Source organism: Talpa europaea (assembly GCF_964194135.1).
Source record: "Talpa europaea genome assembly, chromosome: 9".
NCBI classification, from domain to species: Eukaryota; Metazoa; Chordata; class Mammalia; order Eulipotyphla; family Talpidae; genus Talpa; species Talpa europaea.
The window spans coordinates 112006090-112072693 of record NC_140076.1 but is presented as its reverse complement, the minus strand read 5'-3'; the positions used below and the strand labels follow the sequence as shown (position 1 = coordinate 112072693).

Here is a 66604-nt window from a genome sequence, read left to right as displayed (position 1 = left end):
AATTCAAAGTCCCCAGCTGTGGGGTCACAGCTTGCTAACCGGTCCTGCCCCCACGCCCAGCTTCCCTCAACTACCTGCTACTGCTGCCTGGCCTTGCTGCCCCTTCCTGGAAACCTCTGCTCTGTGGCAACTCAAGGCCACACCCCCTTCATCTGTTTCAAGTGCCTTCTAGCTTCTAGCACCTTCTCTTGATGACACTTTCATGTCTCACCCCTTTGGCATGCATGCATAACTGACAGCATCTTATGTTATCTGAGGCACAGATATTCCTTACATAGAATATTAAGTGTCTTCAGAGGCAGGCAAAGATCTGTAGACCTGTTTTTCCTTCTCCTGTCCTCCAAACACCTCCTACTGCACAGGGCACAGAAAGGATTCTTTGTGAGGAATCCAGCCAGGTTGCCATCATTTCCAGCCTTCACTGCTGTCATGGAAGAGGATTTCTCTGAGGAAGCTCTCCCTTGAGGGGTTCTCGCTAGTTGAAGAAGGAAAGCTTTTCTTCTTTCTGATTCCCCACAACACTGTAAATGAGATTTTAATAAACTGCAACTAGATAATCTGACCTATAATATACAGCTTATCATCTTTACCTTATATTCCCTAAGAGCAGTATTTTGCAGCCTTTTCTAAAAAATAAAAAATAAAAGCCATGATGTCCACCTAACAGCAGCTGGCCACGTGCAGTAGGCAGGTGTCATATGCTGCTACCCGTTAACCACAGCCCTGCTACCTGCTCTCGGCACTCTAAGGGATAGCCTTCAATCAAATCAACTTCTTCAAATAAATGAATGGATCACGACTTGAGACATATGTTCTAACTGATGATGATATTTTAGGTCACACATATTCCCTGGGGGGGCACTCAGACAGAAGTCGCCTTCGAATTCTATCCAGGAGCCTGCCCATCAGTCACTCTCCATTCGTGTTTGCTGCGATGATCACCTCCTCTGTTAAGGAGAGACTCATCGCTTCTCCCCAACTTGGTGCCGTGGGGCCTTGCTACAGCACCACAAAATATGGAAAAACAAATCCATTTCTGAATAGGAGATGCACCCATTCAGCATCAGGGATGCTCAGTTCTCAGCAATGTTTTATATCATCAGTTATGTTTGCCAATGGTTGTAACGGGTATCTCATTGTTGTTATTTTCAGAATCCCAGGAATCTGCAGAACTATTTCACCACAGCATATGACCTAGTTTTATATTTCTGGGGGCAAGTGAATTCATGTCTAGAAGCCTGGAGTAAACAAATAAGATCAAGATGCATCAGGAAGCCAAAAGCAACCCACAGAAGACTCCAGTATGAACAAGACGTATCTGTCTTCAAAGACATATATTAAATGCTGGACGAAAGGATTCATTTAAACTACAGAATTGTGTTGAGACTGCTAAGTAAAATGATACCCAGACAAGTATGTCCCCATATCTCAGGGACTTCCCTGACCCACCAGGAGTGTGGGGTGGGAGGGGATATCACATCTCCCTGGTCGCCGAATCCTAAGTTTTATTGCTGTTATGTTGCTTTCAGGAAGTTCCTAGAAAGTTTCTATTGCGATACATTACAAAAAAAACACATTCCAAAAAACACAAATTAAACTGTGCAGGATGCTGTAAGAAGCTGTTAATGAGCTGTCATTTCATAAGCCAGGGGTAGCTACATTTTAGTGATGGGTAAAGTGGTTCACTTTTCTTTATGAAGCTTCCAGAAGTGCCTTGGCATCTTCCCCACCTGACAAATGCTAAAGAAATGTGAGAAATTATCATAACTTTTACATAAATTTTCCTGATGTTCCATATGATCTGAGCACCTTCTTTATTTCTCAGATGACGTCCATCCTCAGATGGCGTAAGAGAGCACTAGAGGTGGCATTAGGGCCACACAGGTGGAGGGCTGCACTTTCTACCCTGCACAGACCAAGACCTCAGCTGGAGCAGTGGGACTCAGCCTGGGGGGATGCTGCACTCCCTTCCCAGGGGACATTTGGAAACATCTGGAGGCAATTTTAGTTGCCGCCACTCAGAGGTGGGGGTGCTACTGGCATCTGGTGGATAGAACCCCTGAGTCTGCTCAACACAGTGCACAGCAAAGAACCACCCATCAAATGTTAGTCAGATGAGCTGTGCTGAGGTTAAGAAAAGCTGGTTTCGAGTAGGAGGGGATCTAGAAAAGAGGGGGGCAAACAAAACTGTTTGTTGCCTAAAATGGGCATTAGCCTCTGTGCCCTTGGAGGCTGCCTCAGCCCAGGAAACCAAAATGCCACTTGGGGCAACCAGGAGCTCTTGGGATTTTCTTCTGCTGGTCGGGTTTCTGCGTTCTTGCCCTTCGTTCTACCTTTCTGCTTCTGTGAAAGAACTGCTGGGTTCGGTGTCAAGTTCTCTCACCCTAAATTTAGGACCTTGCCTCACGGTCTCCCCCGTGACCCTGTACTGTCAAATTCAGAGAAAGGCAACAAAAGCATGAACTTCCTTGAGACACACAGAGACTTCCGAAGGCAGAGGCAGGGACCCGGAGGCGAGGCCTGAGCAGGAAGCTTCGCTCAAGGAGAGCGCCCCGCTGCTCACCCCTCTTGCACGCTCCACAACTGACCCACCTCCCTGGCACGCGGCACCCACCCTAACAGTATTGTCATAGAAAACTTGATTTTAGGGCTCTAAGTATTCAAGAGAATGATTAAGTCCACATTTCCTAGCCAGCCATCTGCCTGGTTTATCAAAGAGCATGTGAGGAAAGATGGATACACAGTCATAGACCGGGCTTAGAGCCCGGCACTGAGCACCTAACAGGCCTTCCATATATGTCTGTCGAAGGAAAGGGAGTGAGGGGCACTTGTGAGCCTGGGCGGGGTAGCTGGGTCTTTTCTTTTTAAAGATTTTATTTATTTTTACATAGAAGAACTGCGGAATAGGCCAGAGGTGTGGAGGGTGAGAGGATTCACCAGAGATAGAGTGGGGTGCAGAACAGGTGGATCTACTGAAATACACTGCTGAGGGGAGCAGCGGGTGAGACAAGAGAGGTCTGCTGCGCCATGTGGGTAGTTCCCTGGCCAGGGATCAAACTCATGCTGCAGTGACTGGTGATAGCTTCATAGTGCTAAGACTTAACCCTTTGTGCCACCAGGGAGGCCTGGTTGCTGGGTCTTTTTTAAGGAAAGTCCGCTAAATTTTTACCAACCTGGTGTGTTCCTGTCTCAATAATATCTGCCTTATTTGGTAACCAGAACCATTAGAGAGATAATTCATAAAAAGCAGTTATTGCATTGCTCTAGCTGTATTAGTCTGCTAGGACCGCCATACATCACACCATAGACCAGATGGTTTATTTATTTATTTATTTTTTTTAATTTTTAATTTTTATTATTTTATTTATACAAGCACTGGGTACAGTCAGAAGCTTGGGAGGGTGAGAGAATTCACCAGAGCCAGAGCGGGGAGCAGAGCAGGCAGAAGGACCGAAGTACACTGCTGAGGGGAGCAGCGGGCGGCAGGAGAGGTCTGCGCGCCATGTGGGACCCTCCTCTGGTGGCTGGGGAGCAGCCGGGGATCGAACCGGCGCTGCAGAGGCTGCGGGCAGCTTCGCAACCCAGCGCTCAACCGCTGTGCCACCGGGGAGGCCCTAGACCAGATGGTTTAAACAGTAGAAATTTATGCTCTCACAGTTCTGGGGGCTGGAAGCCCAAGGTCAAGGTGTTGATGGGTTGGTTTCTCCTGAGACTTCTCTTCTTGACTTGCAGAGAGCCACCCGCTCACTGAGTCTCACATGACCTTTACCCTGTGCACATACTACTCAGTGTCACCCCCCCTTTTTTTTGTGGGACCCTCAGCCAGCAGCCGGGGAACGAACTGGTGCTGCAGAGGCTGCGGGCAGCCTCACAGCCCAGCGCTCAATCGCTGTGCCACCAGGGGAGGTGCCACCAGGGGAGGCCCCACCCTTCTTCTTATGGGGAAGTAAGTCATAGTGGGTTAAACCCCATCCATGTGATCCCATTTAACCTTAATTCCTATTTAATGGCCCTATCTCCAAATACAACCCCATTTTGAGTTATACTGAGATTTGGAGGCGGGGGGCACAAGCCAGCCCATGCAATAAGAGGGAACTAATAAAAGTTAGCTATTATTAAGTGCATGTGTTGGGCAAGGCAAATGAATGCGAAAGCAACCATAACAGCAGAGATAGGAACAACTTTGCTTTTTCCTCCTATTTGACCAAGAATACATGTTTAATGTTTAAACAGTTGGGTCACAACAGAAAGCCTTGTCCAAATAGCTACTGATTCAAACCAGGTCAGAGGCCCCTCGAAGACAAGAGCACAACAGCTCAGCAGGTGGATGCTGTTAAGGGGACTGAATTGGCTAATGGCCTCCCCAAACCACAGGTTACTACTTTAAATGTTACAAAAGACCAGAGAGCATGAAAAGATGAAAAATAAAACCAGTGTGGGGCCAATCTTCAAAGGAAGAGAACTGAGTGATAGGGGCAGTTGGATTCCATGTGACTAAACTAAATTGCTGAGAACTACAGCTGTCTGTGGGCTAGAGGTAAATTCAATCTTGTCTGTCCTGGGGCTCTCAGGATGGAAAATAGCTTTTTGCTTTCCTTTTCACTAAAACCCCTTTTACAGTTCTGGAAGGCTGAGAACATTTGTGTTTGTTAAAGTCATGCAGAAGAGACACACACATACTTACCCCTGGTGCTATACAGTGTAAACATCAGAGGCATTTTGCAGGAGGAGGGCGATCCTTGGGGTCTTGTTAGAGAGGTGCGCTTGGACCAGACACACCTGCACTTGACTCATCAGGGTCAAGCATCCCAGGAGCAAGTGACACTTGCTCCTATTGTAACAAAAAGTCACACTTCCTCCATGCAACGCCGCATGCACTTGTAGAAAAAGAAGGGTAAGCAATGATGACTCTGGGGGGGTCCCCCAATTGAGGAAATGGCCTGGTTAGAGAGGGAATACTCCAAAGCTCAGGAACTAGTAGGTTGTTCTCCTGCCAAGGGCTTTCCAGGCCCTCCCGATGTGCATGCTCAGCCCAGAAAAAGGAATGATCTGACTATCTACAAGCCATTGTAGGGAGGGGCAGGTGATTTCCACTGTGTGTAAATGCGGTTGGACTACTGGCCAATTGAAATGGCAGTGCAAAAGGGTAACCGACTCTGTATGGAGATCTCCCATGGGTGCGGCTCCACATTCTGGGTGAGCCAGCTCCCTGCCAGGCATGGCAAGAAGAGACCTGGAGGACTCTGCTCAAATTCACATTAAGACCCAAGTTGTGATTTTTTTTTTTTTATAGCTTCAACTACTTTATTTTTTTTAAGATTTATTTATTTATTTATATTTATACAAGCACTGGGTACAGTCAGAAGCGCGGGAGGGTGAGAGAATTCACCAGAGCCAGAGCAGGGAGCAGAGCAAGCAGAAGGACCGAAGTACACTGCAGAGGGGAGCAGCGGGCAGCAGGAGAGGTCTGCGCGCCATGTGGGACCCTCCTCTGGTGGCCGCCGGGGAGCAGCCAGGGATCAAACCGGCGCTGCAGAGGCTGCGGGCAGCTTCGCAACCCAGCGCTCAACCGCTGCGCCACCGGGGAGGCCCCCCAAGTTGTGATTTTTAAAAAGCAAAACAAATAAGGATTTGGGTGATCATTGTGTCAATATTGATTTATCATTTATAACTCCGTGGTGCAGAATGTTGATAGTGGGGAGACTGTGTGTGAGCAGATGGGATACATGAGAACTCTGTGCTTTTTGCCCAGTTTTGTTGTGATGTAAAACTGCTCTTAATTATGGGCCCTTTTCTGTGGTGTAAAGATGACCTACTCACTATGATTCCCCAAGCACAGAGCGCTTCTGAGTCCACTAAGTGATATATCCTTCAGCTGTCCTCTCTGCTGCAGCTACTCAATTGCTTCCTGGGTGTATCGTGGTCCAGAATCCTACCATTATCAGTAATGAAACAGTAAAAATGTCTCCAGCATATCTTATGGAGCAAATGTAATTACACTAAAGGACAGGAACACTTTAGCAAAGAGATCACATATATTTTAAGCAGTTATAAAAAAATGATGATGCTCAAATTTTTATCTTCAGCTTTCATCGCTGTCTGCCTCTGCAGACGTGTTCCCAACAACTGCCCGGGCCCGTCGTCTGAGTCAGGGTCTACCTCTGCTCAAAAGCCAAAACTCGAGACACGAGAGTTGGTGGCAGGAAATCAGGTTTAATCAGGAACCCGCAACCTAAGGAATAAAAATAGACACATAGATCAATGGAATAGAATTGAGAGCCCAGAAATAAACCCATACTTACATTGGCAGCTAATTTATGACATAGGAATAGAAAACACACAATGGAGAAAGAAAGTCTATTCAACAATGGTTTTGGGAAAATTGGACAGCAACATGTAAAAGAATGAGACTAGCCCCCTCTCTCACAATATGCACAAAAAATAATTCAACATGGATTAAAGATGCGAATATAAGAGCTGAAATCATAAAATACATAGAAGAAAACATAGGAGAAAAACTCCATGACATTGGCTTCATGGTGTCTTTGGAGACTCAACTCCAATGGCCAGGGAAACAAAAGCTAAAATAAACTCACGGGACTACATCAAACTAAAAAGCTTCTACATAAATGAAAAAATATCATTAAAATGAGAAGACACCCTAGTTTGGACTAACCACATTTCAAGAGCTTAAAGGCTACCTATGGCCAGAAGTTACCACACCGGATAGGGCCGGTCTAGAGCAGTGATACACACGGCACAGAAATGATAAGAAGTGTTTCTAGCACACAAGTTCAAGTCCCGAGCCGGCCCTTTAAGCCTTTTTTTCCACCCAGATTGCCGCTGCACAGCGCCCCTCACACAGATATTCAGAGACACCCTCCCTGGAGGCCCCTTTGAAGTCTGGTGCTCCCACAGTATCATTCCAAAGATTTTCTTGATGGGATTCTGTCTAAAAGAAAGTCGTGAAATGCTGAAAGATAGAAATGATTTGTCTTTCAGAGTTTCCTGAAGATACTATGAATTCTTCATTAATAATGGAAGAAAACTTTCAGGTCCTGTACACTGTGCAGAAAAAAATGAGGAATTTATTAAAACACAGTGGAGGTTTAAATGCTTCCTAGAAAGTAGGTACTTAAAAAGTAGCTGCTCATACAGACATAAATAAGTAGGCTTTGCCTCGGTTGGTGGGGATTACTCATGTTTCCTTGCAACTAGGAACATTATTTATAATTCCTTGCAACATTGCAGGGACTAATGTATAGACTTCCCTATATGACATAATATATTGCATTCTATCCCGGCTCTAAATGCTGTTATCAGGGTGCAATGCACTTTAGCTCAGGAGGGAGCTGTCATTTGTGTCAGGAAAGGCACTACATTAAATCACTGTCCGCCCTTTTCCAATCATCATATTCAGGTTTTATCACTCAGGAGAGTGAGGGAAAAGGCTTTTATTTGCTTAACATTTTCAACAGCACTTCCCTCCCCCCTAAAAAAAGGGAGGGAGAGAGAAAAACAGAAAGTAGAATGACTATAACAAAAGAATCTGCAATCCCAAAGATTCTTGTGAAGAAAACAGCATGACATAAAGCACAATGCATGAATGTTTTATTTATAGTCACAAAAACCATTATTAAATGGCTGCCTCCCATCCCAGGCCTCTTTGAAATAAAGGAGGAAATTAAAAAACAAATAGAATTGATATTTAACTGTAGATGGCATTTTTTAAATTAAAAAGTCTTCACTGAAGAATCAAAATATTTTCCTTTACACATCAACCTTTTCAAATACATAGTCTAATATAACCTTAATATAATTTAATAAAATGACATCCCTAGGATTTTATTTAATGCATTTCAGTAAAGGAAAAAAATAATAAAAATAAGACTTGGAGAAGCATATGACTGTGTAACACAACAGAGCATTATTAACTAGTGAGGCTGAGGAGTGGGTGCTTGGGCATTAGTTAATTCACTTCTCTCCACTTTCTCGGGGGTGGGGGGATAGTAAGGGGGACCCGAGTGTCAAAGCTGCCCTTTGGCTACTCCTAAGGCCTAGGTGCATGGACGTTGTCCTGTACACCTGGAGGAGTCTGCACAGGTACTGGAAGCGGGATTCTGATCATTTGTCAGGGAATTTCAGGTTCTACTGGGATTGTGTGTGTAAAAGGGTTTGGGGGTGAAGATGTACTCTTAGAATCCCTTGGGCCTTGGGAAGGCATGTGACTGGAGAAGGGTCAAGGGGGTTCTTTCAAAGCAAAGGGCTCATCACGGCAGGGACGCAGATGATTGGGTCCAAAAGCAGGACTGATTGGAAACAAGTTTTAAGGACAGATGAGTACATTAAGAAGATGTGATATATAATACATAATGGAGTACTACTCAGCTGAAAAAGAGAGGTGAAATCTTGCAATTTGCAACAAGGATGGAGCTGGAGGGCATTACACTAACTGAAACAAATCAAAAGTAGAAACACAAACCCCAATGATTTCACTCATATTTGAAATAATAATTAGATTAGCTCAGGCGACAGTGAATTTCCAGATAAAAATCAAATGCAATGCGACAAATTCTCCATTTTACCTATCTCAGTTCCAAATACACAAAATAGAACACAAGCAAAGCACCATCTCAACTTTATTAGTTGAGATTTCATTGCAGTTACTTCCACCAGATGGCACTAAAGACTCTGCATTTTAGGAATCAGACTCAAAATCAGAAGGCAAAAATAATAAAATGAATAAAAAAAAAATAACAGAAATAAACAATGACATGTGTTGTCATTGTGCTAGTTTCTTAGAAACTAACCTTGAGTCTTGGCCATTACTGGAAACATTTAGTAAACCACATTGTTTCAGACCCGGTGCCCAGCGTTGGGATGCAAAATAAAACCTCCCTGGTCCTCAGGAGCTCAGGGTGGGCGTGGAGGGCGCCAGGAGCACAGAGGGCAGAATCCGACATGCAGGCAAGTATAAAATTGAAATGCTTCTGCTGGAGACTTGACAGAGGCCATGCCGGGATACCACAGGCGTCTCAAAAAAAGACGTGGTCTTTGGAGGATTCCCAGAGAAACTGAGCTTTGATGAATGTGTAGGAGTTAATGAGGGAGAGAAGAGCGGGCAGGCTGTCCTGAGCTGAGCGAGTAGCTGGTGCAACCATGAAAAAGGCTGAAGCGCTCCGGGGTCAGGAAGTGTGCATTCCCCGCCTCGCCAATAACAAGTCTTTATTAGATGCCTGCTGTGTAGACACTAGTTGGTTGCCAAGGGCTTTTCATCTCAAAAGAGAGATGAAGAATGTGTGTGTGTGTGCACACACATGATGTGTTATTTGTGTTTACATGTACACAAACACACATGTACATAAACACACATATGCACACATAATTCACTTAAAATTACAACGTAGTACAAACGGCAAAGTGAAATGTGTAGATAAAAGAGCTATTAGAGCTCTGAAACCTTGAAATCTGAAACCTTGAAATAACAGGATGTTTGGATAAATACCAAATGGTGTCGTTTATATGTGGAACATAGAGAAACCAAACAAAGGATCAGACAGACAAACTTAAAAACTGACCCTTGAAAGCTAATCATAGATCTGAGGCACCCAGGAGGGAGGGGGAAGGGAAAAAACATCGGGGAGAACACATGGGCTGTGGTGGGGACTGTGGGTGCTTTGGTGGTGGGAAAACTATGCTACCCACAACTGAGGAGGGAAACCTATATTGAGAAAAAACGAACAAGGAGGTAAAATAATGATATATTGTTTAAAAAAAAAGAAATGACAGGGGGTTTCCAGGAGGTAGTATGAAGAAGGTGTGATGTAGGGGTAGGTTTAAATAATAAAAGTGGAAGAATTCTGCAGCCAAAATTGGCAAAGACTAAGAAGCCTGCTTGGCAATGCTGAGGGAATAACTAAAAGGCCAGTCTCGTGGACCTACTGAGGAATCCAGAGCTTTGCTATAGAGATAACAAATGACTGAAACATTTAGAATGAAAACTGACTTAGACCGTTTTATAATTAATTTGGAAAAACTGTGTAGGAGTGATCCAGAAAAGGTGATGTGTTGGGATAACTCAGAGACGATTGTAACTCGAGTTCAGAGTGATAAAGTCCTGTGTCAGCCTAAAAGTCTGCAGTCAGGTATTGGCGGCTGGGATGGAAAGATACTGGTACCTGCCTGGAGATGGAAAGAGAGGAAGGAGGCCAGGAGCACTATAAGGTTTCAAGCTGAAGGGGAAGGAGATGATATCATCAAGAGAATAAAACAGGAAAATTCAGAGAGCACAGTCCAGTGAGCGAAGCAGCAGAGACATTCAAGACACGCGGGGTGTAAGGTGAAGGGGACGCATTCGGTGTGATTTGTAATAGATGTCAGGAAAATGCAGGGTAGAAGTTAGTACCGGAAGTGCAGATCTGGGGATCATCTGCATAAGAGGAAACGTGGACATTTGGGTTGTTTCCATAGCTTAGCTATTGTAAATTGTGCTGCTATAAACACAGGGGTGCAGTTGCCCTTTTGAATTCATGATTGTGTCCTTTGGGTAAATACCTAGGAGTGGAATTGCTGGATCCTATGGAAGCTCTATCTTTAGTAGGTTGAGGAATCTCCACACAGCTCTCCATAGTGGTTGGACCAGTCTGCACTCCCACCAGCAGTGCAGGAGAGTTCCTTTTTCTCCACATACTCACCAACATTGGTTGCTGCTAGTTTTTTTAATATGTGCTACAAATAGATGACTGGATCAAGAAGATGTGGTACATATACACAATGAATATTACTCAGCCATCAAAAAAGATAAACTCATGCAATTTGCAGCAACATGGATGGCGCTGGAAGGGATCATGCTCAGCGAAATAAGCCAGAAAGAAAAAGAAAAATACCGGATGGTCTCACTCATAGCAGGAATCTAGAAAACTTAAATAAGGGACCAGGAAAATAAATAACTACAATAAAGTAAAAATCAAAATCAACAGGCAACTATAAACCAGAGGCACACTTGAGGGGGGGGAGTAGGATCAAAACAAGGGGGGTGGGAATTGTATGGGGACTATAACCAAGATGAAAATATATACATTGTGCAAAAATGAAAAATGATGTAAAAAATAAATTAAAAAAATTAAAAAAAGAGGAAACGTGGAGAGAAAAGGTGGGGAATAAAGTATAGGAAGGCGAACAGCAAAGCAGAAGAATCTAAGCTGCCCAGGAGAGTTGAGTATTTCAGAAGCCAATAAGGAAGTAAGGTTTAAGGACGGAGAGGCTCATGACAGTGGTGAATACTACAGGACTCTAGGTTAAGGAAGAGCCAGTGACATGGTCACTTTGGACCTATGAGAAAAGTTTCAATAAGAGACAGGAGTCAAAGTGAGTTTATTCAGGGGAGGAAAACAATAGGCAGTGATCATGACAGTGAGAAGAAAATGAAACTACCCTTGAGAAATGTAGTAGTGAGAGTCACAAAGGACAATAAGTGAAAAGCTGTTGGTGGAGGAGGGTCTGTTTTCTCCTTCAGTGCTTGGTTATAACTCTTGGATTAAAAAAAAGAAGAAAGAGGCTTCCCTGGTGGTCTAGGGGTTAAGTCACAGCACTACCATCCCTACCACCACAGTGGTCCACCCAACAGCCTGATTGCGCCCCAGCTGGGGAGCTACCCACATGGCACAGCAGACCTCTCCTGTTTCACCTGCTGCTCCCCTCAACAGTGGATTTCAGTAGATTTGCCCATTCTGCTCCCCACTCTCTCTCTCTAGTGAATTCTTTCATCTCTCCCCCACCCACCTCTGGTCTACACTCCAGTTCTTCTACACAAAAATAAATAAAAATCTTTATTTAAAAAAAGGAACAGGGGGCCTCCCTGGTGGCGCAGCGGTTGAGCGCTGGGTTGCGAAGCTGCCCGCAGCCTCTGCAGCGCTGGTTCAATCCCCGGCTGCTCCCCGGCCACCGGAGGAGGGTCCCACATGGCGCGCAGACCTCTCCTGCCGCCCGCTGCTCCCCTCAGCAGTGTACTTCGGTCCTTCTGCCTGCTCTGCTCCCCGCTCTGGCTCTGGTGAATTCTCTCACCTCCCGTGCTTCTGACTGTACCCAGTGCTTGTATAAATAAATAAATAAATCTTTACAAAAAAATAAAAAAAATAAAAAAAGGAATAGGGCCTCCCTGGTGGCACAAGGGGTTAAGCATCGCACTATGAAGCAATCCGCAGCCTCTGCAGCACGAGTTTGATCCCTGGCCAGGGAGCAACCCACAAGGCGCAGCAGACCTCTCCTGTCTCACCTGCTGCTCCCCTCAGCAGTGTATTTCAGTCAATCTGCCTGTTCTGTTCCCCACTCTGTCTCTGGTGGATCCTCTCACCCTCCTACCCCTGCATCTCTGGCCTGTACCCCAGCTCTTGTATGCATAAATAAATAAATCTTAAAAAAATAAAAAAAGGAAGAAAGAAATATTAAGAAAGGACTGACTGAAAAATCTAGGAGCAGCAATATTTGGGGGAGGCAGGGAACACTAGACACAGAGCAAAGATCTTGAGGGGTTAACTTTGAAACAGAAGGCAGTTGGGAGGGGTAAGAGGAGAATCATAGGTTTTTAAGTAAAAACTAAGTAAATTCTTCAGCTAGTCTTGCTTTTCTCAATTAAAGGCAGTTACCTGTTGAGTTTATAAGGGATCACATATTTACAAAGGTGGAAAGGAAACGGCATAAGTGTCTGGGATAGAATCTTAGACAAGGCATCCTAAGAGTTCAAGTCTCAGGTGTGTTACTTCGGGCTTATCACCAGGCCTCTTTGAAACTTAGTTATCTCAGAGTTGTTGAAAGATTAAATGGGATAACGAACATGGAAATGATAAAGTACTTCTTAAACAAGAGAAGCCTGGACACCTGCCATGCAAAATGTGAGTGCATGAATAAGAGATGGGGCAAAGCAGCAGGGAGGCTGGATGAGGTTCGGAGCAACAACATATAGCAAACCCAACTGCAGTTTCTGCCACTAACTGCAGCACCCAGGAACGGAGAACACAGATTCTGAGTCAAAGCAGGCGTGGAGAAGTACAAGAGTCTGAAGCGATGGAGGTAAGAATTCTTTTAAAACAGACCTTTTGTAGGCATGCTTAGTTTTGGAAATGACATGTAATTTTTTAAAAAGTGGCATTTGACTCATTGAAATGCTACATTTTGGAAGTGGCTAGGCTTTCCAACTTTTTAATGTAGTTTCCTTTTCATATTTTGCAGTCAACAAGTTTTGTTTTTCAGACTGACATTGTGTTTTGAAACTCAGGCTCCAGGCACTGCGCCTATAGGATAAAGAAGACATCAGCGACAGGGCTGCTGCTCCGGCCAGGCAGGCGGTGAACAAGGCAGCAGGAGGTGACCCGGCACACCAGCCTCGCTTAGGGGACTGGAGACGGCGGCGGGTCAGGAATCTGGATTTCTGGAATCTGGATTTTCCCCTGAGCCGAGCCAGGGCACTCGTGGTAAGGACACCTTAAAGGAGGCGGCACGTCGCAAAGTAAAGGCCGCCTCATGCGTTCATCATCCCGATGGTCTTGTGAGCCCACAAAGGGTTTGTGGCTCTTTGACATCCTGCACCACCCCATTGTGACAGCTGCGGCCCCCCAATGGGCTGATAAACTCAGCGGGGCGCACTCGCTCCTTTGCTGCTGCACCTGAGCGCAGCGTTCTGGGTGACACGGTTAACCCTTAGGTCGCCGGCACGCTCGGCCCAGAGGGGTGAGGCCACGACTTCTGCACCCCCAGAAGCAGGGGCCCAGCCCCCCTCTCCCAGGCCCCTCCACGACCGCCCCCACCCCAGGCGGCTGGGCCCAGGCCAATGCCAGGGTCCCAGCACCCGGCCCTGGGGGACCCCTAGCCCCCGGGAAAAGCCAGTTACGGGTCTGGTGATGAGCCCCCGAGCGAGCGCCGGCCCCCCGCAAGCCGAGCCCGGGCAACTCGGAAACTGAAATAAACTGGAGAGACCGAAGGGCCGCCCGTCGCCGGCGCGCGCAGTGACGCGCCGCCCGCCGGAGGCCTCCGGCCCCGGAAAACGCCGCTTCCTACAACTCCCAGCAAGCTCTGCGCCGCGCGGGGCCGACTGACGGCACCACCCGCCAATGGGAGAGCCCGGTGTGGGCTCCCGTGGCCAATCCGAGAGCGCCGGGGGCCGTCCCTGCGGCCGGGGGGCGGGTCGCCACAGCGACGACGAAAGGGGCGGCCCCGCGGAGGGTGACGCCGCCGGCCCGCGCCGCTGGCTCGCGGCCTGGTGCGCCTCCCGCCGCGCGGCCGCCCCGCCTCCGGGCCCCGACGAGCCCGCCCCTCCGGGCCATGCGGGCGGGCGAAGATGTGGGGCTCGCGGAGCGCAGAGGCTGCCCGGGCCGGCCCTCGGCAGGGCGGCGGCGCCCGGCCCCCTCGACGGTGATTGGACTCGCTGAGTGACGCGCGCCGGGGCCGGGGCGGGCGCGGCCGGCGCGGAGCCCCCTGGCGCGGCGGGCCGGGCGGAGGGAGGCGCGGGCGGCCCGGCCTCGTCACGCGGGGCGGGGGCGGCACTTGTCGCGCGTCGGGCGCGGGGCCGGGGTCGGCGGGAGGGGGTCGTCGTGGGGGCGCGGGGCTGGCCCGAGACCTGGCCGTGCCCGGGGCGGGGGGCTGGGGGGACAGGGGGGGCGTGCGCGTCTGGTATGGGAAGCCGCGGAGAGGGGACCCTCCTGAGCAGATCTGCGGGTGCTTCCCTTTCGCCCTTTGATTTGCCCGCGAGAGAGCCCCCATGGTCTCTGCTCGAGTTCTGGAAACGTCCTCTCCGGGGGGGCTTAATCACGGCTACTTCATTATAGAAGCACCCCTGGCCTTTTCTGATACTGGGCGCGAGCGCGGGGAGCATGTCCGAGAGCAGGAAGCCGCTGCTGGCCTTCATGGGCAAGCTCCCCAGTGGGACCGCACCCGGGAGCTCGGGCAAGACTCACTGCCCTTTGTGCATGGGGCTTTTCAAGGCCCCCAGGCTCTTGCCCTGCTTGCACACAGTGTGCACCAAGTGTCTGGAGCAGCTGGAGCCCTTCTCGGTAGTGGACATGCGAGGGGGAGACTCGGACACGAGCTCCGAGGGGTCCATATTCCAGGACGTCAAGCCACCCGCGCTAAAGCCGCAGATCGGCATCCTCTGTCCGGTATGTGACACTCAGGTGGACCTGCCCAAGGGTGGCGTGAAGGCTCTAACCATAGACCACCTGGCCATGAATGACGTGATGCTGGAGAGCCTGCGTGGGGAAGGCCAGGGCCTGGTGTGTGACCTGTGCAGCGACAGGGAGGTGGAGAAGAGGTGTCAGACCTGCAAAGCCAATCTCTGCCACTTCTGCTGCCAGGCTCATAGGTAAAGACGGGTTACCCCACCTGGTGTGGCTTAAGAGTGGAATACAGAGAGGTGTCAAGACAGAAAGCCCTTGGCGAGCAGATGGAAAGGAAAGCTTTTTCAAATGCCACGGAAGGTCAACGATTAATAGACGATGGGAGAGCAAATACTCAGACCAGTGGTGAAGCCCTGGAGGCTTTTATAATACCCCTGGTTATAGCAACAAAGGTTCGCATAGTCCCTTTCCATTTACAAAGCACATTCACATTTTCTTTGGATCGTCAGTCCACTTGGATAGTGGATAATTGTACTGGGTGCTGGAGAAACAGGAGAATGAATTCAGTAGTATAGCCTCTGCCCTTGATCTCATTTGATCCTTGCAACTCACAAAAGTAGGCAGTGTTCACCCCTATTTATTTGAGGAAGCTGCAGTTCAGCAATATCGTATGATTTGCGTAGGTCCCACAGCTGGTAAGTATGTAACAAAACAATTTAAAATCCAGATCTTCTGATTACATTCTGTGCTCTTTCTATTAATGGCTGCTGCCTTCTCTATGCAGAGTAGTGACTGGGGACTGGGGGGACCCCACCCCAGACTTTGCCTTGTGCAAACCTCTAGAGTTCCTCTGGAGTTGGAAAGGTAGGCTGGTTGGTGCTAACAGGGGTTCAGGTTATGTCTTTTATGGTATTTGATGGGCAGCTTGTCACATGAACAGATCTCTGCCTCGTCTCTACCCTCTTACGCCAGGTCATCAGATATAAAATGAGCAGAGTTTTAGGATTAGTTTAAAATACTTTTAAAATTCTGCCTTCCATGTCTTGTCTGACCTCACCAACAGAGCAAATGAAAAGTCTTCAGTCTTTCTATTTTTAACTTGTGATTATATGATAGTCTGTCTGCCTTGCTGCGAGCTAAACAGCTGACCCTGTTTTCTCTACAGCCACTCTTCTGGTGCCAGAACAGACACATAAGTTTCAAGTTGCTGCAGTGCTAACAGTGACTCTTGACTAGTCACTGTGGTTTCTTAGGGATCCCCCTGAATCTCTTGAGGTACACAGAAAGTAGAATTAAAAAAAGCTTTGATTCACTGACTTGACTTCAGTGAAATACTTCTAAAATGTGTATAATTCTCATTGAAGAAAATTCTAGCTTGCTGCTTTGGGTAACAGAGGCATCAGGGGCGGGAAATGCTTTGCCAGAATCTTAGAGGAACGCTGGGGAAGAGTTCCTGCTGCGGCCAGCTAACTGCTCTTCAATTGCCTGGGCTTATTACCATGCCACCCGGCACCGTTTCTCTCTCTTCAGTGCTGGCTTGCACCATGCTCTTTCCTCTAGCTTGTAAGAGTAGGCTGTGGGTCTTGTCTAAACTTACCAAATTCACTCTTTGGGGAGAGTTCCAGGGTCTAGCTGCTACACTGTAATGGAGCCATGTCCCAAGCCAGCAAGCCCTCGTCCACTGTCACGGACGCTGTTCCATGGCCTTGTCCGGAAGATGCTGTCCCCATGTACAGCCGGGGAACTGGAATCACGAGATGGGGTGGCCAGGGGGAGGTTAGAGGGAGCAACTGACCTCAGATTTGTTGGAGTTCAGAGCCCCTGCTCTTAAAACTGCCAGACTGTCTCCCAGCTCGAATTGTTCCCTAACCTCTTTCTGCCTCTGCTCTCAGGCGGCAGAAGAAAACGACTTACCACACCATGGTGGACCTGAAAGATTTAAAAGGCTACAGCCGGGTTGGGAAGCCCATCCTGTGCCCTGCACACCCCGCGGAGGAGCTGAGGTTGTTCTGTGAGCTCTGCGACCAGCCCGTGTGCCGGGACTGCGTGGTGGGTGAGCACCGGGAACACCCCTATGACTTCACCAGCAACGTCATCCACAAGCACGGGGACACGGTGCGGGAGCTCCTCAAAGACACCCAACCCCACGTGGAGGCCCTCGAGGAAGCGCTGGCACAGATCAAAGGGACAAACAGTGCCCTCCAGGAGCGAGTGGAGGCCGTGGCAGCCGACGTCCGCACCTTCTCTGAAGGCTACATCAAGGCCATTGAAGAACATCGGGACAAGCTGCTGCAGCAGCTGGAAGGCATACGGATCCAAAAGGAGAACTCGCTGCAGCTGCAGAAGGCACAGCTGGAGCAGCTGCTGGCAGACATGCGGACCGGAGTGGAGTTCACCGAGCACCTGCTGACCAGTGGCTCAGACTTGGAGATCCTCATCACCAAGGGGGTGGTGGTAGAGCGGCTCACTAAGCTGAACAAAGTTGAATACAGCACCCAGACGGGAGTGAACGATAAGATATGCTTCTCCCCCCAGGAGAAAGCAGGTCGGTGCCGAGGCTATGAAGTTTACGGAGCCATCAATACCAAAGTGGTCGACCCAGCCAAGTGTGTCCTCCAAGGAGAAGGTAGGCAGACATTGCCCTCTGGCACTGAGAGAGCAGCACACAGGGGCTTGGCCTGTGAGATCTGTGGCCCTTCTGGCTAGGGCCTTCAGCCAGCCAGGGAGAGCTCCCTGCTGGCCAGTTGGCCAAGGGGAGACTTACTAGTCCTACTAGGATAGCGACCCCTCCCTCTTCCTTCGGGTTTGTTTGGGTTGATACAGTGGATGTCCTGTGCAGGGGTGAGCCACGAACCTTTTCCAATTTGAAAAAAAAATAGTAACTGCCAAGGAACGCAAGGATTGTGCTGTTAGTCTCTAAGATGACAGAACATCTTAGGGATGGGGCCCAGAGCAGGTGGCAGCTTAAACTTCAGGACAGGGCGAATCCCACCTGCGCAGGGAGGAGCGTGGCAGGCCCAGGCTACAGATAACAAGTTCTGAAGGGGCTTTCGAGGAGCGAGGAAGATAAGATCACTTTCTTCTATCCCCTTTTTAGTTCACTATCACTGGCATTTAAAAGAATAGGGTAGGCATTTCACTTAGCAGAGGGAAAGATGATTCCTTTTGACCAGTGTTTTGGTCCTTAAGGAAGCATGTTATCCAAGCATACATTGACAGTTCAGTCCTGACGGGAAGAGTGTATCCTAGGTTCACCCTGGTCCCAGCATGGGAATTTTTTTTTAAATTTAAATGTTATTTTTGTATTCCCCATGCAATTACAACCGCCTTATTTTGACCCCAACCCCTCCTTTCCCCGCCCCCCCCCCCCATAGAGTGTCTCTGGTTCATAGTTGTTTGTTGATTTTGATATTTTCTTTCTTATACTTACTCATTTTCCTGGTCCCTTATTTAAGTTTTCTAGATTCCTGCTAGGAGTGAGACCATCTGGTATTTTTCTTTTTCTTTCTGGCTTATTTCGCTGAGCATGATCCCTTCCAGCGCCATCCATGTTGCTGCAAATTGCATGTGTTTATCTTTTTTGAATGCTGAGTAATATTCCATGGTGTATATGTACCACATCTTCTTGATCCAGTCATCTACTTTTGGGCATTTGGGTTGTTTCCAAAGCTTAGCTATTGTAAACAGTGCTGCTATAAACATAGGGGTGCAGGTGCTCTTTGGAATTAAAGTTTCTGTGTCCTTTGGGTAAATACCTAGGAGTGGAATTTCTGAATCCTATGGAAGCTCTATCTTTAGTAGGTCGAGGAATCTCCACACAGCTCTCCACAGTGGTTGGACCAGTTTGCACTCCCACCAACAGTGCAGAAGAGTTCCTTTTTCTCCACACCCTCGCCAACATTTGTTGTTGCTAGTTTTTTTAATATGTGCCATTCTCACTGGTGTGAGATGGTATCTCATGGTAGTTTGATTTGCATTTCCCTGATGACAAGTGATGTTGAACATTTTTTCATATGTCTGTTGGCCATTTGCATTTCCTCTTCAGAGAAGTTTCTTTTTAGCTCTTCTGCACATTTTTTGACAGGATTATTTTCTTTGTTGTTGTTGAGTCTCATCAGCTCTTTGCAGATTTTTGTGATCAGTCCTTTATCATTAGTGTTGGGTGCAAAAATGTTCTCCTAGTTGGTGGGGTTTCTCTTTGTTTTTGTTATTGTCTCTTTTGCTGTGCAGAAGCTCTTTAATTTGATGTAGTCCCAGCTGTTGATCTTTGCCTTCACTATCACTGCTTTGGGTGATGTGTCTGCAAAGATGTCTTTGATGTGCAAATCACGTAGTGTTTCGCCTATATTTCCTTCTATGTATTTTATGGTTTCAGGTCTTATGTCTAGTTCTTTAATCCATTTTGAGTTGGTTTTTGTGCATGGTGTTAGGTGGTAGTCAAGCTTCATTCTTTTGCATGTAGCGACCCAGTTTTCCCAGCACCATTTATTGAACAAACTTTCTTTGCTCCAATGCATAGTCTTTGCTCCTTTGTCAAAGATTAGTTGACCATAAATCTGTGGGTTTATTTCTGGATTTTCTATTCGATTCCATTGGTCTATGTGTCTGTTCTTGTTCCAATACCACCGGCATGGGAATTCTTAACCGTTTTGTGGGCCTAGATCTCTTTGAGAATCATTGCTCCCAAAGGAATAGCCACTGATTGGGGCATGCCATTTCAGGAGATTCTTAGACCCGTTATAAGCCTCTTCTTAGACCTCACTGTAGTTCATGAATGCCTGGAAAGAAACCTCTTTCATCCTACTGCTACACTAGGAGCTATAGCTACTGAATATTACCCCCCAATATTGGCACAAGCTACACTGTAGTTCTCACCTCATGAAGCATCCAGACTATACCCCCCGGCCATTCCAGCAGGATCTGCAGAGTTTTAGGGTTGCCAGTCTCTCACAAGGTCTAGAGGTTTCTTCTCTGAATGCCTATAGCCAACCCTGAGTACTTCCAAAGCTTCCTTAGGGCTGAAGTTAAGATCCAGAAGTCCATGCGATCCACGAGCACCCGCTGACTGAGAAAGCCAGGCTCACCAGAAAGGCCTCCCCAGGAGGTGTGCCCCGGAGCCAGAGTAGGCAGAGAAAGGAGCAGGAAACAGGAAAGCACCATCTTTTATGGGAAACGGGAAGCACAATCTTTTGTTCTCAAGAGAAAAAGCAAGATGGTGTCTGATCTGGGGCTGTCGCTGCTGCAAGTGGCCTTTGAGATGAGGACTGAGTGTTTGTCTTTCACAGATCTCCACAGAGCCCGGGAGAAACAGACAGCCTCTTTCACCCTGTTTTGCAAGGACGCAGCAGGAGAGAGCATGGGCAAAGGGGGCGACAACATCCAAGTCACAGTTGTCCCTAAAGATAAGAAAGACAGGTTTGTAATTCCGCAATCAGGTGTTCCGGGGAATGAGCAGTGAGGAAACCGGAAACTGGGGGCCACTCGCAGTAGTGGAGGGGTACTGCCTGGGTGCGACCTCCCTCCGATGATGCTGTCAAAAACGTGATGTTGCCAGTTGGGACAGATGTGTTTTTTTTTTACCTGGGCTTTATGCCCATATTCCGTTCTCTCAAGGTCTGACCTGCCTTTCAGATTGTCTTCCTCCCAAACTTTGAATGGACTGAAAAATATTCTGTTATACCAGATGGTGTCCTCCGAATTCAGCACCACTTTCTACTCAGTTGTGCTGGAAGCACCTGCATCTGTCTCTGGAATTCGAGGAGGGAGGACGAAGCAGGGAGGGTCCAAGAAACCCATAAACTGGCACCTGTGTTGCTTCCCTTCTGCTGCAAAATTAATTTCTGAGACAAGTGGAAGAAGCGTCCTGCTTGGGGGACCTTCGCGATGAACACTGACTTTAATGGCTGAGGATTTACCTGGCAGAATAATGGGCAGTTGCAGGGGCTGATGAGAGTGTTTTATGTTGAACGTTCATGTCCTTGCAGTCCGGTGAGAACAATGGTCCATGACAACAAGGACGGCACGTACTACGTCTCCTATACCCCCAAGGACCCCGGCGTCTACACTGTGTTGGTCTGTGTCAAAGAACAGCACGTGCAGGTGAGCGAGTCCCGGCACCTGCTTCCCTGCGCGCCTTTCCCCGGCCCCCAGGTCCTGTGGTCGTAGGATGTGGAGACATTCCCACAGGGCCACGTGCACGGAGGGAGCGAAGTCAAGAGGCCCCATTTTCCTTCTCTTCAGAAATGCCCCCAATTTTGCTGCTCTTACTTGCACCCGAGGACGCTGGGCACCCCTAGGAATGCCCCGTCCCCCTTGGGCTCCCTGGCAGTTACGCTTGCATTCTCCGTCTCCCATTGGTTTGTTGGAGTCTTCACTTGGGAAAGATGCTCGACTTCAGGGGACAGTCTGCTCGCGGACAGGCGTTCGCGTTCCAGACTCTCGCTCAGGAACTTCCCGCTCCGCGCAGCCTGCGCCTGACGTGCACTTCCAGGAGACGGTTGGCAGAGCCACGCCTCTCCTCTCAGCCAGCGGCACTTGGTTAGGGCAGGGGCTGGCGGAGGTGAGGGCGGATGGGCCGAGACCCTCGAGGGGACCCCCGAAGTCTCAGACATCTCCACTGATCACCCCTCAAGAATGGAGCGGCAGAGACGGGCTCCGTGAGGGATAGCCTGAGTGGGTGCCTGTCCCAACTGATGTCTGCGTGCTTCCCCTGGGTGAGGCTCTGGTGGGGCAGAGCCCGCCAGGAGGAAGCTTGTTAGTGCTGCGGCTTCCTCCCCGCTTGCCTGCGGGCTGGAACAGTCCCTGCCGACACAGCTGTCACCCCAGTCAGTGTGCCGCGGGTTCAGCCCCGTGGAGGAGACAGCACTCGTGCCGAGGGGTGAGCGCTGTCAGGAGCGTGCCAGGAGGGCGGCGGGCCCCTGGCTCTCCCCTCCTCTGCACCTGCCAGCTGGCCACCGTCCCCTGGTCTCTGGTCCTCCTGCCGTCCTTGTCCCTCCAAGGACAGGACCCCCGTGGGACTTGCACTGTTTAGCCCTTGTGATGCTCAGCACGTCCCTGTTGACCCACACCGTGCCGTTCTTTGCTCTTGGTCTGAACACTGCAGGGCTCGCCGTTCACCGTGACCGTGAGGAAGAAGCAGCGCCCTCACCCGGGTGTGTTTCACTGCTGCACGTTCTGCTCCAGCGGAGGCCAGAAGACCGTGCGCTGCGCCTGCGGGGGCACCATGCCAGGTGAGGAGGCCCGTCGCTCTCGAGGTCGTCACCCGTGACCCTGTCTCCAGCAGAGGGGACAGCTCCCAGCCAGTAGGGGTAGGAGAGTCAACGAAGGCGTGATTTTTAGGAGGTACAGTCTGGGCGTATAAACATACCCCGGTTCCGAAAGCTTCGTTTAAACCTTCCTTGTTCTGAAAATTAAGATGGAAGCTTCAACGTTTTGAGTTCTTATAGTTTTGATGCAGCTCGCCCACCCACAGAGCCCTGTGCTGCTGGGGGGGGCGGGAGGGGGCTGACCTCAGACTCTGCCCTCTCCAGCGCCCCGCGCAGCGGCAGGGCCGTAAGCCACCCCATTGCTTTTAAAACCTGAAGTTCTAACAAGGCCAGGGCAGGGAGCAGACGATGCCATCAGCGAGGAGGTCGGGCTCCTTTCTTGGAGATGGGGTGAGGATCCAGGTCAGGCAAGAGGTCTCCTTTATTTTAAAATACTCTGCTGTTCCTCCTCTGGTGGGCCTGAAGATGGGCTTCCGTGGCCTTTTGCATAAGCACTTCAGACCTGCCTGTCTTTATTCCCACCGCTCTATCCGTCTCTTTGGCGGCTTAGTTCTATCCAAACCACTGCGTCCCCTGCAGCTAGCAGAGTGCACTTTTCTCCCGGCTGCCACTGGCCGTCACCCCCGTCTCGGGGAATCAGACCTCGCGCTCTCCCGCCGGGTGCTTAGAGCTGTCTCACTGCCCTGAGTGCGTGTGGCACCAGGAGCTTTCGTTTCCATGGCAACTGCTGGACGTCCCCGATGGTTGGTTTTCTTTCTCCACTGTGTGCCATGCAGGTGGCTACCTTGGCTGTGGCCATGGACACAAAGGCCACCCGGGCCGCCCCCACTGGTCGTGCTGCGGCAAGTTTACCGAGAAGTCGGAATGCACGTGGGCCGGGGGGCAGGGCGCCGCGAGGAGTCTGCTCAGAACCGTGGCCCTGTGACGCATCCCGAGCCCCGGCCTGTGAAAGCCGCAGCCTGCGTGACACCGGACCACCAGAGGGCCCCAGACCTTGACAAATCCCGGAGACTGAGAGAATTAAAACAAAGTGCCTTATCGTCTACTCACCGGTTCAAGTGCGTTTTTGTGAGTCACTCACTGACTGCAGGTGCCAGTGGTTGAGCGCGAGACCCCACCACAGCTCTCGGAGCAGCGAGCCGGCAAGGTCCTTTTCATGCCAAGGAAGTGCCTTCTGCTCTGTGAGGTGTGAGGTGTGCTCTGCTCTGTGAGGTGCTCTGGCAGCTGTGCCATTGGAACTCAGAGGCCACGGGAGCAGTTGGGATCCTTGCTTTGTGATGTCTGCCTTTTTGTTCTCCCTGAGTTGCCTGTGAGGTAGATATTTCCCTCAGAGAATAAAACCTCCTAGCGTCATCTGCACGGTTAGCCCTTTAGATGGGTGTCACCTGACTGTTGATTAGAGTCTCTGTCCACCCCTCCCCACCCCCTGCCAATACCGTGTTCATCTCCTGGCCTAGGAGCCTGCAAGCTTCCTCCTCCTAGGTCAAGGGCATACAGCAGTAAGACATTACAAGAGGCGGTGTTGAAACAGGGTCCTATACACGAGCTCATGCCCGGTGATCGAGGCACCTTCGACTCCTGTCAGCCCTCTTGTGCAAAAGAACGCGTCCTCACTGCTTCTGTACAGAGACGTGAGCTGGCTCTGCTCCTGGGATGTGCCCGCTTAGCTGCTGGAGTTGGAAGGGAATTTTGGGAGAGGGACAGTGTGGTGACTCAGCCCAAGGTCTTCCATGTACGTATTTTGTGTGTTCTTCTTAGACTCCTGATTTCTTACATGGCGAAAACTCAGCATATATTAAAGATAATTCTTGAAATCTGCATTGTAAGAACCATTAAGAAGTGGGTGACTCATTCAAGTGGTGAGTGGGGTCTGGCAGAGGAATTGAAGTAATGACACGAAACAGTGACTGTCAGGGCATCATGAATACAATTTCTCCCCTAGACTCGGGGTGTTTGTGGCTATGGTGTAGCTCACATCCGAGAGATTCACTGTATTTCTATCTACTTCTGGAAAGATTGCCCTCAACCCTCCCTTTAACCAAAATCTGATCTCCCCAGAAGACACTGCGGGTCCCGTAACTCTCCCAAATTATTGGCTCTTCTCCTTATCAGCCCCTGGGCCCCAGGGCCTGGCAGATGTCCTGCTAGCTCATCCCTGCTGCGTTCACATGAGTGGTTCTCAACCAGCAGTGATTGTGCCCCCCAGGAGAAGTTTACTAATGTTTGGGAGACATTTTTCCTTCCCACAGCTGGAGGCAGGGGGCTGCCCGATCTGGGGGTGGGTCAGGAAAGCTGCTCAGGTCGGGGCAGCTTCCCCCAAGACAGAACCAGCCGCACCCCAAATCACTCCTCTCATCCCTTAAAGATGTCAGCTTCAAACTTCTTAAATCCGTGACCAGTTCTCTCACGTTCTTAGCCAGTCAGTCACCGCCCCCGCTTACCTCGACTTCGAGTACGCCACACCACGAGCCCTGCCCTTGCCGCTCGCTCCCTGCAGTCCTCTGCCGCCACCCAGGCCGCTCCCCAGGACACCACTGCTGGGATTCCACCGCCTTCCCACTCCTGCACCCCCCGCCCTTCCCTTCCTCGCTGCTCAGCGTGGAGCCCACAGGCCATCACGAGAATCAGTCTCTGGCCTGCGGTCTCCCTCTGCCCTTCCTGCCCGGCAAAGCCCTGGCTTAGATCCCAGCCTCCACTAACCCAGCTGGATGACCCGGAGAAGAACAAACGCACAAAAGAACAAATTTAAGTCTCACCTTAAATGTACGGTCAGGTCAATAATGGTCACACCCGTACCAGGAACGGCTCAGAACATGACTGAACAGTCTGACATTTCTCAAGTTCATTTGCTCGCGCACTCTCCTAGGTGTTATCTCATACTTCGCTCTTAAAACGCCAAGTTCTACCCTACTCGCCCTCTCCATTTATGACCTGGCCTCCTAGTTTCACAAAGTAAAAGAAGGAACTGGAAGACAATTTCCCTACCCTCCCACCACATCTTCAGACCTGCCCGGATGCCTATGAACGTGAACCCCCCTCCTTGTACCCTAGATCCCGGCCCAGCCCCACAGCCCGGGAGCACCGCTCCAGGGGTTCTCGCTCCACTGGGCTGCTACTTCAGGAAAGGCACGGGCTACCACAGTCCCCATCTGAGAAATAATTTCCCTTGATTCTTGCATTCATCTGCAAAGTGAACACCACCACAGACCGAGTGACTTAAACAAGGAAACTGCTTCTCAGTCCAGAGCTGGACGTCCAAGGTCAAGGTGCAGCGGGTTTGTTGGCTTCCCCTGAGGCCTCTCCTGGCCTGCAGATGGCCCCCGCCTCTGCCTTCACACTGCGCCCTCAAGCGACTCTGGCTGTGTGAACACGTCTGGCCTCTTCCTCTTTTTATGAGGCTACACAAGGGCCCACCCTCATGACCACAAAGGCCCTGACTCCAAATACAGCAGGGAGGGGATTTGGGCTTGACTAGGAGTACTGGCAGAACACAGTTCAGTCCACAACTCTTTTTTTCATCCCCTCGTCCCAACCAACCTTCCATTTTTCTGCTTCCCTTTAAAAAGAGGACAAAATAGGGCCTCCCTGGTGGCGCAAGGGTAAAGACAGTGCCATCAAGCAAATGGCAGCTACTGCAGCATGAGTTCGATCCCTGGCTGGCCAGGGAACAACCCACATGGCACAGCAGACCTCTCCTGTCTCGCCCACTGCTCCCCTCAGCAGTGTATTTCGGTCTATCTGCCTGTTCTGCTCCCCACTCTGTCTCTGGTGAGTCCTCTCACCCCCCACACCTCTGGCCTGTACCCCAGTTCTACACATCAATAAATCTTCAACAACAACAAAAAGCAACTCCCCACCACGGGGACTCCACGTCACCCTTACCAGCTTCACCAACACCTAACACATATTCAACCTGCTTACTGCATGTCCTCTCACGCTAGACTGTCAGCTCTGTGAAGGCAGGGAGCTGACATTCACTGCTCGATCATCCCGGAAAGGACCATTCTGGCGCATAGTAGGGGCTTCATCAATATTCTGTCAAGTGATTAAACATCTAACTGGTAGAATTTTTACTTTGTATTTCCTTATCTGTTTCTACAAGCCAGAGTCCCCTTCTCTCAAGGTCCATTTAACCAAATACCACTTAGGAAAAATCTTGGGCTTCTTTTCAAACCCACTGGATAAGGTATATGCACCTCAGGGACCAGCCCTACATTTTCCAATTACCTCAGACATCCAGGGACTTGCTTGCCGTGAAGCAGCTTGTTGTATTACATCACCTGCCACCCCGCCCTGGGTCTCTTGGTGAATCAGAGGTCAGAACTACGGATGAAAAGTGTTATCATTTCAGTAGTCTCAGGCGTCAGTAACTGCGTAACTTCACTGTAGATAAAATTATACTAAACCAGAAAATTTCGGCAAGACAACTAAGTTCTGGCATCTGGCAATGCCCAGGCCTTTAAGCAATATTAATGGCAACAGTTCCATTACAAATGTCAAGAAAGGGCCTTCCCGGTGGCGCAGCGGTTGAGCGCTGGGTTGCGAAGCTGCCCGCAGCCTCTGTAGCGCCGGTTTGATCCCCGGCTGCTCCCCGGCCACCGGAGGAGGGTCCCACATGGCGCGCAGACCTCTCCTGTTGCCCGCTGCTCCCCTCAGCAGTGTACTTCGGTCCTTCTGCCTGCTCTGCTCCTGTTATAGAGCAATTAGCTTTGGGACATCCTTTTCCCCCTAACACTCCCAGCTCTGGCTCTGGTGAATTCTCTCATCCTCCCGCACTTCTGACTGCCCAGTGCTTGTATAAATAAATTAATTAATTAATTAATTAAATCTTTAATAAAAAAAAAAAGTCAAGAAAGTTGGGCCTCCCCTGGTGGTGCAGGTGGTTGAGCACCGCGCTGTGAAGCTGTCTGTAGCTTCTGCAATGCTGGTTCGATCCCAGCCAGCCCGCGAGGGTCCCACATGGCGCGGCAGACCTCTCCTGCCTTGCCCGCTGCTCCCCTCAGCAGTGTATTTCGTCAGTCTGCCTGTTCTGTTCCCCGCTCTGTCTCTGGTGAATTCTCTCACCCTTCCCTTCATCTGGCCTGTACCCTGGTTCTTGTATAAAATAAATTAAAAAAAAAAGAAAAAGTTGGTGCAGGGGAGGGGCAGGGTTATCCCTTGGCCTGCGCTACAACGGAGTCTAAACCCAATTTAATTCCATGGCCCTGCCTGCTGCAAAGCCTGGCAAAGAGTGATCTAGAGTCCAAGACTCCAAGGTAAAGAAAAAAAGTCTGAGGACTTAGAGACTGTCCCCACGGTAACAGAGTGCTCCAGAAATCGCCTTAGCGTCGTGAGCACTGGAGCGGCACCAAGATGCCGCGCTGTGATGAAAGTTGTAGCGCTGGTGTAACAGGGAATAAAAAGAGCCACAGATGAGAGCCTCCGTCCTCTGGGAGGTAACGGGACAAACACCCGCTGCCTTGGATAACAAACACGCACCGCTCCCCACCAGGCCCCGGCGGCTCTAACGTCTGACACGCAGTCACTCTGCTCCAGCCCGGAGGATGCCGGCCGGGGCGTGCCCGTCTCCATTAAGAGGCGGAGGGGTGAAGTGAACGCTCGTTAACATCAGGCTGCAGGAAGAGGCATTTCATTCTCTGCTTTGTTGTTAATGCTCACATCTCGATTTCGACTCCTTCACTGCTCAGGCTTCCCCGCCAGGTCGCCTCCGGCTCTCAGGCCTCTCTCACAGCGCCCGGCGCCACTGCCACCTCGCAGCCCCGCGGGGCTCCGTGAGGAACGTCTTCTCCCCTGCTAGACTGCTAGCCGCAGAGCAGGGGCTGCTGGGGTTCTGTTCACCCTCGCTCAGTAGTGCCTGGCATATTTATTTTTGAATTAATATGTGACTAATAAAGCAATAAAAGGCCCCCCCCCCAATCCTTCCTTTCCTATATGATCTCTACCTACACTCAGGTCCAGCAAAAGATTCTGGGACTCAGTTTAGCAGACATGTGCAGCCCTGTCTCCCAGGCCCCTCCACGGGCACAGGTGGCTCTTTCATTTCCATCTCTGGCCCCCAGTGACTGGCTCCTGTGGCTTTCTGTAGCATGACTTACCTTGATTTCATTTACGAAAACATTTTGATCTAGCTTGCGTGACTAGGAATTCCAAATTCCTAATGCAATTCCCTTGGCGTCTGCAGGTATGCTCTCTAATCCTGATGCCTTTTCCTAGGGCCAGATGTTCCAGGACAAACTGTACAATATCCCACTTTGTAGACCCACGTGTCCCCAGGCAATATGGCAGACACCGAGATTTCCGACAACCGGGAAGGCCGCGCGGGGTGCAGTAGACTCTGGCTTTCCCTTCAAGCCCCGCTGGAAGCCGCACACGTGGCGGACGCCGTGGGAGGAAACAGCCCATGCACATGTACAGCCATTTAATACCGCACACATGAGTGCTAGGAATGGCGTCCTCCATGCAGGCACAAGGCCCGTCTTCACGGGCCTAAAGAAAAATCCAACTATGGAAACCTTCCGTGAAGGCAGTTCTATTGCAGAGGAAGTATCTCTGCATTTGTACACTTGGTGCTCAGGAAGGCAGCTCTTTGGTAACAGATGGTCGCCATCTGGATTTTCAGCTGTGCCTCGGCTGCTGTTTTACTCTCATACCCCCAGCCCTGGCCCTGCCGCAACGATCCTGGAACTTGTATGGTGCTTTCTAGTTTATAAAGGACTTTTTACCTTCATCCTTCACCCCTGTCCAAGTCCAGTGAGGTAGAAAGGCAGATTAAAAACAAACAAACAAAAGGCCAGCAACACTGGTGGAAGGCAGGCTGGGTGACCCTGCAGGACGCACGGGGCAGTGCCTGTCAGGTCACCACATGGCGGGGAGTTGGCATCTGGGGGTGCCTAAGGCCTGTGCTGTGCCCAGACCAGAAACTGACTCACAGTAATTAAAATAAATATGGGCTTGAGAAACATGAGGATACTCCTCAAGCCAATTTCCAAGAAATTTCCACCCCAGGACTAGAATTTACGGACGTGCGTTTGGTGTAGTCCACCGTTAGGACAGTAATTGCAACTGTCCCTGCATCTCCCTGACATCACCAGGGTCTCACTATTCCAGAAACACCTACCTGAGACGTGACTAGTGTCTTTGCTTAGAGTCAGAACAAGGCACACTAGAAACACTGTTTAAGATAAGAAGTAATCTTAGAGATTACATTTATCAAAGGCCTCTGAATAGCTGAAGATGTCAGGCTATAATCCTTGCACCTATTTTCAAACTAAAAGCAAGAATGCTTGAAGCTCATAGTTAATGCCACCTTTCTTCTAGACAGCGCCTGCAACAATGAGCTGTTCCCCTAACGTGCCTCAGCTGGCACGACCAAACCTATCCAGTCAAATGGGTGGTGCATCTTTGCTCCCAATTTCCAGTGGAGCAGAATGAGATTTCTGCTAATCCTTACTCCTAACACACGAGCCAGGATGCCCGGGACCTGCAACTAGCCAAGAATGAGGTAATCCACAAATGGCAGAGCCAAGGCCTGTCTGTTCTTGCTGGCCAGGGAGCTGCTACTTACCTGAGTCTACCTGTGCCCAGGTGAGTTATCTCATCTGAATTCTCAAGGGGTCATTTTTCATTTCCTAATTTTATCAGGGGCCTCACTGTAGCTGAGGTCTGAAAGCAAGACCCACCTTATAAACGGGGAAAGCAAAGTGTGGAGAAGTGAGTGACCTTTTCAAGGTTACACTCCCAGCAAAGGGGAGCCTGAAACTAGAGTTGAGTTCTGCACCAGAGCTCTTCCCTCCAGACAACGGTCTTTACATTGCAGTCTTTAGACCTTGCTCAATCCACAGTGTCTGGGTTTACAGAGGGTGAGGCCTTCTAGTGCTCACTCAAAAGAGGAAAATCATTCTCTCCGGGAAGAACTACAATGCTTTTGCATAGAAATTAACAGAATAAGTACTTTGGAAAAGATGGCTAGGGGGAAGAAGGAGTATTTTCCCAAAGTATAGAAGTCCCAAAAGTTTGTGTTAATCAAGGCACGAACTGCTATATAACTGCTATAATCCCCCATATCTCAGAAAATTACTTCTTTATCATGTCACCGTCCAGCGTGGGTTGAGGGGCACACGCGGGAGGACTGTTCCCACAGGCATTCAGGAACGGTGGCTTACTGGTCAACCAGAAGGGCCCATGACCGAAAAGCGAGTTAAGAATCCCTGATCTAGTGACTTTCCGGTTCTCTTCCATCGGTTCCTGTGCATCCAGCGGGCTAATGGGGAAGCAGCAGCATAAAGAACCATTAGCAGAATACTATACAGCGATCAAAAAAGATGAACTCACGCCATTCGCAGCAACATGGATGGAGCTGGAAGGATTATGCTCAGTGAAATAAGGCAGAAGGAAAAAGAAAAATATCGGATGGTCTCACTTACAAGAAGAATGTCAGGGAACCAAATAAGGGATCAGGGAAAAATAAATAAATAAAAAAGCAAAACTAGCAGGCAACTATAAAGCAGAGACATTCTGCAAGGGAGCAGGAGGCAGAGGGATCAAAAAAGAGGAGGGAAGAGCACAGAGGACAATGGTGATGGAGCACGGGTGAACTGGTGGGGGGAATTTTATGGGGGGGGCTACACCTGAGAGGAGACAGCACACACATTGTACAAAAATGAACAATGATATTAAATATATATATATATGTATAAATATTAAAATGAAAAAATAAGGAACCATAAGTTTGAGAGAAATGACTCATTATACCTTACTTGTCTCCACAGCCAATCACCTAGAACCCAGCAACACGGACCCAGGACACCAGTGAAGACGGTGCCCGGGAAGGGAACACGGTGTGGCGAGCACACAGCATTTGCTCCACTATTTTGTCAAGCCCGCATTTATTGGATCACACCAAGGATAATACAAATACCAAATGATGCCACCGACGGTAAAATGAAATGACACAACGATGCTAAATGAAGCGACGATACCAAATGCTCCAAATACTGTGTATTTGTAAAAACCACACATGTAATAAAGATGACAAAATAGGAAATTCCATGATACAAATACTACCCGTGTGGCACTATAGACAATGTACCGCTAAAGGATACAATGACCCAAAAATTAAATGAGCCACTATTACTCAATGGCACAATGACAGAAATACTAAGTGCTCCCCTCGTCCCTCTGAACCCCTGGAATGAGACAACCAAGAGCAATGCCCACAGGGGTCCACTCACTGCCCAGCCCTTAAGAGATGCTTCTAGAAGCAGCCTCACTGGCAAGAGACGAAGATGGGATGGAGCCTGTGTAAGGAAGTAGAACACTGGGCACCCCCCAGCTAAGAGGAGAAAGGCACAGGTGCCTCGGGGAGCTTTTAGTTACGCTCATATGCCTCTCCCGGGGCTGACCTCCAAAATGGCCTCGCTCTAAAGCATGTTCTTTTATTTGAAGTAATTTATTGGTTTCTAGGTCACTCATTAATACGATTATCATTCACTTGATTATCATGATCAAATTACCGTCATGATATTTGATTAGCCAGTTGGTCAACACAATAGCTGACCTCTCCATTATTCTGGGGTAAGATGTAAGGCTCAGTGGTGACATGGAGTGGGGAGGAGAGCTCAAAGACCGCGTAAGGTGGCTGTACCAAGATCCTAATAGAAATCAACAGTGGCGCTCATTGCTCTGAGCCCTACAGACAGGAGGTTAGATATCAAAAAGGACTCTGTAGTCATCCAAGGAGAGCTTGGTAACAGATTCTCCAGACCCTGACAGAACGTCTTTGGCCAAGTTTTTCTTTTTTTCTTGGAGCTCCAATATCTTCTCTTCCACCGTTCCCTTACAAACAAATCTAAAAGAATAGACAAGCAAATAATCAGAAACCCTAAGCCGGCAGATCTATTTATTCGTTAGTTTTAAATGACATTTCTTCCTTCCTTTTCTTAGGTTTGGTTAACAACCTGTATTTAGGAGATGCAAATAAATGCACGTCTGTTAAAAATGATGGGATGCAAATTGACTTTTCATTTCTTTCTGAAGCTAAGGTGAGAAAGGTCAAAATTTGTTAAAGATATCCAGAAGGCATGGTCAAAAAGCTGCATCATAAGGTCAGAGACCCAAAGGGTATCAAGTTTCTGTCAGGACAGGTGTGATAACTTCAGCGCACAATGTTCTATTTCTGTGCTAATTCACACTAAAAACAGGTTTTTCAAAATAATGAAACACCACTGTTGTCACTCAGCCACTCAACAAGTATTGATTAAGCATTCGCCACATGCCAGCTACTACGCTAGGTGTGGGGCTGGAGAGACGATGTAGTCCTGCCCTCAAAAAGAACACAAGAGACAACAATATTAAGTGATGACAATACTGCAACATGGTAAGTGCCAAAATGGAAATGAGTATGTGTGCCAACGGAGAGAGGGAATCTGTCTGGGGTATTCAGAGAAGGCTCCATGGAACAGTTAACTTTCAGTGTGTGGCTGGTAGGATGAGGAAGGGCTTGCCAGATGGCACAGGGAGATGGGCATGCCGGGCAATGTGTGCAAAGTCCAGGTCTGTTGGAGGAAGATCACATCAGCCAGTCTGGACAGAGCAAAAGTCAGGTCTCCGTCGTGTTGGAGTATAACGGTAGCTGTTCAATGGCTGATGGAGGCCAGATGATGAGTGGTTTTACACATCATGTTAAGGAGGTTAGATGTGAAAGCGGGGCATGGAAGTGGGGATGGGAAGGGAGGCTTATATGACACATTTAGAAAACAAAATTAAAAGAACCTGACATGTGCAAAGTGAGAAGGAGGGAGGAGTCTAGCTCTATGATCAGACAAACAACGAGGCTGCTCACAAAGACAGGAGTTCAGAGGGTAAGTGATACCAGACGGGAGGAAGGAAGAATTTCAGTCTGTGACATTTTAGGTCCCTGGAACATGGATTTGCACCTGCCACCTTCAGTGTTCAGCAGGTTTAGAGGCAGGAGCTCAGTGAGCTGTGTGCACGCATGGATGAGTGAGTGAATGATGGGTGTATAGGTGACACCCAGCTTGATATTTAACAGAGATGTGGATATCTGGGTCTGGAGTTTAGGGGACAGTGGAACACACGATACAGACTGTGGACTTACTGGAGTGGAAAGGATGATTATGGGAGACGCATACAGAGTGAGTTGAGAGGCAGAGACAAGAAATAAAATCACTGCGTTTGGCAAATTTTGGAACTGACACGTGCTTCTTAACGAGAGCAGCTTCAGTGGCGCAATAGGAGGAAAATCACTTTGCAAAAGTTGAGGAATGAAGGGGAGGTAAGCAAGTAGGACAGTGATTCCTGATTCTTCAGGAAACCTGGCCATGAAAAGGAAGAAAAGAAAAGCGGTTCCTGGTCAGAGAGGGTTGCAAAGAGAGGGACATAAACCACTGGTTTGTGCTCTTCGGAAATGTCAATGTCATGGAACACAGAGGCTCGGGTATTGCTCCAGATTAAATGAGACGGGTCAGACCGCTAACGCCACACTGAGCTGGGGTTCTCTCACTGTGAAGGACATCTCGGGGACAAGTGGCAAAATGGAGGCAGATCCACCGATCAGATAACAGTGTCAAAGCAAACTGGCCGGACTGTGGCCAGTGGATTGCGGTTGCATAAGAGGGTCCTTCTATTTAGGAAATGCGCACTGAAGTAGCCAGGGTTACAGGAGCATCCTGCAGCAACTCCCTCTCAAATGGCTCAGAAAAAAGTTTGCACATACAGAGAGTACACGAGAATCAGCATTTGGCATTATTCTTGCAATCAAAAATTGGGGGAATTTTTTGGTGGTATTCTTGTAAGGATTCTTGGGTTCTTTTCTGTATGTCTGACATAACGTCAAAATAAAGGTTAAAAGCAGAAGACAGAAAGGAGGGTCCTTTCATGGGCTGCTCTGACTGGAATGGCTCATCATTAACATGGGCTTGTTCTTCTGCACCAACTCCAGGATCACCCCCAGATTGCTTGTGCTCCCTTCCTGACTGGGAGCATATGAGTACCAATACTTTACATTCCTCTAAAACACTCAAAGAGCCTTGCATGAAAGCACGACTTGGGAAAGGCCTAAGGCCAGGAGATTGCCGCCTACCTGTGTATGAAGACATCTTTCTTCTGGCCCAATCGGTAAATCCGGTCACAAGCCTGATCTTCAAGTGATGGATTCCTGTTACAAGACAGGCAAAAAAGCTGAATGGCACTGACGTCCTAGGCCAGCGGTCGGGGGGCAGATCCCACTGTAAACCATCCTGCAGCCTGTTTTTATAGGACTCTCGGCTAATGATGGCCGTCACATTTTTAAAGGGTTGTCACGAAGAGTATGTGATACACCCTTGTAGCCCTGTGTAGCCTGCAAATCTGGCAATATTTACTCTCTCCCCTAAAGTAATTACACAAAAATTTAGAAAATCACCATCCTAGGTTATAATGGGATTCAGAAAGTCCCAGATTATCTTCTGCCCTCCAAAGAGAGATAGTGCTCAGATCATTCTAAGAACAGCTCTGAGCACCATCATCAGTTGAGAACTGTAAGTAACAGAGGGGAAACCGGTGCTCAAAGCCATGACTAATGAGCTGGCTGACCTTGGCCCAGTCACCTAACCCCAACCCTCTGGCTCCAGATTGCTACTGGGAAACGTGAGGGCTGGCTAGCGATCTCTAAGGCCGCTGTCAACTTCAACTCCAGCTTTCTATGTTTCTACAGGGAAACTTAATTTGTTCCTTCTTAATAGCTCTCATTCTGATCTCCCAACTACTGCCTCATCTTTTCTCTTTAAAACCCTGGGCAACATTTCTCCATCCCGAAGTGGTGTAATTGGTCTGCTTCCCTTCCGCACATGTCCAGGGGCATCCAAGCAAAACCTAAACACATCCTCCCAGAAGGCAGTAGTGGGCGGCCCCTTTGTGCCAATCTGGGCCGCCTGGAGATGTAGACAGATGACAGTTCCCAGCAGCAACATCAGATGGACTTAACTGGAAAACCAAACGTGGCCCTAGTTCTCACACTCTCCTGGCCACACCCTAGCTCATGGCTCCTGCTGCCAGGGGCGGCGTGCAGTGAATGCAGGCGCTGGTGCTGAGTGTTTCTAATCTAATTTCACAATCTCATCTCTTCACCTGTCCCTCGGAGGGCGCTTCTCCCTCTCTCCGGGGTTGAGATTTCCTTGACTGTCAATAAATGTCTGAAATAAGGTATTTTGAAGAGGTAAAACAGAGTGAGGCAGCTCTCAGCCATGAGGAAAAGCCTTTTTGCCCAGTTTCCATGGAAACAGATGTTAGATTAACAATAAAGTGAACAGACTATTTTTAAGGAGTCATTTAAAGCCTGCCTTGCTCGGGAATTAAGGCTGTCAAACAACACCCTGCTCTGATCTGTATCGACACACAAGTGTGCACAGGCATGACCGTAGCCCGCTAGCCCACTGGCCTCCCTGCTGCGCTGCGGCAACTGGAGAAAAACAACCATTACCAGTGCATGTCCATAAGAAAAAGATGGTTTCCTCCGGTCAGGTTCAGGCCAACGCCTCCAGCGGTGAGAGAGATCAGCATAACCTTCAAAAGGAGGCACACCATTAACTCTGCACGAGTAGGGCCTCAGACAGTCTCTCTGTCTGGCTCAGGTTCAAGCCCACGGTCAACACAGCTAAGCAACGTGTTCCCCGGCGTATCGCCTCCTGCTGTCACAAACGTGCTGTCGTATGAAATGGTATGATGCCCTCCCCCCGCCTCACCTTCAAGATAACTCTTCCTTTTTTGGGTGAGTTAATTTCAAAACAACCGCGTGCCTGCTAGAATGTACCAGGGTTACAAGAGCAGGGTGGGTGGTTCAGAGTCTCTCGGGCCCGTCAGTCTGGGCGAGCCCCGCCTCACTGCTACGATTCGCCTGTCACTCACCGAGTGCTTTCCACATTCTTAGCACCCAGAGGCGGAGGTGTGGATTCTCCCTCTTCCCTCCTCTTTCCTAGGGTCCTGCCGACCTTCAAGACCTGCCTCCTTTGCAAAGGTTCTCAGATCCTAACCAGCTCTGCTGACTGCCCCCCGGCCCTCATGTCAGATCCTCTGTAGAGCAGCCGCACACCTGATCAATTACAGACACCTGGAGAGATCAAGGCTGTGACTATTTTTACACTGCGCTGCTACATGCTGCTGCTCTCTGTATAACTGGGAACAATTTGCTCTTAATTATTCAGCTCTGGGGCGACCAGCGCGTACCTGAGGGGATCTGGAGGTATTAAAGGCCTCCACCAAGTCCATTCTCTGCTTGGAGTTCACAGAGCCATCGATGGTGTCGTAAGTCAGTCCGTGCCTCCTGAGGTGCCGGGCCACAACTTTGAGCATGCTGGTCCACTGGGAGACGATGACACTGCGGGAAGAGCAAACACCCGCCAGGCAGGTTAAACAAACTCACCCACAGGAGGCGCCAACGACCCCACTGTTCTCAGATTCAGCCATCGACAGTGCCTCCCTATTACCTGAGGGGTAAAGACACACACCTGGGTCCGGTGAGCTTCCGCTGTTCCTTGTCTGTAACTTACTGTGTGCTGAGTGAAGTCAGAACTACGTGGGGGCTACACTAAAACCATGAAGGTTGCCTCCTATCACCTGGGGGCGGGGGGCACATCTGAAGGAGATCTTTGGTCCCACAGCAGAGGGGTGCAGGCTACCTACCGCCCCTTGCTGGCCGGAACAAGCTGCCAGGGTTTCTCTGTCTCACCCCCACCCTCCCCTCTATGCTATGTTTCAATTAGTCTAAAATTTTTAGGTCCTGGCATCTCACACATACAAATGCAGATGCATAACCTGTATGGAAGGCTAACAGTCAGCAAAGCGAACCTCCTATGCCCCCTCACCCAGCTTAAGAACATTCCTGGCACCCTGCCCACGCACAGGCTCTCTCCTGCACCTGCTACCCCTTCCTTTTCCTTAGAAGCTTCTCTACTTTTCAGCATTTCTTCAGCTGCTCAGCTAACCCTGATCCTCTGATTTCCTTTTCAATCTGTGCCACAAATATTCTCATTCGAAGCCACAGGGTATGAGCTGTATCTCAGTGCTTTCTGCGGAGCAAGATCAAGGCCCTTGATACAGAAAAGCTCAGACTGATGACTATCAGCGAGATCAAAGGTCTCTGCTTAATTACAAGCAACATGTGGACAAGGCACGCATTTACCTCTTCTGGGACCCTGGTTCTCTTCGGATTGCCTCCAACTTTTCCAGCAGGCATAAGATCTGGGGAAAGGTTACATTAACATATGTAGGCTTAAGTCAATTCATTTTTCTCCATTTTCTCTCACTTGAATTATGGAAACAGTCGCTCACAGCACCTGGTCTGCCCCCGATTCCTCTCCGCACGCAGACCACTAGTTCTAAACTATAAATTCCTTGTTTTCCTCCCCTTTAGACTCACGAATGGTCACTCACTGAGGATGATGGGGGGTCACCGGAGGCTGTCGGCTCTGCCTGCATCTCTAGGCCCATCACCCACTGCATCCGCCTCAAACGGTGCTTGTCACAAGATTCTTCCTCCACCAAGCGACACTGTCTCACCTGTGTCCATGCCACCCCCTGCCTAGGACTCCTGTGGGTCAGCCTCACCTCATTCTTGGAGGTCCCCTACAGTAGGGTTAGGCATTGCCAGCCATGCCCCCCTCTAGCGCCCTTTCTGTCATCAGGTGTTCTTCACGCTCTATAGTGGCTGTGTAGCCATCGCCTCCTGCTTTCACCACTTAGGTACTTAGGTGCAGGAGGACAAGCCGCGCCTGTCTGTGCCCTGAGCAGCCGATGCACTGCCAGGTGAGAAAAGGTATGGGTCTAATGTCTGCAGAGTGAGAACCTGCTCCACTTTAGGACCTGCTGTAAGTGCTGCTGAAGAAAGAGGCCCATCCAGTCGAGGCACATGCTCTGAAGCTTCCAATCAAGCTCGCTGGGGTCTACCCAAACCCTCCAGTGCCCACTCACACCCACACAGGAGACTCAGTGAGACACAGGGCATGGCTCGGGAGAGCAGCCGAGCCTGTGAGTCCTTCCCGACTAGCTGTTAATACGGATGACCTTCCAACTGCATCTCAGGGCCCCAGGGTTCAGCCACAGGATGGTGAACCAGGACTCAGGTGATAAAGATGTCTTACGCCACCATCACCCCTTTAGAATGCCCAGTTAAGAGCTCACAAATCTCGCCAGAAAAAAAAAAAAGAGGCTCGGAGGCAGCCGGGACAGGCCACATTGTTACACTGGCAAACTGTGCAGCCCCTTCCAACCTGAACAAAGGCAGGAACCGGAACCCAGTCATCTGGCTGACTGATGCCTGGGCTGCAACTAAGTCTGAGGATTGAACCATTTTGAATTTGAAGAAGAAAGCAGGGACAGTAAGTGCCTGATGTCTTGGGGACTCCACGCTGAGGCACTCTCTCCCACATGGTGAAGCTGACCAGAGGCCCAGAGGGCAGGATTCACGGCCCCTGAGTGGGGCTCAAATTCCAGGCCCTTCTGTGTGTTATCTACACACAGAAGGTTTATCTACAAAATAACCACCTTCCCTGTGTGAAACAGCCCTATGTTAATGGGCTTGTGTCAAGAAGTTTTGTGCATTAATACTACCTATGAGACCAGAAACACAAATTAACAAGAATGGAAGTTTTAATCAATAGCTAACTTCGAAGATGTGAGGGTATGAAGCCTGGCCACACATGGTAGCCATCTTATGTTTCTCCCAAGTAACAGTGAGGAAGACCAAGGTAAATATTTGAAACTTTTCATTATCGTGATTCTTCCACAGCACCGCTCCATTGGCAGCAACCTCCTTTCTGGTTACTTTGTTTTTTTTAAAAAAAAGCCCTTGAGAATTGAGGTTTAGGTGAGGAAGGGCAGGTTAAGATAGCAGCAGAGCGAAAAAGAAGCCCCACCTTTAGGGGCAAGCTCGTGGGCAGGACACCAAGCCAGGCAACAGAGAGGCAAGGGGCCCTCAGAACAGAGCTCAGCCTCCCTCCCCTTGAAAAGCTCTAATGAAAAGGCAACAGAATGACTAATGAAGACAGAAGCTTCTGTAGGAAACGATCCTCGCAGATGGATGCCTTTCAACAGTCGGAGCAACTGTCGTCCAGATGTGTCAGTCTTGAAGGCCCAGGCTTTGTTGTTTCCCTTTAAAGCTTCCCAGAAACAAACTGCTGCTCACTTAGGTGCTGCTGACAGCGGGAGGGGTCCTCTGCCGCTAGTGCAGGACGGAAATCCGCCTAGATGTTGAGGCAAGCCCAAACCACTCTCAAAAAGCTTGCTATGTGGTAAGAGCTTAGTATCACTCGTGAAATAAAATCAGAGTTTAAGACCAGAAGGCAAATCTGAGCAGCTTTCACCGAGCGGTTCTCACCCTCCCATCTAGAGGCTGGACCCGCTTGGACAAAACCAGTGATCCCAGGTTGGGAAACGTGAGGCCTCAAAGTCAATCCGCCGTAACAGCGGTGACAGAAGTACCTTGGTGCTCTCTCTCGTGTCTTCAAACAGCTCCACCTGGAAATGTTTGCCATTGAGGGCGACAGTGGATGACAGCTCTGCGTCATGGAATTCGGACAAGGTCAGAGCGCTGAGCTGCTCCTCCAGGGAGAGGTCCAGGCCCTCGCTCTTCAGTTCTGATGGGTCCAGGGCCTGAGCAGGACAGGGAGGGGGCAGTGGGAGGGCAGCCGGGGCAGCAAGCCAGAGAACACACCAACACATCACACCCAACACGCCACACAGCAAGATGTCTTACGATTTGTGATCAGAGAAACCCTGATGAAAATGGAACCTTGCACGTTTTTCCACCAAATGAAAAACAAATCAAATGACGGGAATTTCCAGAGACTTGCCAGACAGATCAGTCGGGCATTCTACCTCCACTCGATGGAGCAGCACAGTTAATGAAGCTATTGAGCATCCAAGTGTATTATCCCAATTGCTCAAAAGAATGACAGATGCTCTTCACTGTGGATGTGCCTCCGTCTACCTGAAGGCAACTTTTCCAATTGTACAAACACTTGAGATTTCCTAACTACACTTAAAAGCCTTAATAATGCCTGAAGGCAGAAAATAAAAACAAAAAACAATAACCAAACTAGCCTTCCAACATGCTAAAATCCAAGTATTCAGTCTCCTTTTCAACAAAATGCAATTTCCCTTCTGAAAGCTTATTTAAAACAATACAAACAATAAAAACTGCTCTCAAGATGGTGGGGATGACCAAGCTCAATAAAGATGAACATAAAGTAAAATAAACCAACCAAAAAGCCCCTTCTTTTCTGCCCCAGGCCAAACCAAACCACTCCAAGCCCCATTTTCCTTGACCCAGCAGACCGGACCCCGTCACAGGAGGCCAAGAGGAACTTCTCCAGCAGCCCCCGGGCACCACGCTTAAGAAAAGGGCTTTTCTTACCGTCTTCAACAAAGAAAGATGGCAGCAACACTGGCGGAGCCTCAGCAGCTGAGACAGTACGTTCCTCTTGCTGACACCCTGTGAGACCGTGGCTGTGGGGCATGCAGGGCCGCTGTACCCAAACTCCTGGGCCACTTCCAAGGAGGAAAACACAGGGTTTGAATTGGAAATGTGGGAAAGAATCAGGAACTAGATGTGGCTATTTTAAACTTCTTTGATCTGAGAATCAAAGGTATAGTTATAACTCACTTCTGGACCAATGAAGCCCAATGAAAGAGTGGTTTTCTTTACAGACTTACTGGCATTTTAATAGAGCAGATTTTAAAAGTCATGCCAAAGAAGCTTAGCTCGCTAGGTCCAGTGCTAGTGGATCCGCATATTTTATTTGGGTTAAGATTCCTATTTGAGGTCAAGTCTCTGATATTAAGAATTCAAGACCTCCTTTCTGTAATTTTACTGAATCTGAACCCACATTTCCCCAGCGATGTGTGTATGAGGGTCCCACTTCTCACCTCTACTGAATGGATCATCAGAGCTTTCTTCAGACTGGTTGTCCTCACCTTCATGTCTTCTAAGATAGGACTGCACAATTGACCTGTCTCAGACAAAAAAAAAAAATGCACACAGGAGGGTTGCTAAGACCAAATGGTGGTTGAGGCCATGGTTACAATGGTCATCGCGGAACTGTGCTTGCAGGACCTGACCGCCTTACAGATGTGGTGAAATGAGGTCAGGTTCAGCAAGCACTAGGCAGAGGCAATGAAAAATACATAATTAACTAAAATACAAGTCATCTTAAAATAATTAACAAATGTATCAATACCACAGTGTTATTATTATAGGTAATATTAATTATATACTACATTGATTTAGTATATTAATATTTATGAATCTAACATCAATGTTATAGTACTCTTGATAGATATTAAAAAAAAGGTGCACCGGGGCCTCCCTGGTGGCGCAATGGCTTAAGACACAGCCCTATGAAGCTATCTGCAGCCACTGCAGCATGAGTTCAATCCCGGCCAGGGAGCTGACCCACATGGCACAGCAGACCTCTCCTGTCTCGCCTGCTGCTCCCCTCAGCAGTATACTTCGATCCACCTGTTCTGCTCTCCACTCTGTCTCTGGTGAATTCTCTTACCGCCCCCCCCCATCTCTGGCCTGCATAAATAAATGTATGCATAAATAAATAAATGAATCTTTAAAAAAAAAAAAAAACAAGTGGGTGAAAATAAACGTGGAATTCAGGATGGAAAGCTTTTGCGAAAGTACCAAGAAGCAGTGACAAGAAGAATCAGAAAGCAGTATATTTTAAGTTCCAAAGCACTTTCCCAAAAGGTGCCAGGAGGACCAGACTGACCCAGGGGACAGCGACCCTACTTAAAGATTCTATGCAAGGACATCAGTGAAGAAGAGGCTTGAAGGCCTTCCATGTACATGAGACCAAGGTGAGCTGGGGCAAGGGCAAGGGAACCCAGATGAAGGAACGCAAGTATCAGCTTATCAGTGACCCCATAAGGACGGTCTCAGGCAACCTGACCTCCACTGGCTCGCCAGAAAGAAGAGAACAACGCGTGTGGGACGGTGCCTTGCCACTGCACACACACCTTGATGTTGCAAAAAGGACACTGTAAACTTCCTTTTCAGCTACAGAAAGCTCTAAGCAGTGAAACTGGAACACACGCTGGGGCAGCACCACCTGGAAGAATAAAATGAAAGAGGAGCTGGAGTGAAGTTATGCCAGTGAACCAAATATTACAGAGCACATCCCCCAGGGTTGACACGGGAAATCCCATCAACCTTGGGGCAGAATTCCCCCCTCTTCCCTAAAAAGAGGATGCTCAGCACTGCACAGCAACCCTAGGGTCCCCTCGTAGGAAAATGGGGCGCTCAGGGGCTCCCAGATCAAAGCAGATGACTGTTAAGCCTAAGACAAGGCCGTGGTCATGGCCTCCGGGTTCCTCAGGGACACACGCGGTGAGATTACCAAGGGCTTGCCGGCTGCATCCGTCTGCTCTTTTGTTCTCCTCAGCAAAAGGCTTCTGGTTAAGACACTTAACCGCTCTCCTCCCTTCTTTGTACTGTTGTCAACCTGACTCTTCCACAGACTCAACTTATCAAATGGAGAACAACGAAGAAATCTTTGTTGGGGAAGGTTGGCGAGCCGGAAAGGAGAGGTGTGGGAGGAGGGAGCAAAGGTGCAAGGAAGACAAGAGATGAAGACGCATCAGCTTTCCTGTTTCATCTGTCATCTTATCATTTTTAAAAGCGAATTCATTGCAAGCTCTGCTAGACAGATCAAAAGGACCCCAGACAATAACAAAAACCACATCATGAAAACGTGAATTTGCCCATGAACGGTGTCTGTATCATCACAACAGAGTCTAGAAACGAGCCGGAATTTATTCCTGATGCTTCAAAGGTCAGCAAAGGAATTCCACATCCTCTTATAGCCTCGTCTGAATAAAAGCAAGTATTTTAACATTGGCCTTCTCTTCCGTTTGCTTCAAATAAATGGCACTCCTGACCCCAGGCCACATGTTTTAATGCAGAACTAGGCTAATACATTCACTTAGCTGAAGAAAAATGACTGTTGTTCCCTTTAATTCAATCTGTCCTAGTTTTCCCATACATAGGAGCTGGGTGTAATCAAAGTCTGTTATCAGCCAGTCTGTCAAGTGATTATTTTCTTATAAATATTAATTCCTTTTGCCCTTTCAAGGAGGCTGCTCCATGAGAGAACAGCACACACCAGAGCTTTATCGTGAGATGAGAAATAATCGCGGTGACTGGCAGGGTTCACATTTACACAATCCCAGAGTGACTCACTTCAGCAGTGAATACATGTCCAACAAGTTGTTCTGGATGGGGGTTCCAGTGACAGCCCAACGTGCACAGGCCCGTAGCTGACACACGGCGATGGAGGTCTGCACCTCATGATTCTTAATATTGTGAGCCTCGTCCAATATGATGCGAGCCCAGAGTATTCGAAGCAAAGGAGTCGCAGGACCCTGAAAGAAGCAGAAGTGAAATCCAACAGGATGGAAATACATGAATACTGAGGGCTCCCTCTTACCTTCAAACTGGGGACTGCGAGCTAGAGAGAGTGACATAAGAATGGAGCTTAAGAAAGCAAGAGTGGAGGGCCTCCCTGGTGGTGCAAGGGATTAAGCACCATACTATGAAGCAATCAGCAGCCTCTGCAGCACCAGATCAATCCCAGGCCAGCCAGAGCATAACCCACATGGCGTGGCAGACCTCTCCTGACTCGCCCACTGCTCCCCTTAGCAGTGTATTTCAGTCAGTCTGCCTGTTCTGTTCCCCACTCTGTCTCTGGTGAATCCTCTCATTCCCCCCCCGTATCTCTGGCCTGTACCCCAGCTCTTATATGCATAAATAAATCTTTAAAAAAAAAAAAAAAGAAAGAAAGCAAGAGTGGAAACTCCCAATTTCATCTTTCACAAGAATTCACAGTTGACTAGAAGATGGAGAATCAAGGCCTCCCTGGTGGCGCAAGGGTTAAAGTCTCAGGTGCACCGGGGCTATCAAGCTTTCGCCAGCCACTGAGGCACAAGTTCGATCCCCAGCCAGGGAGCTGACCCACATGGCACAGCAGACCTCTCCTGTCTCCCCACTGCTCCCCTCAGCAGTGGATTTCAGTGCATCTGCCTGTTCTGCTCCCCACTCTGTCTCTGGTGAATCCTCTCACCATCACCCCCCCACCTCTGGCCTACATCCAAGTTCTTGCATAAATAGAAATAAATCTTTAAAAAAAAAAAGATGGAGAATCATTCTCGAGATCTCCCCAAATAAGAAATTTGTGACTATCCCATTTGCAAAAGCTTAATTCTTGGAACAACGCTGGGAAAAGCCCATAAGAAACCCTCTACGCACAAGGGAGACTATGCTGGTTGCCTAGTGAACGTTCGGGCTTCGTCTGGTTGTTCCGGGTTATTTAGCATCTGCTGATTGTAGTATTATTATTTGCAAACTCTTAGCTGAAGTGGAGGGAATGATGGCCTAGTTCTGAAATACAAATACTAACATAATAGTCTTCATGCCAAATCTAAAAATTATCCTGGCAATGGCTTTCTACTTGCTAGATAAGACACTGCCTAATTCATGAATCATTTAATAAAATCAGTTAGATCCCCTTAAAAAAAAAAATCACAAATACACCCCAAAGACCCTGAAATAAAAATTGCAACAAGTGAGAATTTCCTACACGCATGAGCTGGTTACCAGCATGACTGCAACATGGTGACTAGTGCTAAACAAGTGAAAACTGGGCCAGCTCCCTGCCTTTATCCCTGAGGAGGTGGTCTGGAGGAAGAGGGGAACAGAGAGAAAAACTCTGCACTTCCACAGATAGAATAATTAGGACGCTCCTGACCTCACAGAAAAGGACACCTTCGCCACTAGCTCTATGATGCCAAATACTGTGGCAACTCAGGCTGACTGGCCTGTGGTTCCACCTCTACCTCCCCAGCACCCCCAGCCTCACCTTCACACTGGGCTTTGCATCCGGAGTCTCTCCCTTTTGCTTCTTTGTGTGAACCTCTAGGGCCACAAGTTTATAGGAGGTGATGACGATGTCATATGTAGAAAGGCTATGCAGACAGAACACAGAGCAAATGGTAAATGATCCTCTTATACAGACGACGACGAGCCGGGGCCAGTCCCCTCACAAAATGCCTGCAGCTGGAAGGACAGAGCCTGGACTCATCAACTCACATCCTCTGTCCTCACACCATTTGGGAGGGGTAAATTTTACTCTCTTGGCCTCCTTATCTCTTACCCACTATGGTCTACCCACTCAAGCTAGATCGCTCTTTCTCTTCCTGGCCTTCCCCAGAATGGAAAGTCTCTTGACTGGAGTCATATTAAGCTTGATATGATCTGCCCAGAAATAAGGCAGGACCAGGAATGAATGTTTAGTAATCTGATACCGACAGCACTCATGCCCAGGGAAGCAAGAAACCCTCAAAGCATCGATGTGGTCGCCTTGGTGTCCTATAATGGGTTTGTAAAAACCCATGAATCCCACTTTTGACATTCTGGTTTAAAAACAAATGCCATAAACTTGCCACACTCCTTCTGTACAAAGACTCAACACAAGGCACCGATCCTTTTCCCACGTGCCTAACACTGGCTTGAGAGGGTGTCAGTAAAGAGAGATGATGTGTCTGACTCGAGGCAGCAATGCCTGCACATTGCCCAAGCATCACAAAAACAAGCACTGAGCATGTGCCGATCGGTCAACTGGCACGTTCCGACACAGAGGCAGGCATGGCGTCTGATCTGGCCAGATCCTATCAAGCTAAATATGACGCCAGTCAGAGACGTTCCATTCTGGGGAAGGCCAGGAAGAGAAAGAGTGATCCAGAAAAAGTGAATATTGTGAGATGCAATTTAATTCTTTTTTTTTTTTTTAATAGAGGCATATTTATTTATTTATTTGTTTGTTTGTTTGTTTTGTTCATACATGCACTGGGTACAGTCAGAAACGCAGGAGGGTGAGAGCATTCACCCGAGCCAGAGCGGGGAGCAGAGCAGGCAGAAGGACCGAAGTACACTGCTGAGGGGAGCAGCGGGCGGCAGGAGAGGTCTGCGCACCATGTGGGACCCTCCTCCGGTGGCCGGGTGCAGCCGGGGATCGAACCGGCGTCACAGAGGCTGCGGGCAGCTTCGCAACCCAGCGCTCAACCACTGCGCCACCAGGGAGGCCCACAATTTAATTCTTAATAAAAATGCAGGACCACGGCAGGCCGCCCCCAGAGCTCTCTGCCAGAGAAGCCTGGGTCCTGCTAGCGCCGCCCGACACCTTTGCCAGCCGGAGCTTCTCCCAGGCGTGAGATGGACATGCGGGAAGGCCAAGAGTCACCAAGCGGTGCTTCCTCCTCCAGGACGCCCGCCTGTCCTCCAGAAGACAAGCATCCGCTCTCAGAGGCTGGCTGGAGACTGCAGAGAAGCAGAGACAACTCTGCTCTCAGCCTGAGTAGGTCAGCGAGTATTCAACCCAGACCTCGCCTCACAGCTAGGAACAAAAACCAATTCCTTTTGAGCCAAAAGACAAGGACTAAGGACTAAAACTGCCATCTCGGAAACATTTTCTTTCCTCCTTCCAGGGCAGCTCCCTTCAGTGATCTAATGCGAAACGCTTGAATCGAAAACTCTTTACGTGGCTCATATGCAGAAAAACAGCCATTAAAATGTGATCCGCCCACACTGACTCATCATTAACAATTAAGCCAAGACACTTTGTCAGAGCAGGCTGCTTTGAGACCAGTGTAAGCTCCCTGGCGCACCCTGGACCGGGCAGGGACGGAAAGATAGAAAAAGACTGGAAAAATGACTGAAATGAACAGAAGACGGGGAGAAAGACGGGAAAAGACAAGACTGCAAGGGGTACAGGGAACAGAAAGACGTGTGACATCACGCTTGCTTCTCCCCTCGGGCTTATCCCAGGGACTTGGGGCCAGGGGAAGAGGCACTTGAAAGAGAGGGATGTGGGTGAGCACCGCAGGGGGAGGCTGACCATAGCATGACCTTTATCTTCACTTTGATTTTGCTCCTTTTGCCCCAGACGTGCCCGACCCCTTCCGCCCCTTCTCTATGGGTCCCCACCAGAAGGAGCCTTAGACTTAGGGCAGGCTTTTGGGTCTCAGCTGCCCTGCTGTGGGCCAACCCTGTTGGGCTGGGCATGTACCCACAAGGGGATGGGGAACTATGAGTGTTTTGTGTGGAAAAACTTTTATCTATTCTTTCTCTTCTCTGTATTGCACACTGATTGTACTAAAGCTCCTGTCTCTCGAAGGTCTTATGTCTTGATGCAGTGGCAGAACCTATTTCACACAGGCAGGTTTGGGGGTTTTGGGGTTACCCCTTTCTTCGCCCTGTAACAGTTTCATTCACACTAAGATGGCTGCAACCCAGTCAGTCGCCAAGATGACCAAGACAAAGGAGAGGAAAGGCACGTGCTGTGTGCTCTCCAGGCCCTTTAGAAAACATGGAGTTGCTGCGTTGGCCACAGACGAGCGAATCTACAAGAAAGGTGATACTGGAGACATCGCGGGGATGGGCGCCATTCACAAAGGGATGCCCCACGTGTGTTACCATAGCGACACTGCAAGCGTCTGTAATGTTACCCAGCATGCAGTTGGCACTATTGCAAACAAACAAGGACAAGAGTCTTGCCAAGAGAATGTTCATACTGAACCTATCAACTACTCCAAAAGCTGAGACAGCTTCTCGAAATCATGAAAGAAAATGATCAGAAATAAAAAGGCAGCCAAAGAGAAAGGCACGTGGGGTCGCTGAAGCGCCAGCCTGCTCCACCCAGAGCAGCGCACCTTGTAGGAGACCTTGGCAAGGAGCCTGAGCTGCCGCTGACCAGGCAGGCTCCTCAGGCCTCCCCGGCTTCCACAGGACAGTGCCCAGCACACAGCGGGGAATGCCATTTCCTCTCCAGAGACCTTCTGAAGTACAGGTGAAGGCCGTTTGGTCTTCACAAATGTCACTTGCCCTAAAGGAAGGGTGGAGGAAACCCGTTGCCCTAAAGGAAACCTCAGTGGGGAGGTGAGCGCCCCGACCAACACGTCTGCACTTACACCTCCGCATGCAAGTCCCGGTTTTTCCCATGATAGAGGTAGACGCTCAGTCTGTTGTTCTTTACACATTTTGCCACCTCATTTTTCCAGTGATGGAGCAGGGAAGCAGGACAGATGAGTAGGGTTCCACGGGAAGTAAACTCAGAGGAGTCTTGAGGGGGGCCTGGAGGGAGAAAACCAACACCCCGGTTATACCCATTCAACAGCTTTACCTTCTTGCGCGCATTAGCTTTCTCTTGACTCCGGTAATATGTTTATATTAAATGTATAAATACATCAAACGGTGGCTCTGATGCGACAGGTAGCTTATAGAATAGGAAATGGAAGAGATGCTCTTTTACTCTGAAACCATGAATGATTTCCTTATTTCCCCCGAGTGTCAGAGGCAGACACTAGGGAGGACAGGAAAGTGAGAAGCACATGGCCTTATTCTAAAGAGAAAAAAACTATAGTGCCAGAGTGGCCAGAAATATCAATTCCTAACTCCCCCGAGTTGAGTCATTACAGGGGGGGTTATGATTACTTTTTTCTAAAAAACATAATTAAATCCATATTAAAACATAAGTGCAAAAACCCCTTTCTCAGACAAACATTACTTTGCACCAGCTGGCGATGGCGTCTGTGCTGCTGCCCCGAGGCCCCCACGTGTGTGCAGGGGATCCTGTGGCTCTGTCACAGGGACCTGGGGTCCAGCGGTCAGGCTGCTCACTGAGCCCTGATGCCAGACAGTCACAGATTTCTTCGCTGTCTAACCAAGTGAGAAATGTCCTTGTGTCCATGCAGCTTCCATGTGGTGCTGTCCATACCTACTGTGCAGGACCTTCAAAGTACTTACACAGCTAATGCATTGAAAAAAGAGATTGAAAGAAGATAGACATTTTCTAGACATTTCTGGAATTTCAGAAACTTAGAAAACAGCTTTTGCTGTGGTGGCTAACATCTGGACTGTGCACAGAGCTTCCCTGAAGAAAGAATATGCTAGTTAATTCGGCTCTACCCTGGAGACAGAGCCTCGACATAAAAAAAAAATAGTCATCACTGTGCTTAAGCCAAGTCTTAGCTTTCTCCATAAAATCTTTCTATGCAGAGGTCAAGATAAGTGTATACTAAAAAATAAAAAATTTATAATTTATAATTTAGCATATCTGATATCAGAAATAATGCCATAAGCAGCAGCCAAACACAGGTTTTCCAAAAGATGGGGTCCTTTACATGCCAGTGGGGTCCTTTCATAATTTAGGAATTTCCACTCTGACTCCAATGACTGGGGAAACAGCAGCCATACCATCTTTGGGGTGCCTCAGAGGCAAGTTTTTGTCATCTTCTTTCATTTTCTGTTGATTCTTCTGGGTCAGAATAAGTGCAATCATCGTGAGAGTTTTCCCTAAGCCCATGTCATCCGCTGGAAAATAAAAACAGACACAGCAGAGTTAATTACTTGGAGCAAAGGATCAACTCAGCTTAAGAGACATGGCTTGGCCTGACAGCTGGGAACTTGGATTTGGTGGGGGTTCCTCCCACTCCCCAAACTCGTAAGAGTGGCTCGCTGGGCCTAAACTCTGTAACCACATAGTCCATGCGAACACCTGCTTTCCTCTGTGAGTCTGGAATTTCAGCACGTACCAGGCCGCAGCTGCCTGTGTGACCAGCTACCAATACTTTAGGCACTGAAGCCCCAAGGAGCTCTCCTGGTGGGCAATATCGTACATCTGCTGCCCTTGCTGGGAGATTTTGGTTTGCCCTGCAAGTCTCACTTCATGGAAAAGGTCTCTGGAAACTTGCAACTAGTTTCCTCTGGACTGTGCCCCAAATGTTGCTTTCATTTGATGATTTTGATTTGTGCCAAATCAAAATAACTTTAGTATTTTACTGCTATAACTTATAGTCATGGGTACAATTACAGACAATTCCTAGCAAATCACTGAGTCCAGGGGTGATCCTGGGGACCCCCAACACAGCTATTTACGAGCTATGGTGCACATTGATCATGTTTTCTAGCAGTTGAGCACCTTGGAAAATTCTCAGTTGATGACTCCCCAAAGCAGAGCCTGGAAAACTGTCCCGTAGGCTGTGCAGCTCAGGCACAGCAGCTTTCCAGACCCCATGGACTTGTGCAAGACTCTGATTTAGACAAGTTCAGAGGAAGAGGCTCCCCGTGGAACCCTGTGTGTAGGAGAGGTGCAGACAGGGGTGTCTGTAGGTAGGGCCCCCTCCAATGACTGGTGGAGCAGAGCAGGCAGATGGTCCACAGGACACTCAGTATGTAACTTGGCTTCAGCCACTGCTCCTAGAAATCTGGCCTCCAGCCTGGCTTTCCACATCTCCCAGAGATTATGTAGATCACCACGGAATAAACTCCCCCTCTGCTTGATCAGTCAAAGCAGCTTCTACAAGTGAGACCTGACTGGCCATTCAGCTGTGTTCTCCTGAGCACGTTGCTCAACTTTTTTTTTTTTTTTTTTTTTTTTTTATAGAGGCATGTATTCTTTCTTTATTTGTTTGTTTGTTTGTTTTGTTTATACATGCACTGGGTACAGTCAGAAGCGCGGGAGGGTGAGAGAATTCACCAGAGCCAGAGCGGGAAGCAGAGCAGGCAGAAGGACCGAAGTACACTGCTGAGGGGAGCAGCGGGCGGCAGGAGAGGTCTGCACGCCATGTGGGATCCTCCGCCGGTGGCCGGGGAGCAGCCGGGGATCGAACCGGCGCCACAGAGGCTGCGGGCAGCTTCGCAACCCAGCGCTCAACCGCTGCGCCACCGGGGAGGCCCCGTTGCTCAACTTTCTATACTCAGTTTCCTCATCTGTAAAATGGGGGCATGACCGTCCTAGCCACACAGAGCTGTAGAGAGGACTGAGAGACACACGTGTCGACGCTGATCGTAACACCAGACTTACCCAGAATCCCTCCCGGTGGCTTCTGACTTTCCCGCCACAGTAACCAGGCCAATGCCTGCTTTTGGTGTAACAGCAAAGGCACCTGGCAGAGGTAACAACCAAAAGTTAGGTATGAATTCCTTGTGAGCACCTAGGCAGAATCCTGGCTGCCTGGATCCACAATCTACTTTCGTTGTTTTAAGTGATCCCCCCAATATTCTGGCTGTCAGGGAAGTTGCTCAGGAAGTGCTTGACCCCCACCCTCACCCAGAGCAACTGTGCATACTGGGTGGCCTGGGACAGTTGCCCAGCACCCTTACAAAAGCACCCCCTCACTCTTTCAGGGGCTGCTGCATTGGCCAAAGTCAGTTTCCACCGCTGGTGACCAAGACCTCGGACTGGTCACCCTGGTTTTTCCTCAGTATCTCTTAAAATTGACTCTCCGCTCTGCAGTCCACAGCCCAGCCTGCAATGCTCGTCATAAATGGCAACAGCCCTTAGCTAGAGTTCCCCTCTAGTCTTTTTCTAACTCCAGTTTGTGTTCTCTTCTGTGTTAAAAAATAATCTGGGCCTCCCTGGTGGTGCAGGCAGTTGAGTGCCATGCTGTGAAGCTGTCTGCAGTCTCCGCAGTGAGGGTTCCACCCTGGCCGGCCGGCGAGAATCCCACATGGCGCAGCAGACCTCTCCTGTCTTGCCCGCTGCTCCCTTCGGCAGTATATTTCAGTGGATCCACCTGTTCTGCTCCCCATTCTGTCTCTGGTGAATCCTCTCACCCTCCCGCGCATCTGGCCTGTACCCCGGTTCTTGTATAAATAAATAAATCTTAAAAAAAAAAATTCTTAAAAACCCTGCTCAGAATCCTACAGGATTCCGTAATCCCTCCAGAGCTAGACTCATCTAAGATCCTTCGCCAACGCCAGGCCCCACATCAGGCGTCCTCCTGCTCAGTACCGTCACCTGCTGCTCCCAGCTCAAGCACAGACGTCACCATCATCACTTACTCAGACCAGTCTCCCTGGAGCTGGGGAGTTTGGTTTCTATCCTCTCCACTCTCTTTGGGCCTCTAGTTTCTTGAAGACACAAAGACAGGCAGCAGGTAACAACTGCCCTAGGGCGGGGTTAATTTCTTCTGCATCCCTCGTACTTTGTACCTGGTCTCTAGAGCACGTTACTGTCTAGCTTTGTCTTAGGTGCTTTTTAACTGTATCACATACATGTACACACATATTCGAGCCAGGCCCCTCACTAAGGCAGCAATTCTTCACGCCCTGTGACACCAACAAATGGACACTTTACTGCCCCCGACACATGCGACATTAAGGCTTTGAGAAAGAAAAGGGGCATTTTTATTTCCTCAGTACTCAACAGGAGGAAAAACACGGATGGGCGGCCCCTAAAGCGCAATCAGATTGTCACTCTAGACAGCCTCCCCGCAGCTTCCCTCTCGGGAGGCGCCGGCCTGCGGGGGAGGACACCCAGGCTCACCTTCAACCCAGCGGGGTCCTCTGCCTCAGCTGTCTCATCGGGACACGACTCAAGTGACTGATGAAGGGCGTACATGGCTTCCTTTGTGATCTGCCACTCCCAGTTGGGGCCATGGTGGTTCGTGGGGCCTGCGCGCAAACAGGGGTTATCTCAAGGTATCTCGGGTACGGTCCCCGCAAAGGCCACCAAAGGCAGTTTGGCAGACAGTGGGCCTGTCTGATACTCATCAGTATGGCCAGGCCCTTGGGTTTTACCTGCAAGGTGCTGACTGAATCTGTTATGACCCAGAGGCTGGAGATCCTGATGCTGCAGGGGTGCGGTGGGCACCAAGTGCGGAGGCTCAGGCGTTGTTTTGGTGATGTTCTTCTGTGGTGGTGCTTGCGTGAGACTCTTCTCGTTAACATCTGCTTAAAAGCAAGAGGTGAGAGTTCAGAAAAGTGTAGAAATTATTTGTGGGAGGTGAGGTCAAAGAAGGTGGGATCAACACCATTCTGACGTGCTGGGGAAGGCTTCCTGGACAGCGCAGCATCTAAACAGTCGCTTAAACAATGGGAGAGGGGAGGCCACAGGAAGTAGGAGGAAGTTTTTATAAAACCACAGGTATAATGGAAAAGAAAGCTCTGAAGCAGACGATAAAAAGGAAAGGTGAGTGAATCAACAGATTCCTTCTCAAAATGGTTTCTCAAAAGTCCCTTTGGAAAGTTCTCGCAAGCCCTGCAATCTGTCACCATCTTACCTGGCTCTGGGCACAGGGAGAGAGCATTAAGTCTCTCCTCCAATTCCTGGATTTGCGTGTGCAACTTCTGACCCTTGTCTGGAAGAGCCTGGATGTTCACCGAAGCCAGTATGCTCTGCAAAAGAGATCCCAGGAGGTGGGTCTCCCCTCTTGTTAGAAGGACGGCTTCAGATTATAGTAGCCAAAGTGCTAACATTCTGAAAGTATGCTCTTCTAACTGTGTGTGTGAAAACCAGGACTTTGGTTTTTGAAATCCAGCTGACTTATCAATCCTGAAAATATAAACATAGGAAAAGGCAGAAACTAAACATCCCTCTATGAAACCTTCCCACAGAGACACGTAACCCATGGACGCCCAGCTCTGCAAGAGCAAGCCTCGCCCTCACCTTAAGCATGAAGCTCCAGCCCACACTTACCTTCTTCTGCCTCAGCTGCGTAGTGAGGTGCACACGCTGGGCTGCTGGGTCCGAAAGTTCTACCTCCTTGGAAACACCTGAGGCCGGAGATGGTTTTCTTTGAGCGTTTCGACCAGGAAGTTGAAGGTTCTCCTGTGAGTCTGGGGTCGAGCCAGAGAGTAAGGGGCTCGCTGGCTTAGCAGACACAGAACTCACAGCATCTTCCTCACTGTCGCTGCTGCTTGTGTCGGCCTCTTGCCTTTTTCCCAGGGCCAGGCCCGCGGTGGCCACGGGTCCTCTCAGAGAAGGCACAGTGTGAGGCTCGGCCTGCGGCTGGACACGGCCCTGGAGGAGCGGCCTCTGCTGGACGCTCTGCGCCCCGGAGCCATCTGGTGCCTTTGCTTCACTAGCCTCCACGCTCTTGGGGTGCTCCTTGCTGGGAGGTCCCCCTTTCTGGGGCTTGCCTATCGGGTTCTGACTGTGAATAAATTCAGACAAAGGCCTGGTTCCTTTTTCTCTCCGAGGTTCTGCTTCTTTCTGGACATAACGGCTCTCACCATCTGATCCCTCCTGAGGAGATGCGGGAGGCTTCTCCAGCTTCCTATGCGTGGATGAAATCTCCAAAACGCTGCCTTCAGTCTCCTTTGCTCCACACAGAGACCCTGCTGGCCCCCCTTGCTGCTTCTCTCCTGGTGCAGACTGCTTTTTCTTTACCACCAGGCCAGGAGAGACACCTTGCTCCACCCAAGAGTTAGACTCAGCCTTCTGTGTCTTCTTCTGATCCAAGGGTTGAGGTCGATCTGCCTTTTCCCGTTGCTTCGTGTCAGCCACCTTTTCCTTTTCTTCACCTTTGAGGAACTGTTTCCATACTGGAGGGTCTTGATTCTTGTCAAGTACCTTGAATGGGTTTCTCTGCTGGCCAGCAGAGTAATGAAGCAGCTTAGACGAATGCTGAGACTTGTTGGTTACAGAATGTTCTTTGACATCAGGATCCTAAAAAGACAAAGCAGATAATATAAAGAACAAACACAACCTTCATATCTGAAAGCCTTTGTTCAGAGGAAATGGAAACACAGCGAAAGCAGACCAGTATTTCCGATCACTCCTGGGATCTGTGGGCCTCTAGAAAAGACGATGCACCAAACACAGAAAAAATTGGTTTCTCAAAGCTCGGTTCCTTCTCTGTACACAATCATGGCTTTTCCAGGCCTCAAGGAAAAGTGTCACCAAATCAAATTGCTTTTATAATAGCACCAGCCACAATGGACACTTTCCATGAGAAACCATTCTCTCAGGTTGAGCTTCTCCCCAAACCTAAATGAAGCTCCAGGCTTGATTTGGGCTTCGGGAAGTTTTCACTGGAGGAACCCAGGATTGTTCAACGGATGGCTCCACTGACAAAGCCTTGTTATTTTTCCAGCTCCAGTCCTCACATACAGGTCTTTCCTAGTTCTAACATTCTTGATTATGATTTATACTCAGTTTATACTAAAATTAAATAGATCAGTCTATAAAAAGATGCTGAAGTTGGCCATGAAAATCTAAATTTTTCCCCACGTAGGAGACTACTAGCTATGTTTTCAACCTCAAAAAATAGTGAGGTGAAATTAATAATTAAATATTTTTAATCTTGCTTATAACTCAATGATGCGACATCCCCACAAGGTCTACCTTGCTTAAAGAAGAGAACCGTCTGGCAGAGACAGTCTGATGAATACCGGCCACTTTACATGGGACTTCATGGTTTTTTCAGGTGGTGCTACAGATTAAACAGTGTAACACGCAGGTTTGAAAAGAGACGAAGAAATCCTACCTGCCACGGGATATTTCCACACCACCGCTTGCCCTCTGCCTTACTTTTACTGCACCGGAAGAACAATCTGATGAAGCAGAAAACACAAATAACCGAAGCTGTGAAAATGCACTAAATCAAGAGATGTATTTATTTTTAACAAAAAAAAAAACCAAACATGTTACTGCTATTTGATTCTGCTTATGAAAGGTTACTCGAAACCAATTATTCTTAAACAGGCATTTTAACATTCTTTACTACATAGTACAGTTGTGGGGTGAGACATTAAAGAACAGGCGTCACAGTAATATGACTGGCACAGGTTTATTCCTTTTACTCTACAAAGAGTGTCTACAATGGAGATGTCCATCAGCAACGGCTGCTAAAGTCAGAGAGAGCGACTGGACCTTCTGTGTCCCCGATGGGAAGACATGTCACTGCCTTATAAAGTGAAATACAACAAGCACAAACACAAAACCCAGTCGAACCAAAACAAGTGAAAACCTAACTGAATCTGGTCACACCCCTAGATGCAATGACCAACTTACGGGAAACACCTAGAACTAGATCATGGGGGTGAAATGAAGCAAAATCCTTAGAGTGGGAAATGCTATATGACAAATATCCTAATTCCTTCAACAAATAAATTATAAGGGAGAAGAAAAGATGGAGGGCAAACTTCAGAGACTTAAAAGACACTGTCAAGTCAGTGGATTTCGTGGACCTTCTTTGGCTTGATTTAAACACAAACTACTTGAAAACAAATTATGACATCTCAGAAGTAACTGGAAACTTATACTCCAACCGGTTATTAAAAAAAAAAAATCCTTATCTTTTAGAACTACAGACTGAAGTACTGACAGAAGAAATAATGTTATCTGGGATCCATGTCAAAATATGGCAGAGGTTGTGGGGTGGAGTGGGTAGAGCATGTGTGGAACAAGATTAGCTATCGGTGGGCGATTATTGAAGCTCATGTGCTGCATGATTCTGTCTCCTTTTGCCTGCATTTGTGATCTCCCACTAACGACAAAAACTGCAAAGTTACACCTCTGTGCTGGAGAGTCCCTGACATGCAAAGCCAGGCCCCACCCCAGAGGTGGCGTCGCTGTCCCATTCCACAACCAAGCCATGCGCTCTCCAACACACCAGACTTGGCATGTGAACCTCCTTCCACCCCAAAAATATCCTCTTGAGCCCCACTTGCCCACCAAGTCCCCCATCACTAGCAGTCAGAATCCTAAGGGTCCCTACAGTCCTACTTCCGAGGCAAGATTTCCCACATTCCCTTCCCTGTCCCTCCACTGTTTCTGGACTTCTGTTGTGTTTATTTACATCACACTTGTATCTGCCCGTCTGCCACTATATTTTCAGCAGCTGGAAGGTGATAATCAGGTATGCTCTCTTAATTCACAACTGTGCCTCACCTTTTGCACAGAATCTTCAAATACTGCTGAGTGAAAGAGAACCCATTAACTTTTCTCCTCACCTAAAATGACTCCCTTAAAAATTTTAATCCATTAAATAAGAGCTGTCAAAATACATACTTTATGTAGTAGTAGGTAATGTGTGCAATTGAAAGTCAGAGTTGGCAATGGAAAGCACCCCTTCACCGCACCCCTTCTGTCCAGCTCGCACTCCTTCCAACAAGTAACCATTCTTATTTTTTATTTACCTGTTTTTTATTTACTTTCACAGAGATTTTAATGCATATTCCAATCAATATGAACATATATTCCTCATTTTTTACTCTTCCACACATACGGGGAGGTTAGCATACATACCACTAGTTTTTTTACTTAACAGTGTATCTTGGAGATTTTTTCTATAAGAGTATGTACATAATGGAGGTTTCCCCAAATACTATAAATAAATCTACCATATGATCCAGCAATTCCACTCATAGGTGTCCACCCACAGACACAAAAACACTAATTTGAAGGGAAACCTGCACTCCTGTGTTCACTGCAGCACTGTTTACAATAACCAAGCTGTGGAAACAACCTAAGTGCCCTGGGAAAACATAAAGCTGGATTTCCACCTCATTTTTTTACACTAAAATTCAAGATGGAACAAATACATAAATGTAAATTAAGTAAAATTGTAAAGTGTTGAAGGAAAAAAATAAGAGATTAATGGTTTTGGAATCCTAAGATAAAGCAGGCTTTTCTACGCAGGACATCAAATCCTGCAGCTGAGAGATAAAGGACTTAGTAATTTGACTACAAAGAAAAGCTTTCTACTTCCATATGGTAAAAGAACCATAAGCTAAATGGTTAAGACAAAAGGCAAGCTAGGAGAATTGCTACACGTTAAGAAATAGGTGGTGGGGTTGAGGGCTTATAGCACCAGCCTAGAGAATCATCGCTGGGCTAGATAACCAGCCTGCCAGTCTGACCCAATACCCAACCACCCAAGGGGTTTGCTAGAATTGGGAAGATTTCAGTGTGATTAAAAATAAAATATTTTGACTAGCCCACTACAAGCAGTTCTTTAAAGAACTAAAACTTGTTTTAACCCATTTATAGATAACAAAATCTCCATCTAGTTTGACTCCATTAACTTGAGAACCAAAGCTGAAAAAGAAGAGAGAACATGAACTCAGAAGCTCCCTGTCAAGCACTGACGTATATAAGGGGAGGTGTGCTGAATCCTCTATGTCAAAGCAAGCCGCTTCCCTGTGGTTCTGAATGATTCTCAGCTTCTCCATCACCTGCAGAGAGCTCTGGCTCAAGGGTCAGTCAAATGCACCCATGTCAATCACCCAAATGACAGGTGAGTGGTGCCATCTGGTGTTGAAGGCAGAGAACTGCCTGCAAATGCAGCTACAATCCTGAACTTGAAAATGGACATCAGAGCCTCACCTTGGTTTACACCTACTCTCCATTACCCTGCTGCACCTGTCTTCTAGCTCGGTTACTCTAATCCAACAAATTAATGGTTAATTTTATGATGTAAAGTAATTCAACTAAAACATTTTTAAAGCTTCAGTAAGAAGACTTCTAAAGTGGGTGACTTGACAAAGTAAAATCTTACAAACACCAGCAAACATAGTAAAGTGAAGATTCTGAGATTAAATGGAAGGGGTAGAGGAAAGAGATGTGTATTATGCCACAGTCACTGTCTAGTTGGATGTTAAACGGCCCTTTCGTAAACGTTTGTTGGAGGGCTTCCCTGGTGGTGCAAGGGGTTAAGCACAGCACTTTGAAGCTAGCCATAGCCACTGTAACACGAGTTTGATTCCTGGCCAGGGAGCTAACCCACATGGCGCAGCAGACCTCTCCTGTCTCACCCGCTGCTCCCCTCAGCAGTGTGTTTCAGTAGATCCACTTGTTCTGCTCCCCACTCTGTCTCTGATGAATCCTCTCACCCTGGCACCTCTGGCTTTTACTCCAGTTCTTATATGCATAAATAAACAAATCTTGAAAAAAAAATCAACTAACTTTTGAATTGCATGGAATATTATATAAAGACCATCATACCTGGCACCTGCTTTGCTGGCCAGCCTTCTCCTCCGAGTCTCCACTCAAACATATTCTAAAGTATTTCCAAGCCCAACACCTACAATTCCATTGTGTCAAACCTTTGTATCCTAATGTAGGGTATTAATCTGCATTGATTACATCTGTGATAAATACAACCCCTTTCTTATTCTAAGCAAATACCAACTTATCTCTCCATACTAATGACAAATATCATCAGCCATCTATATGGACCTCCTCAACCTGCCTCTGAGTCCCCATAAAAGTAAAAGGAAACTAACATGTACTGAGTATGTAACATGTTAGACATCTTTACGTGTTACCTTGTTCCATTACTGGAATAAGAAAATTGACAAGTTAGTACAAATTAATTACTGTTGGTGGGCTTATGTTATTGGCTCCTTGAGAACTTGAGAGGGATGAAGTTGTGGTTTATCCTGAAATTAACCACAGGTCAAGCTTCTGAGATAAACTAGTTGCTCACCAGTTATGGAGTAACAGACCAGCAGACAGTACAGCCCAGAAGATACTCAATCCACACAGAAATACTGTTTGATTTTAATTATGGTTTTAAAGAACACACAATTCTGGGAAAATATTCCTGTCTGAAACCTTTCTGGGGCAAAAAATAACAACACAAAGTGTTCCTTTTGGATACTTACCTTTGTTCTTTCTCGCCCTGCAGTGCAAGCAGACCCTGAAGTTCTACCACAGAGTTCTCATGCAGTAAACAATGAGAAACAGGAATGCTAGAGGAAAAAAAAACACCAAACATTTGTTTGAGGAGGCAGACATCAAAATGCTATAAAATCCAAACTTTAGGCTTTAACTGTGAGTTTGGCATCCCCTCCGCTGGCTGTGTAAATCCCACAAATTTTTATGCCTATGTGTATTCCTCCAGGGAAAGAGTCCAGTTCCATCTTTCCCACTCCCAAATTAAGACAATAAATTTATCTTTTTCCTGATGACTCAAAGTTTAAAACTATACTGTGCTACATGAACTCTATATTGTCATAGCCCCAGGGAAGACAGAAGTATCTAAGGCTGTCTGTGAATTTTCCCCAGGTTCCTCCATTATCATTTTCCTTCAATAACCTGTGAGCTGTCGGTGTCATTTACACAGCTACTTTATGGCGGGTACGTTTTGAACCCTTCCAACTTCTCATTATTAAAGTATTTACATATAATATTTCAGAATAAATAGGATTGAATGAAGCTCTAGTGTTCTACTAGAAACTATGGCACCTTTTTCTTTCTTTTTGCTTATATTATTGCTTTCTATTTGCTTATATTTGATCAGACATTGTCCATATTAGTTTATCAAGTAACTATCTTAAAGCAAACAATTACTGTACTCATTTGTATAGCAATACATTTGTATAAACAGCACTCTATAAAAGGGCATGTTTCCTTAATGTAAAACCAAGTCTTATGCTGCCATTAATTTCTACAAATCTGAAAGTGCTTTCATGTTTAATGAAACTTGAGCTAGATACTGAGCCCAAGAAGCTCAGTATAGAAATCAGAAATTGTTGGCAGCCTGCTGCCCTAAAGGGAGTACCTGTTCACTCTGCATACGGAGTTCCCCCAGAGGTTAGAAGTTCAGCAAACAGAACTTCTTCCCAGAATTGACTCCTGTTCTCTAAGGACGAAATGACTTGTTCACAGGTTCCCTACTAACTAAAAAAACTTGTTCCAGCAGTAACTTACTAATTTGTAGCATAAACACAATTGCACATTTTTTCTTGTTCCTTGTTCATATCTTTAATAAAATCTTGGGCTGGGAGAGTGAAAGGCAGAGCTGCTCTCGATGGCATTCTCCCCACGCTGTTGCAAATTCATTTAGACTCTGAGTCTTTCTTAATAGCTGAGAACTTCCCATTGGTTGACCACAGCAAGAAATTAATAGTAAATCCCGACATGAAATGTTGATAGCTCGAGTTTTTTCATTGGTCCCTTCCACCTTAAGGTTGACACTGCTTACTCAAAGTCATTTTGGATTTAATTAAACTGGATCCCACTAATTTCCTTAAAAAAAAAAAGTTCTCAGTGGGCTAAGAAAGTATTTGTTTTAAAACTTTATTTCCTAAATCTGAAAAATCTTTCACTTAATTAAAGCACAATATAATCATGAAAAGGAAACATGAAAAGCTAATATCTGTGTTGAAAAAAACCCATTATTTTCTAGTATTAATCCAGTATGTGTCTAACATAATATGGAAGAAAAGAACTTTTCTGCACCAAGTTCAGTAGAGACCAGGAAGAGTGGTCAATGATGTGATAGTTATAAAATTCACTTAAGAGACTGTGGACACCAGGGGAAACAGTACCACTTTTTGAGAAGTAGTATTAACTTTTCTCACTCTAAAGAAGATGATAATTTCTGGGTCTTAGCTTTCAATGTTGAGAAATCAGCAAGCGGAATCACATCCATTACTTGCAGCACTGATCCCAAAGGGACTTGTTTCTTTGGGTTCTCAATCTCACCATTTAAAACGTTATTTTTCGGAGGGGCTGGTAATCTACCAGAGTGTCTGAACCCCCAACAATTTGGGGGTTAAGCCTAAAACTAGTGCAAAACAGGGACCGATTACTCCCCAAGGCCTGTAAGCCCTCACTTCCTAAAGGGCGGGGTGACATGTCAGCAGAAGGGAGTGTGGTCCGGGACGGACTGGGGACCTCAAACCCCACGTGGGAAAGGCCCAGGGGGTTCAGAAGCAGCTGCTCCTCCACTTTCAGGGGAAGGGACCAGCGGCCCAGAACGGGAGGGTGGCCGGACAGGGGAGTGACCACCCTGGGCTCCACAGGCAACAGGAGATCAGAGTCGCCCCAACACTGTTCCGGGAGGACCAGCCACCTTGAGGACGCTGGCCCCGCGGGCAGGGGACCCCGCCCCCCAGTCCCCCCCCACCCCGAGGCTGCCCCGGGGGGCCGCGCCCCGCGAGACCTACTCGGCGGCCCTCACGAAGTCGCACGCGTCCGCCCGGCAGATATAGAAGCTCTTTCCTTTATTCGGGCCACTGCGGACGCCCGTCTTCAGAAAGCACAAGGTCCCTGAGGAGAAAAGGGCGACAAGATCACGCCACGCGCCATGAGCGCTCCCCCGGGGACCCCCGGGACCCCAGGCGGCGGCCCTCACCGTGCTGCGGGCAGCTGACAGCCTCCATCACGCTCCCGCGCCCTGCTCCGCCAGGCCCCGCCCCTGCTTCCGCGTTTGACTCCGCCCCCTCGCAGAGAAACCAATCATCATCCAGCTTCCGAAGTCGTAAGCCCCGCGCCCGAAATGCACCGCCTGGCTGGTCCTCTCAGCCAATGGCACAGGGAGCGCGCCCACCTCCAACCAATCAGAGCCACCCTCAGTTTGCCGCGCGCCAAAATCAAATGGACAGCGCGAGAGAGGGCGTGGGGACCTGGCCGGACTTCCGGCGGGCGGGGCGGGGCTGAGGCGGGAAAGAGGGGTTTGGAGGCGGGACTTCCGGGGCGGGAGGCCCTTGGGTTGCGGGTCGGAAGAGCAGTGCGCGGGACGGAGGCCTCGGGCTCGGGGGGTCACCGGCAGGGCCCCGGGAGTCGTGCGCGACAGCCGAGGGCGGGAGCTCGGCCGAGGACGCCCCCCGGGGCTTCTAGGTCCTCTCTCCGCCGGGCGCCGGGCTCCGCCTCCGGGCTCGGACTCCAGGGGCTGCAGCCCTGGGGTCCAGGCTGCACCCCCCCCCCCCCCGCTCTAGGCTCCACCCCTGTGCTCTGGGCCCCACCCCTTGGCTCTGGGCTCCACCCCTGGCTCTAAGCTCCACCCCTGTGCTCTAGGCCCCACCCCTGGCTCTAGGCCCCACCCTTGTGCTCTAGGCCCCACCCCTGGCTCTAAGCTCCACCTCTGTGCTCTAGGCCCCACCCCTTGGCTCTAGGCTCCACCCCTGAGCTCTGGGCTCCACCCCTGTGCTCTAGGCTCCATCCCTGGCTCTAGGCTCCATTCCTGGGGTCTGGGCTCCACCCCTGGGCTCTAGGCTCCATCCCTGGCTCTAGGCCCCACCCCTGGCTCTAAGCTCCACTCCTGTGCTCTAGGCCCCACCCCTGGCTCTAGGCTCCACCCCTGTGCTCTAGGCCCCATTCCTGGCTCTAGGCTCCACCCCTTTGCTCTGGGGTCTGGGCCCCACCCCTGTGCTCTAGGCTCCACCCCTGGCTCTGGGCTCCACCCCTGGGCTCCAGGATCCACCCCTGGGCTCTAGGCTCCACCCCTGGGCTCTAGGTCCCACCCCTGGGCTCTAGGTCCCACCCCTGGGCTCTAGGCTTGGGCTCCGGGTCTGGGCGTTGGCTCTGAGCTGGGGAGGGCGTCAGGAGCGCTAGCCCATAGACTCCCCAGCACTAGGAAACCTGCAATTAGCGTGGCCTGTAGACTTCACTGCTTGGCTCTCAACCTGTTGAGATGGGCAGCATTTTTTTTTAAACATTTATTTATGCATACAAGAGCTGGGGTACAGGCCAGAGATGAGGGGGGGTGTGTGTGTGTGAGAGGATTCACCAGAGACAGAGCGGGGAACAGAACAGGCAGACACTGAAACACACTGCTGAGGGGAGCAGCCAGGAGTCAGCAGAGATCTGTTGCACCATGTGGGTTGCTCCCTGGCTGACAGGGGACCGAACTCATGCTGCAGAGGCTGTGGATTGCTTCACTGTGCGGTGCTTAACCCCTTGCGCCACCAGGGAGGCCCCTCATTCTTGTGTACTTTGTAGAAGAAAATACAGAGGAAAGGCATAGAAAGATTTACACTTACAGGTTATTGGAGAGGGGCCATATGAAGAACGTAGGAAATGCTCTACACCAATCTCTACACCAATGGTCTCTAATCATTAACATTTGCCAGATTCATTCATTCATCTTCTGTCTCTGTGTTGTTTTTATTTATTTATGCATACAAGAACTGAGGTATAGGCCAGAGGTGCAGAGGGTGAGAGGATTCACTAGAAACAAGAGTGGGAAACAGAACAGGCAGATCAACTGAAATACACTGCTGAGGGGAGCAGCAGGCAAGACAGGAGAGGTCTGCTGTGCCATGTGGGTAGCTCCCTGGCCAGGGATCGAACTCATGCTGCAGAGGCTGTGGATAGCTTCATAGTGTGGTTCTTAACCCATTGCGCCACCAGGGAGACCCATAGATGGGCAGCATTTTATGACGACCCCGAGACTCAGAAGTTTGAGTCACTCAAGGTCGCGAGTAAGTGGGCGACCAGTGGACAGGCACCCAAGGCACCTCTCAGCCACCCCTTTGTGCACAGAAAGTTCTCCGGGCACTCAGTGTGGTGTCCCGAGCTGTGCATGTGGTATCTAAATTGTCCCTCAATAAAGCTATTGACAGGACCTCCCTGGTGGCACAAGGGGTTAAGCACAGCACTGTGAAACTATCTGCAGCCTCTGCAGCGCCGGTTCGATCCTGGCCGGCTGGCGAGCGTCCCACATGGTGCAGCAGACCTCTCCTGACTCTCCCACTGCTCCCCTCAGCAATGTATTTCAGTCGATCTCTCTACTCTGTACCCCACTCTGTCTCTGGTGGATCCTCTCACCCCCCACACCTCTGACCTGTACCCCAGTTCTTGTATGCATAAATAAATAAACCTTAAAAAATAAATAAGCAAAGCTATTGACAACCAACAACAATAGCAAACCCACAATGCATAACATTGTACAAAACAGCAAATGTATCAGATAGTTTGACACCCTAAGGAAATTAATGGTGAAGGAGTAAATAATAGAAATTCTGTAGTTTTTTGACACATGACATTAATCCTTAAGCACACTGGTTCTCTAACTTGTAGGCTAAAATCTGGAGTGGTACAAACACTAATTTTAATTCTAGGGGAAATGAAAGAATTATATCTTCTCCGGTCAATATGGTGTTGGCTGACCTGTGTTGACATGCTAGACAGCTCTAAGATAAAGTACTGAGGATAAGTTGCCTGAAGTTATATTCTTCTGGATTGTTGCTCATTGCTTGGGGATGGGGTAGGGAGAAGTTACTAATTTTAAATGGTAAAGAAAGGATTTTGCCCACTTGTTTTGAGTTGTAGTCTGAGACAAGTGCTTTTACAAGCATTTTCACATTTAATTCTCACGATTACCTTGGCAGTGGGTATTCTCTCTTTATTTATTTATACAAGCACTGGGTACAATCAGAAGCGCGAGAGGGTGAGAGAATTCATCAGAGCCAGAGCAGGGAACAGAACAGGCAGAATGACGAAGTACACTGCTGAGGGGAGCAGCGGGCGGCAGGAGAGGTCTGCGCGCCATGTGGGACCCTCACCCGCTGGCCGGGGATTGAACCGGCACTGCAGAAGCTGCTGGCAGCTTCGCAACCCAGTGCTCAACCGCTGCGCCACTGGGGAGGCCCAGCAGTGGGTATTCTTTTATCCCTATTTTAAAAAGTGTGATACCAAAGTTTTGATTAGCTACCAAGCTTGTCCCAAAACTACATCTCAAACCCTATCTTACAGATCTTCTCCTTGAGCTCTGGAACGGGTAGGTGTCCATACATTAATGATGTCCTGGCTCAAAGTCACAAAACTGACACCAGCACATCAGGAATGGAAATTTATTTTAAAGACTCCCAATTCAATTCTTGACCCTACGGTCTTTTTATGAAGCATAAATGATGCAGTGATTCATTCACATATGTAACCTACACACAGCCAAACATTCATATATTTGTGGTATATAGACGTGCCCCAACAAATCCAGGATTAAAAAAAATAAATACATGGAATCAAGTACTGCCATTTTATAAACGATCACTAGGTAGCAGCATGTTAACATAGAAACCAAACAGAAGGTCCCGCCTCTCCTGCGGCTTCCTTTTGTTTGTTTGTTTAACTGGAATGATAATGCCATTGCCTTTGATTGCGTGCTTGCAAATATATGATCATTTTAAACTTGCCCTATGGCATAGGCATAGAATGATTCGATAGTAAGGACAAATCTGGTTATAATTTGAAAAACCAAGAGACTTTACAAATTCTTTTGTTGCACCAATATTTTGTAGCATTAGGTTTCATATTTCACTGACCTTAAAATACTAGTCCTAAAATGGTTCAAAGCACAGCTTCCTCGTCTCCTTTTTTAGGTTAGTGTACAATTCAGTGTTTCCTGGTAAAATTTATAAAATCGTGCGGCCATCACCACAATCCTGTTTTAGAACATTTCAATCACCCCCAAAACTTCCGTCCAACTGCCGGGGACCAGCCTCTGGCAAAATGTCGTGTCAGGGGTTCCTGAAAGGATGAGACGGCGTCGGCGAAAACGAAAGGGCTGAGGGGAAGGGGACGAGGTAGAATGAGGAGACACTGACACTTGGTGAGGTGCTAGTATCTTCTGCCGAGAGACTCAGCAGGTCTTTATTTATTCATTTTTAGTAAGCAGAGGAAAAAAAAATACATTATCATGTATAAAGCAGAAACAATTAGTGTA

General features: G+C 48.6%; 2 protein-coding genes across 2 annotated transcripts; one reads left to right on the top strand and one right to left on the bottom strand.

Moving 5' to 3' along the window:
* Positions 1–14844: 14844 nt before the first annotated feature.
* TRIM45 (tripartite motif containing 45) lies at positions 14845–23297 on the top strand (the record flags this gene model as incomplete). The annotated part of the gene is made up of 6 exons (XM_084243686.1): positions 14845–15352; positions 17000–17733; positions 20393–20522; positions 21092–21206; positions 22210–22336; positions 23149–23297. The coding sequence occupies exons 1-6, from the start codon at positions 14865–14867 to the stop codon at positions 23295–23297; spliced, it is 1743 nt and encodes a 580-aa protein (XP_084099812.1). The 5' UTR covers positions 14845–14864.
* Positions 23298–32074: 8777 nt separating this feature from the next.
* On the bottom strand, positions 32075–62321 carry TTF2 (transcription termination factor 2; the record flags this gene model as incomplete). The annotated part of the gene is made up of 23 exons (XM_084242468.1): positions 32075–32219; positions 34473–34547; positions 35850–35932; positions 36593–36743; positions 37548–37606; positions 39845–40015; positions 40779–40912; positions 41291–41373; positions 42389–42480; positions 42769–42922; positions 43611–43792; positions 45286–45391; positions 48392–48554; positions 49677–49793; positions 51286–51367; positions 52750–52877; positions 53004–53153; positions 53486–53600; positions 53902–54873; positions 55694–55760; positions 59817–59903; positions 62106–62208; positions 62294–62321. The coding sequence occupies 23 exons, from the start codon at positions 62319–62321 to the stop codon at positions 32075–32077; spliced, it is 3447 nt and encodes a 1148-aa protein (XP_084098594.1).
* Positions 62322–66604: the final 4283 nt, after the last annotated feature.